The sequence below is a fragment of the Akebia trifoliata genome, chromosome 7 (assembly GCF_017979445.1).
Source record: "Akebia trifoliata isolate Shusen 1 chromosome 7, ASM1797944v1, whole genome shotgun sequence".
Lineage (NCBI taxonomy): Eukaryota > Viridiplantae > Streptophyta > Magnoliopsida > Ranunculales > Lardizabalaceae > Akebia > Akebia trifoliata.
Window position 1 is genome coordinate 33,627,746 of NC_141381.1, and position 72,089 is coordinate 33,699,834.

The 72,089-nt window shown below is 35.3% G+C and overlaps 5 protein-coding genes and 2 long non-coding RNA genes across 19 annotated transcripts; 2 read left to right on the forward strand and 5 right to left on the reverse strand.

Moving 5' to 3' along the window:
• The first annotated feature begins 5,727 nt into the window (after positions 1-5,727).
• Positions 5,728-9,650, forward strand: LOC147399294 (uncharacterized). Of its 10 annotated transcripts, none has more exons than XM_086448797.1 (7): positions 5,729-6,162; positions 6,273-6,525; positions 7,996-8,064; positions 8,531-8,589; positions 8,667-8,789; positions 9,102-9,173; positions 9,282-9,650. In XM_086448797.1, the coding sequence occupies exons 2-7, from the start codon at positions 6,503-6,505 to the stop codon at positions 9,335-9,337; spliced, it is 402 nt and encodes a 133-aa protein (XP_086304923.1). In that variant the 5' UTR covers positions 5,729-6,162; positions 6,273-6,502; the 3' UTR covers positions 9,338-9,650. The 10 variants fall into 10 exon arrangements, with proteins under 10 accessions (XP_086304917.1, XP_086304920.1, XP_086304921.1 ...); XM_086448798.1 differs by having other exon boundaries at positions 6,430-6,525; XM_086448799.1 differs by having other exon boundaries at positions 5,731-6,162; positions 6,273-6,627; positions 7,996-8,377; positions 8,408-8,589.
• A 425-nt stretch (positions 9,651-10,075) lies between these two features.
• LOC147399295 (uncharacterized) lies at positions 10,076-13,477 on the reverse strand. 4 transcript variants are annotated; one of them, XR_015180126.1, is made up of 5 exons: positions 13,042-13,477; positions 12,578-12,932; positions 11,501-11,690; positions 10,467-10,600; positions 10,076-10,368 (listed from the first exon to the last, which is right to left on the reverse strand). It is a non-coding gene; the product is annotated as an uncharacterized LOC147399295 (long non-coding RNA). The 4 variants fall into 4 exon arrangements; XR_015180127.1 differs by having other exon boundaries at positions 12,578-12,775; positions 13,042-13,476; XR_015180129.1 differs by having other exon boundaries at positions 12,578-12,667; positions 13,042-13,474.
• Positions 13,478-14,191: 714 nt separating this feature from the next.
• Positions 14,192-20,842, forward strand: TADA (tRNA arginine adenosine deaminase). The gene is given in 8 exon segments (XM_086446797.1): positions 14,192-15,095; positions 15,990-16,572; positions 16,661-16,743; positions 16,852-18,307; positions 18,310-18,858; positions 18,963-18,985; positions 19,109-19,236; positions 20,383-20,842. Coding segments are annotated over 8 exon segments (3,657 nt in total). The 5' UTR covers positions 14,192-14,531; the 3' UTR covers positions 20,654-20,842.
• A 1,408-nt stretch (positions 20,843-22,250) lies between these two features.
• Positions 22,251-28,659, reverse strand: LOC147399297 (nucleolar essential protein-like protein). Its single transcript, XM_086448804.1, has 7 exons — positions 28,288-28,659; positions 28,025-28,117; positions 27,639-27,783; positions 27,249-27,359; positions 27,085-27,167; positions 26,891-26,948; positions 22,251-22,560 (listed from the first exon to the last, which is right to left on the reverse strand). Exons 1-7 carry the CDS (start codon positions 28,534-28,536, stop codon positions 22,481-22,483), a joined length of 819 nt encoding a protein of 272 aa, XP_086304930.1. The 5' UTR covers positions 28,537-28,659; the 3' UTR covers positions 22,251-22,480.
• Positions 28,660-33,809: 5,150 nt separating this feature from the next.
• On the reverse strand, positions 33,810-39,571 carry PHO1;H1 (EXS (ERD1/XPR1/SYG1) family protein). Its single transcript, XM_086448805.1, is given in 15 exon segments — positions 33,810-34,126; positions 34,245-34,381; positions 34,884-35,162; positions 35,292-35,444; positions 35,579-35,623; positions 35,858-35,962; positions 36,128-36,377; positions 36,497-36,617; positions 37,003-37,132; positions 37,412-37,483; positions 37,572-37,620; positions 37,738-38,146; positions 38,842-38,997; positions 39,000-39,141; positions 39,245-39,571. Coding segments are annotated over 15 exon segments (2,361 nt in total). The 5' UTR covers positions 39,467-39,571; the 3' UTR covers positions 33,810-34,035.
• Positions 39,572-50,891: 11,320 nt separating this feature from the next.
• Positions 50,892-51,904, reverse strand: LOC147399299 (uncharacterized). The gene is made up of 2 exons (XR_015180198.1): positions 51,566-51,904; positions 50,892-51,094 (listed from the first exon to the last, which is right to left on the reverse strand). It is a non-coding gene; the product is annotated as an uncharacterized LOC147399299 (long non-coding RNA).
• Positions 51,905-58,016: 6,112 nt separating this feature from the next.
• On the reverse strand, positions 58,017-61,751 carry ABCG21 (ABC-2 type transporter family protein). Its single transcript, XM_086448806.1, has 5 exons — positions 61,186-61,751; positions 60,127-60,928; positions 59,213-59,398; positions 58,935-59,113; positions 58,017-58,844 (listed from the first exon to the last, which is right to left on the reverse strand). Exons 1-5 carry the CDS (start codon positions 61,393-61,395, stop codon positions 58,194-58,196), a joined length of 2,028 nt encoding a protein of 675 aa, XP_086304932.1. The 5' UTR covers positions 61,396-61,751; the 3' UTR covers positions 58,017-58,193.
• Positions 61,752-72,089: the final 10,338 nt, after the last annotated feature.

Sequence of the window (72,089 nt, forward strand, 5' to 3'; positions counted from 1 at the left end):
TACAATATCTCTTGTTCTTTCAACAAACAAACAAACCCCACCCTTGAAAGTGACACATCTGTGTGATTCATGGTTTAGGAATTTCGTCTAAGGTAGCTCTCCAGGTTACCTAACCACTACTTTTCAATGGGTTCAACTTAATTTACAGGTGTCTATTTTGGACTGCCATACCAGGTGAAAGGCACATAAACTAAACATGCACAACCAAGGAAATATGGTTCTACCCATCTTACAACGGCTAAGAACAGCAACCACATTTACACGCTTGGCGCTTCGGTCCAGTAGTTGTTTTGGCCTAGCATAGGGGACTCAATCACTCATGGGTTGATCATCAATGTCCCAATTAATTAACTTGACCAAGCTAACAAAAATGAAAATGTGGTACACCTTCCATGGAGTATATAGGATGTATGGGACGACATTGAATAATCATATATAGTTTAATTGCTAAAAGAAGTTATGTTGAACTCAAAAAAATGGCAAGTATGATACTGTTTGTGGCCATGCAATGTAGCTGTAGTTACGCTCGGTCAATAGATTATATGGGGGAAAAAAAGCGTCTGGCATCAAAACTGATGAATTGTTGAGATATGCTTATGGTTTCAAACTGATGACATACGCCCTTGATACAAGTGTTCTTTGAGAGATTAATGAAAATGGCTTAAATCCCCTCTTCTTCAATTTCTAACAAATAATCATTGATTTTTACCCCCTCAAAACTCATTGTATTACAACTCTAGAACTTTGGGTAAAGTTCTAACCTTATTAGATCTTGTTTTCAACCTTTTTCGAAGAATGTTGGGACCCCAAAACGATAGAGGTTTAATCTTGGAATGAACGACTCGGGGAAGACTATATCTAGAAGTCCAAAAACAAGGGTACAAAACTGAAAGTTGTCACAAAATGAGCACTAGAGACATTAGTGACATGGGTGAATTAGGGAAAGAACTACCTAAAGGTTCAAAAAGAAGGATACCAAAGTAAAAATTGCCACGAAGTAAGTTTTTGCAAACATTGACTACAGGACACAGTGGTATGTTATACTCTAAAGGAGGGCTTAACTTTGTGCACCACTGACACATAACTATTCTGGTGTACTAGTTGGGTTCATATAAAAGCATCCTTAATTTTTCTCCCAAAATTATTCTCTCTCTTCCCAAAAATCTTATATTGTTCTTGAGAAGTCAAGGTAAAAAATGAAAGAAAGACAGAAAGAAAAAGAAATCTGACTCTAGAGGGTGAAGACAATAGAATTTTGAAAGAAAGAAAAGTGGTTCTCAAAGGTGAAGGCATTTAGGTAATTTTCTATTAATCTCCAAGAGAAGACAGCCATACGTCACCAATTTGAAAATAATGGTTTCTCAAATATCCCATCCCTCATTGACTATAAGCATATAATATTTAAAAGAATTAAAAAAAAAAAAAGCCTCACGCAACGTTTTTCTTCCTTGGACTACAAGTTTCATAGGTGTATTTCTATATTTTTCGATGAATTGTCGTTGAACATCTATCTCAATGATGGGAGATAGATCAACACATGACATTATCATAACTCAGTATTTTTAAGAGTGTTGATTTTTGAACTCAACCTGACAGGGGGACTCATAAACTCACTGACGTGGCATGGGCAAATAACCGTAGATTCTGTCCCTCGGGATGTACAATCGATCTGCCATCTACAATTGTGTATCCCGAGCAAAAGAATTTATGATTCTTTGCCCATGCCACGGCAGTGGCATCGAATTTTTGAGTCCATTTAAAAAAAATCATTAGTCTATTTTTAAACAAGTGGCATCGAATCAAGGAGGGTACACGTCAACCACCCCACAAAGCAGGCTTGGACATTATGAAAAAGTGATCAATTAATTAAAGGTTTCAATTGGTTACCATATTGACTTTACTTAGTCCACAAAATTTTCAATGTGTGCAATTCTTACATGAGTAGGAATCCAAAGCGGTGTCACGTAGCATTTTTGGTGACCCAATGACCGTATGGATATATGGTCCATCCCTTGGTGAATCTACACACAAGATCAGTTTGATAGATGATGTGCATCCATTGATGATAGATTGCCTTAAGAATGATTTCTAGTCGTTGGATTTAAATGCTTTTTCAAGAGCTTGGATCTAATGGATACAAGTTATCAAACATTACGATTTTTGGTATGTAGGATCACCAAAGGATGGACTACATATCCATATGATCAGTGGATCCCCAAAAAGTCCAAGTGGCATAAAATGGAGTGCCACCTAACCTTGGTTAGGGACGGGACACGATTCTGAATCCCTACTCTTCTTACATTGGGTGAAACCCTCTTATGGTCCTTGAACGGAATTACCTCAAATTTATTAGAATATTAAAAGAAAGCATGCAATTAAAAAGATACACTATGACACATTGAATCCTTTTTAGAGCTATTGCACTTGATCATTCTGATCATATTGATCAACTATCTAAGAAGTCGTCAAGCTTGTTCATGTCAAAATTCAAAATAAACTAGTTACAGGATTTTGACTGTGACAGAAGAACTTCACCTATAGCCAATATTCTAAAGAGAAAAACCACCAAAATTTACATACAAACACCCATTTTGACAATGTCTCTTGCACTTTCAACAAACAACCCCACCCTTGCAAGGGAGACATTGGAAGGATTCATGGTTTAAGAATTTTGTACAAATATTAATCCATTGGAATTAGGAAGAACAACCTTACACGCATCGTCCCAGTGCAAAATATCCACAAATAAGGGTGGTAACCTTTTCTAGACACCAACATTAATCCCTTATAAGAAAGAACAATCTGACACGCTTCATCCCAGTTTTGTGGGCAACTTCTTTAATTATGTGTCCAAATAAGAAAAATCTCATAACTATTACTTTTAAGTGTGTGTTATAGTGCGTGTGTAACTATTATCTTCAATAAGCCAACTACCCTTAACTCGTATCTGCAACATTTTTCAAAAAACAATAAAAAGAATATTGATGAATGCTCGCACTAAACATACACCATTTGTAACTGATGTGACAACGGCACATAACTACAAATATTTTTCTTAAAGTATTGTAGAAAAAGATCTATGGTTATGTGCATTGCCATGTTAATCGCATACAGATCTCATGAATAATTTATTGTGTGCATTCATCACGACTGAAATAAAAAATGGTTGCATCAAACCAGACGTAACATAATTGTATTCATAGTTGTTTGGTGTGAATGAGTCATCAATCAAATAAGAAAAAAACCAGATAATTGATTAGAGGTGGATTCACACCTTCAGAGCTGTCATAGACATATCTAAACAAGATTTAGTGTGGTGGAGAATCTGGTCTCTGTCACCAATCACCATCATTTGAAATATATGATGAAGCTTCTAATGGGCCGGATGGTTCTTGGCCCGTTCCTGCCATTCAAATTCAGGCCAAGCCCAAAGGGCTCGTCCGTTGAAACCCCTAATCTAAGATTTCGTCTGTCTACTACTACTAATAAGATGACAACAAAATAATAAAATAAAACAGCAATATTTTTAGCTCTGCCACTGAGAAGGATATTTTCAATAAAATGGTTTAGTTCCTCTCTTTAATCAATCAAAAGAAAGAATATATATATATATATATATGAACAGCGTTATTACGACCCCTATTACGACACATCATTTTGTCTTATATGGGCAAAAATGTTTGGAATGGGCTGATTTTTTGTGATGATGATCTCTGTGATGAGAGGATCATCCTGGCAAAAAATCATCCCATTCCAAAACTTCTAACCCCATCAAAATTGATTTACAAAAATTGGACGGTCTAGAAGTTTCATAATGAGCTGATTTTTGGCAAGGATGATCTCCTCATCACAGAGATCATCCTCACAAAAAATCAGTCCATTCCAAACATTTTTGCCCATATAAGACAAAACACATTGTCTATATGTGTGTAGAAATGGTTGTCCTTTGAACCTGACCCATATATATATATATATATAGGGGGGCGTTCAATGGCCAACTTTTTAGCAAACTTTTTGGCAAAACATTTTTCAAAACATGAGTTAGAAGTTTTGGAATGGGCTGATTTTTGGTGAGGATGATCTCTACACCGTAGAGATCATCCTCACCAAAAATCAGCCCATTCCAAAACTTCTAACCCATGTTTACAAGCTGAAAAATCGTGGACCGTCCATTTTTTGTAAACTGTTTTTGATGGGGTTAGAAGTTTTGAAATGGGCTGATTTTTGGTGATGATGATCTCCTCACCGTAGAGATCATCCTCACCAAAAATCAGCCCATTCCAAAGCCTCTAACTCATGTTTTGAAAAATGTTTTGCCAAAAAGTTTGCTAAAAAGTTTGCCATTGAACGCTACCCATATATATATATATATATATATATGGGTCAGGTTCAAAGGACAACCATTTCTACACACATATAGACAACGTGTTTTGTCTTATATGGGCAAAAATGTTTGGAATGGACTGAATTTTTGTGAGGATGATCTCTGTGATGAGGAGATCATCCTTGCCAAAAATCAGCTCATTATGAAACTTCTAGACCGTCCAATTTTTGTTGAAAAATTATAGACCGTCCAATTTTTGTAAATCAATTTTGATGGGGTTACAAGTTTTGGAATGAGATGATTTTTTGCCAGGATGATCCCCTCATCACAGAGATCATCCTCACAAAAAATCAATCCATTCCAAACATTTTTGCCCATATAAAACAAAACACGTTGTCTATATGTGTGTAGAAATGGTTGTCCTTTGAACCTGACCCTATATATATATAGGGAAATGTTCAGCAACAAACATTTTGACAAACATTTTGGCAAAACATTTTTCAAAATATGGGTTAGAGGTTTGGAATGAGTTGATTTTTGGTGAGGATGATCTCTACGGTGAGGAGATCATCATCACCAAAAATCAGCCCATTCCAAAACCTCTAACCCATCAAAAATGGTTTACAAAAAATGGACGGTCCACGATTTTTCAACTTGTAAACATGGGGCTAGAAGTTTTGGAATGGGCTGATTTTTGGTGAGGATGATCTCCTCACCGTAGAGATCATCCTCACCAAAAATCAGCCCATTCCAAAACCTATAACCCATGTTTTGAAAAATGTTTTGCCAAAATGTTTGCCAAAATGTTTGTTGCTGAAAGGGACCCATATATATATATATATATATATATATGGGTAGCGATCAATGGCCAACAGTTTGGCAAACATTTTGGCAAACACATTTTTCAAAACATGGGTTAGAGGTCTTGGAATAGGCTGATTTTTGGTGAGGATGATCTCTATGGTGAGGAGATCATCATCACCAAAAATCAGCTCATTCCAAAACTTCTAACTTCATCAAAAATGGTTTACAAAAAATGGACGGTTCACGATTTTTCAACTTGTAAAATGGGGCTAGAAGTTTTGGAATGAGCTGATTTTTGGTGAGGATGATCTCCTCACCGTAGAGATCATCCTCACCAAAAATCAGCCCATTCCAAGACCTCTAACCCATGTTTTGAAAAAGTGTTTGCCAAAATGTTTGCCAAACTGTTGGCCACGGATAGGGACCCTATATATATAGAGGGTCGCGTTCCCACGACAACCAAATCTACTCACATCGCGACAAATCGTAGAGGCCGTTCGATCCACGCTAGATCGACGACTCAGATCATCTGTTGATTTGAAAAATAACGACTTTTCGTTATTTGCAATTACCTCCCCGTAAAAAAAAAAAAACCAAATCCCTCTCTTAACAAAAACAGTCCGAAGTCTTCTTCGTTCTTCTTCCTTCGACTCAGATCAGCGTTCGAAGTTCCTCCCCGTCTTCTTCGTTCTTCTTCCTTCTCATTTCTCTGCGTTCGAAGTTCCTCCCCGTAAAAACAGACCAAATCATTATTTGCAATCTCTTCTTCGTTCTTCTTCTTCGCTCAGATCTTCGTCTTCGATCTCTTCGTTTCACTCTTCGATCTGCCAACCATTCCATCTACTCGCGACGATTCTAAGAGATCTTCGAATCACCCAAAAATGAAGACGCAACGAGGTCAGATCGATTCAAATAGATCTGTTTTTTTCGACTTCGTCTGCTAACGACGACAACCATCTTCCTTCCTCTTCGTTTGCGACGGCGCCGACGAAGGTCGCGGCTTCGTCCTCATCTCTCTCCAAAGAAACCCTAAGGTAAACCCTTAATTATTATTATTTTTGACATGTGAAGGGTTTCAACCAACTTCATTTTGCAATTAGTAACCCCCTCTCCCTGCATTTTTTTTCCGGTTTTTGATCTTCAGATCCTTGAAATGATGGGGCACAAGATATATTTACTCTTGATTCTCCTCTTTCACTATTCTATTTCATTTTCTTTGATCTTATATTATAAAGTCTCTTTAATTTTGCTCTATCATAGGAATGCTTTAATCTATACCTGTTTACTTTTCTTTGTTTCAGGTATGATCATAGTGTGGCACATGCTGTTTTCACAGTTGTTTCAGTATTGGTTTTTCATTTCTTGGTAACTGGAATGATTTTGGCTACTTGTTGTTGGTAAGATTTCAGAGTTGAAATATATGGTGCTTCCACTATGTTTCTAAGTACTCATTGATGTCAGCACCAGAAACAAACAACCAATCTGATTCTTTTAACATTGTAATGTTCTGTCCTCTATCTTCTCTTTCTACCACTTATTAACTTTTCTAGGCATATTTATACTTGATGAAGATGGATAGTGCACTTATTATATTTCTACTTGCATGCACTTGCTATATCCTTACTTGTTTGATCGCATTTGTTTCTAAGTGGTGATTGCTGGGTGCAGTGGTAGAGGCTTTATCTAGATTTTGTTCGTCTTTTCTGGTGCATAGTTGATAATTTCAATTTCCATCATTACAATTGTAGTAACATTATGAGAGTGAAAGAGTCGTTTCTATGGGAACACGTCCTCGACTACTCAGTCACTGAGCTTTAAGAGCTCTAATTACTTCTTATTGTTTTTATGGTAGTTTGGTGTTTAGGCGTTACCCAACTAGCTTTAACTAACAAAATGTATGTTGCAGTCTATGGTATCTTCATCCTAATAAATTCTCTAACAAAATTCTGGGAATGCATCACTAGACTCAAACTGGTTACAGCATTTTTTGGGACGGTAAGCTTTAGGCTAGGCAGGACCCCAACCAGCTTTAATTAACAAATATAATGTTAGTGTATGGTATGTACGTTTTGAAGCATCGGCATACTGAATTCTTTAAAGTTCATCATAAAAAGGAGGATGCATTACTACAAAGGAATTCCTTTGCAACTTCCATAAAATTAACCATAATCCTCCAACACCTCTTAAAGAGTAAAAGAGATAGTTCTCTCCAACCTCTCTCCAACCAATCCTTTGATTTAGGATCAAGATTGCAAATTCAATACTGTCAAGAGTAAGTATTGACTGTTTAATTGTGCGCACTTCAAAGATATTGGTCTTCAATTGAATCAATTTATTTAAGTTCATTTCTGTTCTTTTGACTCTGCTCTACATGGATGCATCTTTCTAATAAGAAGCAATATGTGGTTCCATGGGATGAATGTTAGACACCAGGTTTGACACTTACAATTGTGTCCAACCCATTTTAGCTCATTCTAGTTGCAGTTACTACAATCTTAGTATCTCTGTCTATACTTCATAGCTTGGATTCTTGGAATCGTATCAGAAGTTTGGATACCAGACCACCCTCATAATCTCATTGTGCTGTTTTTTTATAGATAAAGATGATAATTGTTCTTTTTGGTTAATTCTTATCTCTAGATAGTTTATGAGGAGGCTTCTCCTCTCAGGTATCTAGGTTCTTAATGGGCTTACCCATCATGATCTGGTTCTTAGACATTTTATCCACCCAAAAAGTTCATATTTATAGTTACTCCCACTACTACACCGAATCGCTGACCTGATGTGTGAAATTAGATGTTGCAAATTATTTATCAGAATACCTTTGGTATGTTAAAATCCATTTCTTATCATCAATGCCCATGTAGGTTCTTGACAAATGCATATCTTCGTGAGGAGGCTCCAAACAGCCATGTGGTTGAACAATGTGTTGAATGGCAAGTCATGAAACTTTTACTTTGTTTCTACATCAGAAAATATAGTAGTTTCTACTTGGTTAAACCTAAGTTTCAATGCAATGCTGATTTTTCTCATTTAGATTTCAACCATACATATTCTCATATGTAGAATTGTTTTTCCTGAAAGTTCATTTATATGGTTGATATGCCTTTAGAGTTGAGTCTTCTTGTCCAATAGAAATAAATAGGTGTTTTCCAGTCAGTTCTCGTTGGATAAATTCATTGCAGAAACCACTGCTATTAGCAGTACTCTGTCATGGATTATTCCGATCAGGGCAGAAAATACTTTTCAGAATGACCCCCCCCCCCCCCCCCCCCCCCGGCACGAGCGGCACCGAGATGCCCTCAAATCCCGCTAGGCATGTATTTGGTTTTGTTCTACATCCACTGTTTGATTTAAATTGTTAACAAACCAATTCATGCTAATCATTTTCTTTTCACATAGGCTGTATGCATTTGATGTTCACTGCAACTCTTTCTTCCCAATGTTCGTTATGCTTTACGGTAATTGCCCTACCTCGGAAAACTACTCTTATATTATGCTTAAGGACTTTATTGATATCTTCCCGTTTTTGTGCCAGTGATTCATTATTTTGTATCACTGCTCTTGGTTGCCCATGGTTTCGTTTTGGTTCTGCTATCAAATTTACTTTTCATGGTGGCCATTTCTTACTACCACTACCTCAACTTTCTAGGATATGATGGTAAGTGAAAAAACCCAACTCTTATCAAACTTGTTTAGGTTAGGACAGGAAGGAGATGCCTTCCCTTACTCTACTGTACTTGGCACACGTGGTGGTTGGATCATCAAATCTCTTTTGTCTGATCCATTGAATGGTGAGTCTGGACCTACTAAAAGTGTCCTATGTATTTAGGAGTGGGAGGCACACGATCTCCATTTCTCACTGGGGCTAAAGTTTTTCTTTTCTTTTAAGATAAAAAAGGGATTTTAGTCTTATGATTAATTTTACTTTTCAATATTTTAATTATTCCCTCTGTTGGATAAATCATTGCAGTACTACCCTTTTTGGAGAAGACCACCTTGTTCTTGTATCCAATCGGTCTTGTCATCATACTTTCTCCACTCTGTAAGTATAAATGACAATGAATTTCCTTTTTTTCTTTGTTTGCGCGTGCACACATGCTTGTGTGTGACAGTGGAAGTTGAGAATAAATTTGCATATCTTGGTTTGCAGTGATTTTGAGTGGCTTCAACCCAACAAGATACATTATGAGTATTTACTTCAGTTAGTAGCTGTAATTTACTAAAGCTAACACTGCAGAGAGCATATAGGGGTGAGATCTGTGAAACATGGAAAGGCAGTGATGAGTGCTGGATTGATTCTTCCTATGTAAAGGGTGTGGCAGGCTAGGTTGCCACATCAAAATCTTTGCAATTTTTCTTTGTAGCATTGGATGTGAAGCCAATTGCAATGAGTTTAAGACTAGTTTTGATGAAGAAAAAGGAAGAGTGAGACAATTAAGAATTTATAAGTGTAATTTTATTTTATTTTGGAATGCAATTAATACTAGTTGATCTACAACTAGTTTTTCCCTTCTCACAATCATCCTTGAAAATATTTATATTTTATCTTTTAAACAGGAATTTTATTGTCATTCTAATGGTGACAATTTTTTTCTTTCTTCTTTTTGCAGTTAAAGGAAAATGATAATTTTTTATTGGTTAATCGTTGGGAAAGTTTGGTTGACAAGAAATCAACTAATCTTTAAAAATAAAAGATCTAAAAGGGGGAAAAGTAATTATTGAATCATATTCCAGCTTTAAAAGGGGGAGCTTTTCCGTGAACAATGAAAAACCTAATAACTAGAAGCTTGCATCAATAAAATTCACATTCGGATTCCATTCCATTTTTCTAATTTAAGACAAGAAACTTGAATTTGATTAGATCTATTTGTGAAAGGATTTAAGACAAGATTAAATTTGTTTATTTTGTCTCTCAACCAATGTGACAAGAAACTTGAATTTGAATAAAATAAAAAGAATCTCCATTTTAAAGCTCAACACAACACTACAACACACCCCACCCACCAAAACATAACTTGATAATTTACACATAACCAACAATCCCTAGCAGTAGTTCAAGAGAGAAAAACAAAGAAAATACAAAACAAACTTAGAAGAAAAAAAATTCCATATTTGTTGATGATAGAGAGGGAGGTGTTCTTTTCAGATCTGGCCTTAAAAGAGATGGCCCTAATGACAATTTGGTGGTACACTGCAGTAAGAGCAACTCCAATGAAGGGTCCCACCTAGAATATCCACTGAACCCAAACAAACAAACAAACATTAATTCCTATTAATAGAATTATGGAAAAATATTTATATAATATAAAGTATGATAAGAGGGGTGTAGACATACATGGTCATCCCAACCATGGGTTTTGTTGTAGATGATGGCAGCACCAAGGCTCCTAGCAGGGTTGATGCCTGTTCCTGTGATAGGGATGGTTGCCAAATGTACCAAGAACACTGCAAATCCTATTGAGATGAAACCTGCATCCCAAGAACTTAGGTGATCAATAATCTTAATCTTAAGATTTAATGAACATAACCTGAATATGCAGATTTCCATCGATCTATATTGAGATGTTTTGAAGGACAGATATTATGACCCTTTGTTGAGGAGGAGACTATTTTCTATGCCCTAATAGACTTGGGTAGGCTCAAATTAGCTAACAGAAAAGAAAATGCTGATCCATCAAGAGGATTACACTGTCATTTTCTTTTCTTTTTTTCTTTTTTCTTTTTTTTCTTTCCAATGTCTAAATATAGAATAAAAACAGGGAAAACATTACAATTAATGGCATGGTCAAGAGGAAAAACATTTATTGTAAAAAATCTGAGACTTTTCTCAAATGATCTCTCATTCATCTATACAAAAGAAGAAGAAAAATCCATAAGTCATTGAACATATAAGAAAGTAGAAGTTACTATTTTTATCATTCACCAACAGTCCCAAATTCAACAAACCTTATAAGAAATTTATGAAAATTGAGTATTATTTATTTTCAAAAATGTTGAGGGAAAACAAAATTGATCTTTTCTTTTTCTTCTTTTGTTCACTTTGTTACTTAAATGGCCAAATTAGCAAAACACAGCATTTTATTAGTATGCCCCTCTTTGGCTTGGATGATGTCAGTGAACACCCTCCGTCTGGCAAGGTTAGTGGTTTGCTCACATGGTCAAGTTGTCTGCCAAAACTCATATTACTCTTTCCAACCAACAAAGACCAATTTTTCAGCCAAATCACAACATAGGTCCTTCAGATCCACCTCAATTGTTACTTATTAAGTCTTTTAACTGTTATGTTTGATGAAAACTTTAACCATTGTACAGGCATCTAATATCAAAAGAGAAAACATGTATATTCAGTAAGGAAAAGATAAAACTTACATCAGATTTTGTTTGCAGGGGGGGCAAGTGTCGCAACAAGCTTCTTTGGATGGGGCCTTTCCCGATGTTCATATTGCAAGCATTGAGAGGCAAGGTCAACAACCACAGTTGATTCTTCTGTTGAAAAGTTTCCCTCTAAATGTGAATCCATTAAGAGAGGGATATTCTTGCCCCGTATCATATCAAGAGCCTACATAGATACATAGAAAGATCAATCAAAAGAACAGAAATGAACTTAAATAAATTGATTCAATTGAAGACCAATATCTTTGAAGTGCGCACAATTAAACAGTCAATACTTACTCTTGACAGTATTGAATTTTGCAATCTTGATCCTAAATCAAAGGATTGGTTGGAGAGAGGTTGGAGAGAACTATCTCTTTTACTCTTTAAGAGGTGTTGGAGGATTATGGTTAATTTTATGGAAGTTGCAAAGGAATTCCTTTGTAGTAATGCATCCTCCTTTTTATGATGAACTTTAAAGAATTCAGTATGCCGATGCTTCAAAACGTACATACCATACACTAACATTATATTTGTTAATTAAAGCTGGTTGGGGTCCTGCCTAGCCTAAAGCTTACCGTCCCAAAAAATGCTGTAACCAGTTTGAGTCTAGTGATGCATTCCCAGAATTTTGTTAGAGAATTTATTAGGATGAAGATACCATAGACTGCAACATACATTTTGTTAGTTAAAGCTAGTTGGGTAACGCCTAAACACCAAACTACCATAAAAACAATAAGAAGTAATTAGAGCTCTTAAAGCTCAGTGACTGAGTAGTCGAGGACGTGTTCCCATAGAAACGACTCTTTCACTCTCATAATGTTACTACAATTGTAATGATGGAAATTGAAATTATCAACTATGCACCAGAAAAGACGAACAAAATCTAGATAAAGCCTCTACCACTGCACCCAGCAATCACCACTTAGAAACAAATGCGATCAAACAAGTAAGGATATAGCAAGTGCATGCAAGTAGAAATATAATAAGTGCACTATCCATCTTCATCAAGTATAAATATGCCTAGAAAAGTTAATAAGTGGTAGAAAGAGAAGATAGAGGACAGAACATTACAATGTTAAAAGAATCAGATTGGTTGTTTGTTTCTGGTGCTGACATCAATGAGTACTTAGAAACATAGTGGAAGCACCATATATTTCAACTCTGAAATCTTACCAACAACAAGTAGCCAAAATCATTCCAGTTACCAAGAAATGAAAAACCAATACTGAAACAACTGTGAAAACAGCATGTGCCACACTATGATCATACCTGAAACAAAGAAAAGTAAACAGGTATAGATTAAAGCATTCCTATGATAGAGCAAAATTAAAGAGACTTTATAATATAAGATCAAAGAAAATGAAATAGAATAGTGAAAGAGGAGAATCAAGAGTAAATATATCTTGTGCCCCATCATTTCAAGGATCTGAAGATCAAAAACCGGAAAAAAATGCAGGGAGAGGGGGTTACTAATTGCAAAATGAAGTTGGTTGAAACCCTTCACATGTCAAAAATAATAATAATTAAGGGTTTACCTTAGGGTTTCTTTGGAGAGAGATGAGGACGAAGCCGCGACCTTCGTCGGCGCCGTCGCAAACGAAGAGGAAGGAAGATGGTTGTCGTCGTTAGCAGACGAAGTCGAAAAAAACAGATCTATTTGAATCGATCTGACCTCGTTGCGTCTTCATTTTTGGGTGATTCGAAGATCTCTTAGAATCGTCGCGAGTAGATGGAATGGTTGGCAGATCGAAGAGTGAAACGAAGAGATCGAAGACGAAGATCTGAGCGAAGAAGAAGAACGAAGAAGAGATTGCAAATAATGATTTGGTCTGTTTTTACGGGGAGGAACTTCGAACGCAGAGAAATGAGAAGGAAGAAGAACGAAGAAGACGGGGAGGAACTTCGAACGCTGATCTGAGTCGAAGGAAGAAGAACGAAGAAGACTTCGGACTGTTTTTGTTAAGAGAGGGATTTGGTTTTTTTTTTTTTACGGGGAGGTAATTGCAAATAACGAAAAGTCGTTATTTTTCAAATCAACAGACGATCTGAGTCGTCGATCTAGCGTGGATCGAACGGCCTCTACGATTTGTCGCGATGTGAGTAGATTTGGTTGTCGTGGGAACGCGACCCATATATATATATATAAAGTTGGAGATTTATTCAATTTACTTCCTCCAACCAGTACAAGATTTGGGAACACTTAATTTCAATTATTAATTTCTAATAACACTTGAAGATTCTAAACATTTTTAGGAAATTTGCTTAACAAAACCAAATAATTTCCATGCCTTATGTTGAAAAAATAAAAATAAAAAAAGTCACAAGGCACAAATTTACATGATTCTCATAAACTTATAAAATCTCTTAACTTTATCTGTTTCTTCAGTGTATATTAATGATTTTATGCATTTAAATATGTGAAGCCTCTTCTTTACTAATATAGTAAGATTTTGAGTATTACTAAGGATCGTTTTACTCAGACAAAAAAACAAAAAATAATAATTTAATTTAATTTAATTTTTTTTTATAATTAGATTCAAGATTTTGAAAATCAAACTTAAAAATCAAATTCAATAGATTTTGTCCTGTACAAATTTGAAACATCAGATCATGTTTTTGGATGGCAAGAGGTGAGAGCAAGTACCCTTAGCAGGGAATAGGGAGCTCCTTAAATATTTTATAAAACGAGATTTTGTGTAAAGTGGTATTCAATTGTCCAATCCCGATTTCATAACCAAAAAAGCACCCGTACTGAGAGGATTTGACTCGGGCGATCCGATTTCCAAATCCGGTTCTTAATTCTTAAATCATTTTTCTGCTTTTTCGGATCAAATGCCAAATCTTCACAGCAAAGTAGTTTCATTTGTAACTCTTATACTGTCTGATCGACAAAATCCCATATGGGATTGCATCACAATCTCTTCCTCAACAACACAATTCCGTCAAATTCATCTCACACACTAAGGTAAGAGCTTCTCTTTCTCTTTCTTTATCTCTCACAGACAGTTGAACCATACAGATAGATATGCAGAACTCTTACATAAGCACACCATTAGCTTTTAGCTGCAAAGGGACTTTTTGTTTTTCCTTCAATGATTATTACTTCTTGAATGAAAGAATTGACAAGTCTTGTTCTTCATCATTATCATCATCATGTGCTTGCTCTAGATTTTCCACCCATGGCCATGGAATACCCATGAACCCTAGATTTTTATTTGGGTTGAGGCAGTCCACCCTGGTTCAATTGTCAGCTTCTAGAAGGTTGATGATCTTACGGGGTGGGGGCCATTATTGCCCATTGCCCATTTACGGGTCCAATAGGGTTTGTTACGGTGATGCCTACCGTCCTCCTCCTCCTCCTCTTATTACTACTACTACTACTACTACTAGTAGTTGGAGGACAAGGAGGAGAAGAGGAAAGAGAGACGGAAGATTTGATTGTAGGGTTTGGGAGGAGAAGAGTGAGAGTTGGGATTCGGATATTGAAAGTGATGCTGAAGCAATGCTCAGCTTATTAACTGAAGAAATCGGTGAGAAGTTTGTTGGTGTTGGAGAGAGGAAAATAGCTTGGCAGCAAGGAGAGTCCAAGTAGAGAAAAGAGGAAGAGGTGTTCACGAGTGTTCTAGGGTAGAAGATAAGCTGTGGAGTCTGACTTTTGGAGAGGAATTCGAAGGGTAAAACTTTGAATCTGCCACAATAAAGTCGGGGAAGAAGTGTATAGAAGTTCAGTAGGAAAAGAAGGTTCTTTGAGGGTTGAGAATCTGGTTGAGGAAAGAAGGTCTAGTTGTTCATCTTACTACTCTGTGGTTGTCTTCGGATGGTATTGATGAGAAAGATGTTGTGTTCAAGTTGAGAATGAAGATTTGTTGGCGAATTCTCAACTAGCCATGAGAGCAGGAGTTGAGAAAGGAAGGAGAGGGTGTTCTTGCTGGGAATTTAGAAAACAACTTAAGAAGTATGAAGATGATGAGGGGGAATACGGTGAAGTCTCGACACGGAGAAATAGTGAAGTGGGATCGTGTGCATCACGACTGGTGTTGATTGGGATTCGAGAAACAAGGTTGAAAAGAAGGTTACTGAAGTGTCGGTTGGACAAACAGAATCAAGGAAAGAGACCTTGCAAAATCTTTACAAATGTTCTGGATGCCAATGAGAGTGGTGCCAGAAGGGCTTCCAGTTGAACCATACAGATAGATATGCAGAACTCTTACATAAGCACACCATTAGCTTTAGCTGCAAAGGGACTTTTGTTTTTCCTTCAATGATTATACGTCTTGAATGAAAGAATTGACAAGTCTTGTTCTTCATCATTATCATCATCATGTGCTTGCTCTAGATTTTCCACCCATGGCATGGAATACCCATGAACCCTAGATTTTATTTGGTTGAGCAGTCCACCTGGTTCAATTGTCAGCTTCTAGAAGGTTGATGATCTTACGGGGTGGGGGCCATTATTGCCCATTACCCATTTACGGGTCCCTAGGGTTGTTACGGTGATGCCTACCGTCCTCCCCTCCTCCTCTTATACTACTACTATACTACTACTACTAGTTGGAGGACAAGGAGGAGGAGAGGAAAGAGAGAAGGAAGATTTGATTGTAGGGTTTGGGAGGAGAAGAGTGAGAGTTGGGATTCGGATATTGAAAGTGATGCTGAAGCAATGCTCAGCTTATTAACTGAAGAAATCGGTGAGAAGTTTGTTGGTGTTGGAGAGAGGAAGAATAGATTGGCAGCAAGGAGAGTCCAACTAGAGAAAAGAGGAAGAGGTGTTCACGAGTGTTCTAGGGTAGAAGATAAGCATGTGGAGTCTGATTTTTTGGAGAGGAATTCGAAGGGTAACTTTGAATCTGCCACAATAAAGTCGAGGGAAGAAGTGTATAGAAGTTCAGTAGGAAAAGAAGGTTCTTTGAGGGGTGAGAATCATGGGTTGAGGAAAGAAGGGTCTAGTTGTTCATCTTACTACTCTGTGTTGTCTTCGGATGGTATTGATGAGAAAGATGTTGATGTTCAAGTTGAGAATGGAAGATTTGTGTTGGCGAATTCTCAACTAGCCATGAGAGCAAGGAGTTGAGAAAGGAAGGAGAGGGGTTCTTGCTGGGAAATTTAGAAAACAACTTAAGAAGTATGAAGATGATGATGGGGAATACGGTGAAGTCTCGACACGGAGAAATAGTGAAGTGGGATCGTGTGCAATCACGAGGAGGAGAAGAGTGAGAGTTGGGATTCGGATATTGAAAGTGATGCTGAAGCAATGCTCAGCTTATTAACTGAAGAAATCGGTGAGGAGAAGTTTGTTGGTGTTGGAGAGAGGAAGAATAGATTGGCAGCAAGGAGAGTCCAACTAGAGAAAAAGAGGAAGAGGTGTTCACGAGTGTTCTAGGGTAGAAGATAAGCATGTGGAGTCTGATTTTTTGGAGAGGAATTCGAAGGGTAACTTTGAATCTGCCACAATAAAGTCGAGGGAAGAAGTGTATAGAAGTTCAGTAGGAAAAGAAGGTTCTTTGAGGGGTGAGAATCATGGGTTGAGGAAAGAAGGGTCTAGTTGTTCATCTTACTACTCTGTGTTGTCTTCGGATGGTATTGATGAGAAAGATGTTGATGTTCAAGTTGAGAATGGAAGATTTGTTGGCGAATTCTCAACTAGCCATGAGAGCAAGGAGTTGAGAAAGGAAGGAGAGGGTGTTCTTGCTGGGAAATTTAGAAAACAACTTAAGAAGTATGAAGATGATGATGGGGAATACGGTGAAGTCTCGACACGGAGAAATAGTGAAGTGGGATCGTGTGCAATCACGACTGGTGTTGATTGGGATTCGAGAAACAAGGTTGAAAAGAAGGTTACTGAAGTGTCGGTTGGACAAACAGAATCAAGGAAAGAGACCTTGCAAAATCTTTACAATGTTCTGGATGCCAATGAGAGTGGTGCCAGAAGGGCTTCCAGTTCCCAGAAGCTATTCGGTGGAAGGGAAAATAATTCTACCTTGTCAATGAATTTGGTTGAAGAAACAAAAGAGCAATGTAGCCAAACAGATCATCAAGTTATCCAACAGTCCGGATCGAGAAAAAAGGCCCAACAGACTACACAGAGGTCAGAGATCCACAAAAGTGAGATTGAAAGGGCATCCATCTCCCAAACACAATCAAGTGGAAGAGAAAAGAACTTAACTGCTTCGGTGAATTTGGTTCAAGAAGCAAGAGAGAGACATAGCCAGTACGATTCAAGAATAAAGTCCCAAAAATTTACCAAAATGTCAGAGATCAATGACTTAGATATTGAAAGGGCCTCGGCTTCACGGAGGGTTTTTGAGACTAGAATGAAGAACGGGGAAGAGAAATCAACTTCTCTTCAGAGTTCAGTTCAGGAGCCAAAAAATAGACGCATGCAAACTAATCAAGAAGTTTTTGGGCGAAGTGAATCAAGGAAAGAATCAGAGGACCTCACCAATGTATCAGTGATCTGTACCAGTGATACTGAAGCAATCACCGATTCCCAACAACTCTTTGAAACAAGAATGAATGCTCGAGTGGGAAATTCAACTTTAAGTGCGAATCTGGTTCAGGAAGCAAAAGAAGGTAACCAAACTCATGAAGGAGTCATCAGACAAGTTGGATCAAGGAAAGAGCCCCAAAGGCCTACCAAACAATCAAGTTTCTCGGTGAGATCTCCTAAAAGGGCCTCTAGTTCCCAATCACCATTAAATTTAGTTCCACAATCTAAAGAAAAACAAATGGGTGCATGGAAGGAGGGGATAAATTTGCAGGTGATGGTGACACCTCCTTCATCTCAATTTGTAGCAAGAGGTTCCTAGAAACTGTTCATTACCGAAAACCTACTAGTGGATATGCTACGCAGGAGGTTTCTCGTGAAACCTTGGGAAGTGGGTCTAGCACCTTATATATAGAAGAGGAAGCTCCTGATTCGCCCCACAAACTAGATGGCAGAACCAGAATTGGGGTGCATTCAATGCTCATGTTCCATGAGGATGCATTGGGTTCAGCAAATCGTTTTGATGCATCTTCCACACAGTTTGTTGGAGAGTTCACAGAGAAGCTACGGCATGAAGTATCGACTTCTGAAGGCCTGAAGGAAATGACATCTTCCCCAACGACTTCAGTGTACAAAGATGAAACTTATACACAACAGGGTTCAAGTCAACTATTATCCGAGGAATTCCAGTCGCAGGTGCATGGTTCGAGGCGAACATCTTCCAGGTCTGAAGTAATGGGACCATCAGATGAAATGTGGGATGTCCCTGGTCCATCTTCTCAGGAACCTTCTAGGACTGACGCACCAGCACCTGTGGAAATCCGTCCCTCTACTACGAGTGCCATTGTCAGGAGAAGTAGCGGTCCTTGTGACTAGTTGGTACATGCATTGTTGAGTTGAACATCATTTATCATGGAGTGCAGAAATATTACAGTTAATAAATACTATGCATCGCACATCATTCATATCTAGTACTTGGCCAGAGATACAAAAATGTTAGAATAGATATATGAAGCTTGCTTTCTTCTTCTTCTTCTTCTATTTTGGATAAGTTATTAATATTTCTCTGTTTCAACTAATTTTCCTTCATATTTACCTTCCCCAATGTCTCTGTGTAGGAGACAACACTTTATGTAACACTTGAACCATGTCCCATGTGTGCTGGTGCAATTCTCCAGGCTCGAATTGATACTGTGGTATGGGGAGCTCCCAATAAACTTCTAGGTGCTGATGGCAGCTGGGTTAGGTATGTAACTTTTTTAATAACATAAATTATACCTTCAACAATTTTGGTGAGAAAGCCCAACATACAAATGAACAAGATGGCACATTTGTCCATTGATATGTAATTTGATGATGATGGTGATGTGTGGGAAAAAGATTACTTAGAAGGATGTGCCACTGAATTCTTTTAGGATAACCACCCACCCATGACAGTCTTCGTGATTTTTTCCATCACCAATTCCAGAGTTTTTCTTGTCTCTGATGGCAATCTTTTACAAAACACTACTTACTTTCTGTTATCTTTATTTTCCTTTCTTCTTTTTCATTTTCATAAACTTAAAAGCAGTATTAAGTTTATGGCCATCGTAATATTGGGACAATTGATTTGGTTTCCATGTGTGAGACATGGACATCCTGTATATACTTTGGAAAATCCCAGTATTTTTCATGTCCAACACTTGATTCATGCCAGAATGTTAGTATAACAGAAAATGTCAACGCCTACCCCAATTTTTGGGTTAATGTTCCTATTCTCTGCTATACTTATGAATGGCAATATATGCAGAAATGTTAGTATAGCATAAAATGCCAAAATTGCCTATTCCAATTCTTTGGTCAAGGGGTGGATGAGGATGTTTTCTGTTATACTAATCTTTATGTATATTTCATCATGCCTATTATAAGGAATTTAGCATCCCTGTTAGGCAGTAGATACCATCAACTAATAGTATAGTTGTCAAGGACGAACATGTTAAAAATGAAGTCGGACCCCGATCCCCCTCCCTCTTTTCAGGTGGGAGATGTTGAAAGCCAAAGTACCCCAATTAAAAGAAAAAAAAAAAAACTGATTGGATAGTATCCATCTGATTTAATGTACTGTTTTCTGGGTTATCTCAAATTTGGTCTCGAAATTGCAATCGATCAAATGGTTATGATTATCTAATCAAATTCTGGCATATGAGGTCACTTGAGAAGGCCTACAAATGCTGTGTCATTACCCTTTGCATTTCTGCCATTTGTGCAGCCTTTCCATTGGTAGGTTGTGTTTACTGTCAGCCTGATGGAAGCGTAGATTTCTCCATAAATTGGAAATTTTTTTAACTGGTAAAAGAAGAGTGCTTGAGGTTCAAAGATAACCATGTTTCAACTTGTGAACTTCACCTTGCAGACTTTTTCCTGGTGGTGGTGGAGGAAGTGGTTCAGATCTGACAAATCAGGCTGCTGGTCCAGTTCACCCATTCCACCCAAAAATGACAATCAGACGTGGGATCCTGGCGGCCGAGTGTGCTGATACTATGCAACAGTTCTTCCAGCTGAGGAGGAAGGTGAAGGAAAAGAAGCAAGAGTCACCACCACCTTCATGCTTGCCTATTTCAACTCATCAATCAAAATTCCTCTCTAAGATGCATGACATCTTCAACGTTATGTTCTGCTTGTAGCATAGGCACTTGGAAATGTTGCGTCTTATATTTCCATGGAGAAGTCAAGTGAGCTATTTTCCTTTCTATCTATACAATAAGGTATAAGCTTCATTTATTTTGAAGGTGGTTTAAAGGTCACCATTACTTAGCATTGTGTGAACTGCATTTGTTTGTTCTGATCATAATCCAATTATTTAGTAGCTCTAATCACGTGAACTAAGTTCTGAACAGCTTCTGCCTTTCGGGACTAATGTCACAGATGGTGTTCAAAGTTCCCACCATCAGAGGAGATCATAATGAAAACATTGGTCCCAAAATATAGATTTTTCGCGATTGTCTTAATCAAGACTCTGGTTTCCTTTTCCCCCCTAATTGAGACAATGCCTTGGAGATGAGATTTAAGAACCTTGGTCCCTTAAAAGATGAACTACAAACAGTTTGGATTCCAATCCAACTGATGAGATACGTTGTGTAGGTTGTAGCCCAAAAATTATGTTACAGGGGCCATAATTACACGATTAATATATTTTTGTTGTGGAATTATGTCATGGAACTGTCCAAATGTGAATGCATACTTAGAATCATGGGGTACTCAAAACAGCACTGGCTGCCTAGTCTCTACAGAGCTTACTTCAATTAGCTTGATTTTTGGTGAAATTTTCTTGTGGTCTTTGAAAATAGTCTACTTTTGGGCCTAATATGGGAACAAGCACAGGGTCGAAAAGCTGTAAATGTTGTTTGTTGTTTTGAATAATGTGTAATGTTGCAATCAATGGAATTTACAACAAAAATAGAAGAGAAGCTTACTGGTATTAATAATGTGGTTTCACTTTTCACACATGTTGAATATAATAAAGCAGTTCCAGCAAAATCCGTAAATTTTCCCCTCCATTTCATTGTATTGTTATGAAATTTACAAACATCATCTCCCTACATTCGTTATGGTCCCATTGAAAGATTTTGTAACATGTGCAATATGATCCTCCACATAACTAAATGTGCATTGGAAGCGCCTTGTTATTGCTAAGAACTTACAATCTCTACTTCTCAATTTAGATTCCAAGGTGACACATGACATTATTCCCCCCCCAACACACACACACAAACAATAAAAAAATTCTCCAATCCAGCATCTATGATACAAAATAACTGGCCTAAATCTATGAAAAATGTTTAATCAATTTGTTTCTGTATATAAATCCTTGTTTTTTTTTTTTTTGTTAACTTTTTTAGCCGGTCAAAGGGGGATAGTTGGAGAAAGACATGATCCAAAGTGCCACACCAACTGTGCGCAATGCCTTGTGATTTGCATAGGAATTGCTGTGACATTAACAAAAGTTGGTGTGGCAATAGTAGCTCTCTTTTGGTTCTGCGATCAAAACAGGTGGACCAAGAGGTGCAAATTCAGTTCCTACATTGTACCCTAGGGATTGTCTCCTTCCAACCAAAACAGATGTTTGTTTAATCACAAAAAATTGTCTTCCTAAAATTTGCCTGAGATTGGAATGAGATGAGTAGAATGAGGACTGCATAGTGCTTTGGTTTTGCCATTGGGCCAATCTGCTTCTAAGTATATGAAATATGCTTTAATTGTTAGCCAAAACACTAAAAAAGATTAGTGAAAAAAAAAATCCATCTTAATAGTGAACAAAATTTTGACATTCTCAGACTATCTACTACTGCAGCAGAAAGCTACCACTGAATTGAGCTATCCTCTTAATAGATAGACACTCTTGCTTATAGTCAGCAGATGGACATTTAACAGCCTGGAGAACATATAATTCCCTTAATATATTGTGTTTTGAATTTCCAACTACCAATCAAAGAGAAGAAAAATAAAGTGGGTCACAGGATCTTCCATTTTTGCTCCAATGCGTTGCAGATCCTCCCTATACAACAAGCAGCACTCAGTGGATAACCTGATACTGCAAAACAAGAAAGAAAAGAGAACCCAGAATCATGACTTAAGTTCTAGTACCACCCAATAGGTAACTTGTAATTGGGTTCAGAACATATGCCAGCCGTTTTGGACACAGGAAATAAAAATACACAGAAACAAGAGAAAGTAACCCATGAATGTTGAACTAACTTAAAACAGGGAAAAAATCTTTCTTTAAGTGTGTCTAAAATGAGATCAAAGATGGTTGGATATCTTATCATATCATATACTTGCAGGTGTCTAGGCAAGATTAGAGTTGATCAAAATAGTCCATAGGTTTTCACATGAGAGAATTCATAATGAATGATAAATGATATCTTTATCCCTGGGTTCTAATCCTCGGTTTGTAGTGGGGGGGCACCCAAGGTCTGGGTTCAAGCTCCAACTGGATCCTTGGGACCAGTAAGTTCCATCAATAACCTAGCATTCAATCTCCAACTGGATCCTTGGGACCAGTAAGTTCCATCAGTAACCTAGCATTCAATCTCCCAGGCATAAATTGCACCTCTTTGGCAAATTTCTCATTTGCAGCAAAAGTGCAATTCAGGTTTCTAAGTTATATGATTTAGCAATGCAGAATGTCTAAACCTATAAACTCCCCACTTCTATTTTCTGGTAAAATCTCCTTAACACCTCTTCTTTGAGGATAAGGGGCAGATGGGAGTGACATTTTGACATCCATCCTATAACTGTTACTACAGTCTTGTTTGCAAGGTGATCTGGTGCGCCTTTTTTCAATGGAAGACTTCATCGCACTAAAAAAGATTACAAAAAGAGAACCCCTCGAACAGAGGATGAGAAGGCCATCCAAAGAACTGCACCAGAAAACAAATTAGCAACAAACTTCAATCATCTTGGGGCGGATAGGATAGAAGATCTTAGACCCATCAGTTTGGTTAGCTCGGTTTACAAGATTATATCCAAAGTGTTAGCGAGCCGGTTGAAGAAAATTCTTCCTAGTTTGATTGGTGAGGAGCAAGGGGCTTTCGTTAAGGGTAGGCAAATTTTAGATGGAGTTTTGATAGCTAATGAGTGTCTGGATTCTAGGATTAAGAATAAGGAAGGGGGAATGATAGGGAAAATTGATCTTCAAAAGGCTTATGATCATGTGAACTGGGATTTCTTAGAGTACATGATGGGTAGGATGGGTTTCGGAGAGAGGTGGATCAGTTGGATAATGAAATGTGTCACAACAGTGTCTTTTTCGATTCTTGTCAATGGGAGTCCGGCAGGTTTTTTTAGGGGTTCAAAAGGATTGAGGCAAGGGGACCCTTTATCTCCGTTCTTGTTTCTCATTATAGCTGAAGCCTTGGGTAGACTTTTTACAAGAGCGGTTGATATAGGCAAGCTTTCGGGGTTCAGAGTGAAAGATGGTCCTTTGATTTCTCACCTTCAATTTGCGGACGACACACTAGTTTTTTTGGAGTACTCGAGGGATCAGGTGAGGGCGCTTCGTGTTTTACTGTGCTGCTTTGAGGCAATGTCAGGTTTACACATAAACCTGCACAAGAGTAAGCTCTACGGGGTAGGTGAGGAAACAAATATTCACTTGTTGGCCACGATGTTGGGTTGTGGGTATGATACCTTGCCCACGACATATTTGGGATTACCTTTGGGAGCACCTTATAATAGTATCAAAATTTGGGATGGGGTGTTTGAGAGACTGGAGAAAAGGTTGAGCACTTGGAAGTCCAATTATTTGTCGAAAGGAGGGAAGGTTACTTTGATCAAAAGCACTTTAATGAGTATTCCAGTTTACTTCCTATCGCTTTTTACACTCCCAAGATCCGTCGAAATTAGGATGGAAAGGCTCATGAGAAATTTCTTGTGGAACGACAGGAATGGCATGAGAAAGTATCATTTGGTCAAATGGAAAATTGTTTGCATGCCCAAAAAGAGCGGGGGGTTGGGAATTAGGGGCCTTAGATTAGCTAATAGAGCGCTGTTAGGAAAATGGCTTTGGAGATTCGGTGAGGAAAGGAGCAGTTTGTGGAGAAAGGTTATTAAGGCCAAGTATGGGGAGAAAAGGTTAGGTTGGTATAGTGGTGTGTCTAGAGATTCATATGGGTGCAGTGTTTGGAAAGGGGTTCTTAAAGGGAGTGAAGATTTCGAAGGAGGGATTAGATTTAAAGCGGGTTCGGGAGATAGAATTAGATTTTGGGAGGATAGTTGGTGCGGTACATCGCCTCTGGCAACTCAATTTCCGTCTCTGTACACTTGTTCTATTAAGAAGAACCGCTCTATTCAGCAGTGTTTGGTTCGCAACGAGTCTGGCCTTACTTGAGACTTGGGATTCAGGAGAAACTTTAATGACTGGGAGTTAACTCAGGTGACATCTCTCCTTGATCTTCTACATACGTCTAACCTCAACGACAACGAACAGGATAAGTGGGAATGGACAAGGGCTAAGGATTTGAGATTTTCTGTCAGGTCTTTCTTTAAATGGCTTTCTTTCGAAGCTGAGCGACCCTTATTGGGCTCAATCACTTGGTCCAGGTTAGTTCCGTCTAAAATATCTTTTTTTGTTTGGTTGGCCGCCCTTGGTAAGATTCTTACGTTGGATAATTTGATTGTGCGGGGTTGGATCATTCCCAATGGCTGTCCATTATGCTTGAGTGATGGAGAATCTGTTGATCATACTTTAGTCCATTGTTCTTTTTCTTATAATATTTGGTCAATCTTCCTTGGTATGTTCGGTATGAACTGGGTCCTCCCTCGTAAGTTTTCTTCGGTGTTAGTTGAATGGACCAATAACGCTTTCCACATCAGAAAAAGGATCCTATGGGCTATGCTTCCCTCGGCTATTGCTTGGGGAGTCTGGAACGAGAGAAACAACAGAGTGTTCAACAACAAGAGCAGTACCACTCGTGCAAGATTCTTGGAAATTTGGGTCTGTTATACATTTGGTCGAAGCAGAATATAGAGTTCGCGGGGACTACCTTCGACGATTTTGTTTTTAGATGGGACTCTTTATGTAATCAATGATGTTGTTTTTGTTTTTTTGTTTTTTCTTTGATTTGCTGCTTTTTGCTTGTTGTTTGTTCTTGAGGCTCTCTCGGCCTCTCTCTTTGTAGTTCTCCTTCTTTTGCTCAATACATTATACTTTTCAAAAAAAAACAAACTTCAATCATCTTAACAACAAAATGAAGATCAGACAGGATATACAACTTCCATCAAGACAATATGAAATCTCATCAAACACAAACTCCTCAAAAAAGACCCTTTTGAACTTGTCACAAACCTTTGACCTTTGAAATAGGGGAGGTTTGATATTTAAAATCACAGCAGGGAAAGCCAAGCTCTAGCAATTCTCTTTCCAAATTCGTCAAGAAGTTGCAAGGCAAGATAATCCATAAGATACAACCTCTAGTTTAAAAGCATAACCATACCATGTATAGGAAAGATCGAGCACACCAATAAACATGAGAAAGGGAAAAGAAGTGCACCAAATATGACTTAAAAGGGGGTAATAGAGTAAAAGGTGACTCCATTTCTCAGTATTGACTTCTGTGCTCTTCTTGAAAAAGCATAAAGTTACAAGCAAACTGCTCTTGTCCACGAAATGTATCCAAACAAAACGAGCAAAGAAGAGTATATGAGAAATCCCAATTTAGTGATTGCCACCTAGTCACTAAGAGGAGGTGAAACATATCATTTTAGAATGAAACTATTGCAGACGTAGCAAGAAAAAGTCAGACCTTGTCCATGCCTTGATAGAGAGCTTAAATAATATTTTGGAAAAAATTCATAAAAGATCGTAGAAGCAAACATAGATTTGTTATTATTATTATTTTTTTTTATGAATAAAATAATTTTTATTAATGGGGGCGGTCGAGATGTCCTGGAACCCCAAAGGATAACCAAGTGGACAAAAGAAAAAGGAAACTAACAAAACAACACCTCCATATAGTTACAAACTACCAATACGGTTGCAAGTGAACTATTTAATTTACTTTGTGAACCCCAAAATTAGCATTAACTGTTTAATTAGCTTAGCACCTACCTTATGGGCATAGACCGAAAGAATTTCAATCAGGGAAACTCACTGTGAAAGTCGCAATACAAATATAGTAATGAAAAATATATTAACCTTTTATAGTAACCATCTTTAATCCGCAATGCGTTCTTTAAAAAAAAAAAAAACTCACATGTAACACGATGAGGAATAAAGCAGATAAATCTTTTCTATATTACCAAATGAAGATAAGTATGGATTCTAGAATCTACGACAATCAATTAATTTATATTAAGAAAATTTTACAAATATTTCTATGATAAAAATCAGATAAAACCTGTTTAAATGAAAGGGAACTCACCTGAAATAAAATCATCTGCATATTCCTTATCAATTTTCCCATGGGACATTGCACCAACCTGAAAATACACCATATGAGATTAGATACATGTTTCAATCAGTTATGCAGTCGTAATAAACAAGCACTAATGGAATAATAAACCCAAGAAAAGATGAGACAATGGAAATGTTAAAAAAAAAAAATTCGAAACTTACAATAAAAACAAGGTTCACGTCATCGCTAGCAGCAGCAACATAGTCCCGTAACTGAACCAACTTGTCCGAACTATAAGAGAGGCCTGAAATGCCAGCAAGATAGTTTCTCATCTCTAATGTTACTAAATAAAACAGAAAGAGTTGCAGAATTATCAAATGTTCACCTATTTTACGTGAGTTGACAGGTAAATGTCGAGTTACTGGGTTCTTAATCACACGCAAAAGTTTTTCACGCTTGCTAGTGGCACTTATACTCAGCTTTTGGAGCAGCTGCACTGTGATGATAGTTAAGAAAGAGACATTATTGGCATTATACAGACATTTTACACTTATAAAAAAAATGAAAGAAAATATTGAATAGCCAAGTCCCAAAATTTTCTCCACAATTGCTGTGAAATGACAAAATCATCCCTGTTATATATCACCTCGATTTATTTTCAGGGGCACAAAAAGGGGTTACCCTATTCACTAATTGTATGATTAAGTGTAACACAACCTCATTTCCAAGTATCAAAACATTCCAAAGAGAAATGGATGTAAATTAATAAACTTACACATAATGCCACAAAACCTCTTAAACGTTCTTGGCATTCGAACATGTGGTTTAACTTCAAAGAGAACCCCTTTCTCGGTTCTAACGTAAAGGGCTTGTAATCTCCCTGCCTTATTAAGTGGGCTATCTAATATCGCGAGGAGAGCCTGAAAACATAAACACTTACAATCATGATTCATGCAAAACCAATTCTATACTATAAAAGCTTAAACTTTGAGCAAAGGGCTTAGCTTCTAGGATTCGAAATTAAATATTTCGAGTAATTAAGGGTCTGTTTGGATAGACAGATTTGAATATTAAGTTTTCACAATAGAATAAAAAGCCAAAAAACATTTTCCCAAAATCAGGAAAAGTGAAAACACCACCAAAACTAAGAAATTTACCAACCTGGTGAACAATGTCGGGCCTATAATCATTAGGGTTTCGATTATGTTTCCGGAGGAAATTGGCGTGATCATCCGAGTTCAAAATCTGGTAGGTCTGAACACAAAAACAATAAAAGAAAGAACAATTTAAGTTGCAGAGTCTTAAAGAAGAAACCCAATTAAAATCTCACGTAGTAGCCCAACAGAGAGAAGCAAAAGACAAAAAAAGAAACCCTAAAGTTGATGAGAGTTGCAGAAGCAAGAGAAAACCCTAGAGTGTTTTACCTTCCCGACTTTGGCAACTTCCAAAGAAGCCCTTTCGAGAACGAAGATGACACCAGACTTTGACTTTTGGTCAGAGGGTACAATTGGAATTCCGGGTAATTCATCTACGGCGTCCTCTGCTTTCTTCTTGTCGTCGTCTTCTTCTTCTCCAAGTGTTGTCGTTTCTTCTTCTTCTTCTTCTTCTCCTACATCGTCTGCTTCGTCTCTCTTCTTTCGCTTTAGACCCTTTACTGCATATGGCCGTACCATCGCTGTGTGTGTGTGTGTGTGTGTGGAGCAGAACAAGCAGCTTAGAGTATATTTTTTTCTTCTCTACAATGGCTGACAACTAAAATTAGGGTTGAACGCAGAAGAGACAGCGATATGCCAAGGATTCCCAACAAAAGTCGTATCCCCAGCAAAACTTATACAAATCCCTAGATTTCGCTGATCTCTAGGAAATCTTGTTTTTCCCTCTTATGTCAACCGTCCGTTCGATGGAGAGTCCAAATGTTGACTTGTCGATGGGTCGTCCACTTATATGTTAGAATCTTTTACCAGGCAGACCTCAGATTCAAGTATTATTTATAGAAACTCTCCTCGAACCTTATTTTTGTTAAAGAAATTAACGAACGAATTCTCCCTTTTAAAGTTATTTACTTTTTAATTAGGACATAAAATGGATCGGACCCAGGTTAAATCCAAGCATATCCATATTTACATCCTGATAAAATATTCATATCTAAACCCGTTTGGATCTATCACGGATCATACTAATTAAAAGGGGTCAGGCCAAGATTTTCTTGTAGTAGGGGCAAATCATATTTAATGATACACCTGAAGAGCTTGAAGATGAATGATTCGGGAGAGAAATTCAAAGGTTTTTTTTTTTTTTTCCCCTATCAGAAGCTGAAAAAAAGGATATATAAGTCATTTCCAATTAGTCTATGAGAAAAGACTCATGTCAAGAGGCAATATCATCTCCCAAAAATTGTTGGGGTGTGTGTGTGTGTCCAAATGGGAATCCAACTTTGAAGCGGCCAGTCCGCTTCAAATTTGGAAGGAATCCTCTTCCTTACAAGACACGAGGACAATCTGAATTTATTTTACGCTCTTGCATTTCTGTGAAAATTGGATACACCTCCTTCAACGTGCCATGTGTAATAAATTTTGAGGCGGGCTGGCCGCTTCAAAGTTTTTTAAGGCAAATGGGCCATGTAATTAGTTCAAAATATAAGGGCATCCCAAATTAAAAGCATGAAGCAAGGTGTCTAAAATGTTCAAAAAGGTTTTGTGGGGGTGCAATTGCCCTTACTAACTCCTTACTAGTTCTGCCCCTGCTAACTAAGACCATATCTGAACCGGTCAAGTAGATCAATTGGATTAGTTTGAATTGCATTTTACAATAGAAACATCCCTAAATTCTGGGTCAGGTTGGGTAATATCAGGTTAAGAGACCCCTAAATCATATTTAACCCCTTTATTTTTATTTTTATTTTTATTTTTCTACTCCAACGATTCAAATCCACTAAATTTGATTTTTGTACCACTCAAATTTTGAGGTCAATCTAACTATTTTGTGCACTATTTTTTAATGACAAAATTACTCCTCTCCGCATCAATAATTACAATCATAAAGCTGGTGTCTACAAACTTAGTTGGTAAAGTCTTTGGGTGATAATATTGATAATATCGGAGACCTGGGTTCAATTCCCGTCAGCACTGAGTTACTAAGCTTATTAAAATTAGGTTTACTAAAAAATAAAATCAATCAAAAATAATAACTACAGTCGTAATGGAATCATTGTTTCAAAATTTGTCGAAGATCAAAACAACTCAGGTACTCTGTCACGATTTTGGTAGCTTTTGGTCAAGATAGTCAGTGTAAATCTTCCATCACATTGACTCAACGAAGACCTAAGATGACGCAATATTAAGAAAAATTATAATTATAAAAAAATGTACAAATTAATCTATTTTTAAATGAGTTTATCAATAATTTAGAGATTATTTTTATGAATAAATTAAAGCAAACATAATAGGTGTGAACAACGATTTCACATAGTATGATGATTAGCATGGCAAAGTTTGCCACCCTCAAAAGATGAATCAGACTATGCTGCGTGCGGGGTTACTTGATTACTTCAAAGTGATTTTGAAGATAGTCGTATTGACGAAATTCAATACTCGTATCAGGGAAATCCTGTAGGCATGTATGAGTTTCTAAACACTTGGGTTCTCTAAATTTTAATTCATGAATACAAGCTTATATAAGTTTATTACATAATTCATCCCATCAAGAATACATGTCCTTTTGTAAATAAGGTAGGGGAGAGAAAATCCTAAGTTGTTGATTTATCAAACTTGGATTGATTGTGATTGGAAACGCTGTTAATCAACTATCAAGGTGATGTTTGAAATTAATGAGGAATGCATTCTGACATTCAAGTGCCATCCATATATTTGCAAAGAAAAACCATGTAAGAGGTGGTATTAAGCCACTAGAGAAGCTGTTTTTTTTGTTGAAAAGTATAATATATTGCAACGAAGAGAACAAAATACAAGGAGGCCGAGGAAGTCTCACAAAGCAAAAGAAAGAAAAGAACTAAACAACATCACTGGTTACATAACAAAGGCCATCTAAAAACAAAATTAGCAAAAGAATTTCTTGCGAACTCAATGTTTTGCTTAGACCAAAGGTATAATAATCCCAAGATTTCCAAGAACCCTGCCTGTGAGCTTCTAATCTTGTCATTGAACACCATGTTATTTCTCTCGTTCCAAATCCCCCAAGCAATAGTCGAAGGAAACATAGCCCACAAGTAACGTTTTTTGGTGTGAAAGACATTACTGGTCCACTCATCCAACAACGAGGAAAACTTACGAGGAGGGACCCGATCAATACCAAATAAACCAAGGAACTTTGACCATATATTATAGGAAAATGAACAATGAATTAAAATATGATCAACAGATTCCCCTTCCGACAAACAAAGTGGACAACAGTTGCGGGTGATCCAACCCCGAGCAATTAAGTTATCTATTGTAAGAATCCTTCCAAAGGAAGCCAACCAAACAAAGAAGGAGATTTTTGAGGGCACTGACCTGGACCAAATGATGGAGCTTGAGATGGCTCGCTCTGCAAGAGGAGTGAGCCATTTATTGAACGACCTAACAGAGAATCTCGAATCCTTCGCTCTCGTCCATTCCCACCTATCCTGAACACTTTCGCTAAGGTGAAACGTATGCAGGAGATCAAGGAAAGATGTAACCTCAGTTAGCTCTCAATCATTAAAATTTCTCCTGAATCCTAAATCCCAAGTAGGACTAGACTCGTTGCGAATCACACACTGCTGGATTGAATAATTCTTCTTAACAGAACAGGCATATAAAGACGGGAATTGAGACGCTAGAGACGATGTGCCGCACCAAGTATCTTCCCAAAATCGAATTTTGTCCCCCACCCCTACTTTAAATCTAATCCCTTGCTCAAAATCCGTACTAACTTTCAGAATCCCTTTCCAAACACTACACCCATACGAAGCTTTAGTCTCGCTGCTATACCATCCTAGACCCCTCTCCCCATATTTAGCCTTAATAACCTTCCTCCACAAACTACCCCTCTCCTCTCCAAACCTCCAAAGCCATTTACCTAAAAGCGCTCTATTGGCTAGTCTAAGACCCCTTATGCCTAGACCCCCGTTCTTCTTGGGCATACAAATCGTCTTCCATCTAATTAAATAATACTTCTTCCTACCACCCTTGTCATTCCACAGAAAATTCCTCATGAGTCTTTCCAACTTAATTTCGACGGACCTTGGGAGCGTGAATAGGGATAGAAAGTAAATTGGGATACTCGTTAACGTACTTTTAATCAAAGTTACTTTCCTCCTTTCGACAAATAATTAGCCTTCCACGTACTCAACCTTTTTTCCAACCTCTTAATCATGCCATCCCAGATTTTGGTACTATTGTACGGTGCTCCCAACGGTAAGCCCAAATACAAAGTGGGCAAGGTATCATACCCACAACCAAGTGTTGTGGCTATCAAATGAATATCCTCTACCCCACCCACCCCAAAAAATTTACTTTTCTGAAGGTTCGTATGTAATCCTGACATAGCCTCAAAGCAACACAATAACACACGGAGCACCCTCACTTGATCCCTCAAATACTCCAAAAAAACTAGGGTGTCATCTGCAAATTGAAGGTGAAAAATCAAAGGACCATCATTCACCATAAATCCCGAAAGCTTACCTATAACGACCGCTCTTCTAAACAATCTCCCTAGAGCTTCACCCACAATGAGAAACAAAAATGGAGATAAAGGGTCCCCTTGCCTCAACCCTCTAAAAAAACCAACCGGACTCCCGTTGACTAGAATCGAGTAAGACACTGTAGTAACACATTTCATTATCTAACTTATCCACCTCGAGCCAAAACCCATCCTCTTCATCATATACTCTAAGAACTCCCAACTCACATTGTCATAAGCCTTTTGCAAATCGATTTTTCCTATCAACCCCTTTTCCTTGTTTTTTATCCTTGAATCTAGACATTCATTAGCCATCAATACCCTATCTAAAATTTGTTTATCCTTGATAAAAGCCCCTTGCTCATCCCCAATAAGGGTAGGGATAACTGTTTTCAATTGCGACGCTAGCACTTTGGGTATGATCTTATACACCGAACCCACCAAACTAATAGGTCTGAAATCTCCTTGCTTGTCCGCCCCGACTCTCTTAGGGATCAAAGCCACAAAAGTACTATTAAAACTATAATCCAGTCGGTTCCTTTCTTGCAGTTCCTTGATGACCTCCATAAAATCTCTCGCAACGATATCCAAACAATGTTTGAAAAACTCCATATTAAATCCATCCGGTCTCGACGACTTATCCCCACTCATAGTAGACAGAACTGATCTAACCTCCTCCTTACCTATTGGTCTTTCCAACTACTCCCTATTTTCCTGATTCAAAGAATTAAAGTCTAAATTGTCTGGCTTCGGTCTCAAGGGTTCCTTTTCCTTATACAGGTCACTGTAGAAACTCACCACCCCTTCCCTAATTTTCTCTTCTCCTTCCACCATGATACCATTGATGTAGAGTTTGTCAATCTGATTACTTATTCTTTGGAAGTTGGCAACTTTGTGAATTTTTTTTGTATTCTTATCCCCTTCTTTCAATCATTTGACTCTCGATTTTTGTTTTCAACTTATCTCCTCCATAAACGCCACTAGAGAAGTTGTTATTTCTCCTCTATGTAAATAATTGATTTTTTGGAAAGGCATTTGCTCGACTTTGTGCCCTGATACCGTACACGATTTTTGTTATGTGTGGATAATCTTTTAATGTCATGACCCGAAGAGGCGTCCTAATCACTTTTTTTTGTACATAATAATGATTAATTACGTCAAATTCCACCATGTGCTAGGAAGATTAATCAAGAAACATTTTTCAGTTTCAACCAGGACTTGGATTGGTCAATTCTTGTGATGGATAAGAGAAAAATACAATTTAATAAAGAAGGCGCAGAGAAAAAAATATTGTAAACGAAGGCATTAACTAGGCATTTATGCCTTGATGATGTTTAATGAATCCCTCCCATAAACTTGTTGAAGGAATTTTGTATACATGTATGAATTCTGATAACCAACAATGAAAACGTTGGCATACTTGTTGTTACATCAACTTCCACAAGAAAGTCTAAGTGCAATGAATGTCGTCAGCGTATAGACCTTCTATAAGCAACCAGCAATGAAGGGTGTCGTCAATCTTCATCGTCAACTTCATGGAAAGGTAGAGGAACAGTTTGGACTGCCCTAAACTTGCCAGCATTATTTAGATGTTCATTTTCCAACCTGGATCATAAAAACCTTCTGTTGTAAAGCAATGGGGAGGCCTAATGATGAAACTAAGAACAAAATTAAGAAAGTTGACCAGTAAAATTAATGCTAGACAAACCCCATTTTTCTTTACCTGTAGAAATTCCATTGCCCACGTCGGATTACTTCAAGGGAAGCTAAGAAAAACCCAGTTACTCTGTAATCAAGGCTCCCAAAGTTGTAGTGAAGAACAGTTTGTAGCCAAGCAAGCCTAAGAATAAGGTTCAAACCCTGAAAGACATACCAAATTTTAATGAAGATGATAACTTTTAATCGTGCACTTTATGTTTGGCATATAAGCCAATGGACATTACTATGACTTTGATAGGCCTCGCGATTGCAGTTAGTGGCTAGATTGTCGTATTAATTTTCCATCTAAAAATGGAATCATTTGATCAATTTATTTTTCGCCTTTTTTTTCTAAATCATTACGTTATCGGAACAGCCAATTGATCGCCGGGTTAGGGGAATCTACTGAGTTTGACATTTGTGCTGTGATTGATTCAAGATATGGCTCATTGATTCAAAAGATAGGATTGATTGGCATTTGTTACCAACTGATTGGCATTTGTTACCAACTGCACCAAAACTCTGGTTCAAGAACTTTTCAGCGAAAAGTGAAATGAAGATGGCCTCTGAGTCCTCCAAACTCGAAACTTAATTAAGAGGATGAGGACGATCTTATGGGTTAACATAACAAGCATGACAGAGGGATGAATATAGAGAAATATACCATGGAGAAGTAGTAAATGATCTTTCGTCGAAGCATTAATTCATTCCTAAGCCATGGGTTTTTTGAGTTAAACTGAAGCAACCCCCAATCCTTTACGAAGTCCCAGTACAATTGATAAACAGTTGCACCACTCGACATCACAATGACTAGACATAGCCAGCCAATGCTCCGTTCCTTTTCGTAAGCCACTTTGGCGCCGGCTGCCAACATCGCAGACACATACTTCCCCAAGTTGACTAGATGGCTTGTCTGTCCTTCATCGAACCACCTCCTTGCACACTACATTCCCAATTAAGAAAAATTTCCCCCATTAGAAGAGGCAGGTTTATCATTCCTTTTATATAAATTCCTTTTATATAAGAGAAGGAATCCGAATAATTTAAGTAGAGATCTATGTAATAAACAGACCTGCATTGCCCTCCAGTAATAAGGCAGGAACGAAACAGCATAAGCGAGATCCCTGTAATGGGTGGTCTTCATGCAGAATCCATAGTCTTGAGTTTTGTAGCTCCCAGTTATGTAGTAACATGCCACATACTCCAGACTACGAAGCATCGGCACCTATATTATGAGTGATACACACTAATCAATATCAATAAATAGTATATTATTTAATGAAACTAACTGAAAATTTTGATAAATCTTTTGAAAAAGAAGCAAATATGTAACTTGGGAACAAAGATGCTTTAGCCTACCTGACTACAGAGCTGATCAGCCATGAAGAAGTCCAGCATGACCACCTGCACGTGCGATAAAATTAATAATTGATATTCAGACTTGGTATTTCTACTTTAGTTTATCTTAGTAACATGACTTTTGTTTATTGGACAATGGTGCAGTATTAATTTGACCTCTGTATGTTTGTTGTTTGAGCCTCTCAAGCCCTCTGATCATGATTTGAGGGTGAGGTGTGGGTCACCATTTGGTTAGAATCACTTCTTATAGACTTATAATAGTTTCAGAGATGATCATACCTTGTATAGAGGTGCTAATATGATATTCCTTATCACCCTGAGAAAACGATAGCGGCTTGATTGATAGAAAATGTTGAAAGGGCACACGAGCAACATTAAGAAGAGCTGTATACAGAACAAATATGAAATTTTAGCTGTTTTTATCATCTTTTTTTTTTTATTATTCCTATTTCTTCCTATGATTGATGCACAAGAACATTGATATGAGCTGTCCACTAATGGGCCAACTCTTCGATTGGAAATATATAAACCCTAAGATGGCAGACTTACCAATAGCAAAAGGCCAGGAATTGCTTGAATTTGAGTTGAAGAATGCCCTTTTGCAATGAGGGACAAGTGAACAAACATGATCCCCACCACCAGAGTCATCGATGCGGTACAGATCAAGAAGACATCTCTGTATTTAAGCTCTTTGGTGGGTGCCAGTTCAAAGATGAAGCTGTAGTTTATTCGAGCTTTTCGCCACATAAAAATGTTACACCCATACAGAAAGAAATGCAGAAACATCAAGCTGAACATGCTGGAAACAGGATTGCAAAAGTGTCACAAAGATACAGCATTAGTAATTTGTTAAAATTGTTAGATTACATAAGGCAGTGACCCATATTTAGTTAGTAAGAAAGTGAGTGAGATTCTTGCCTAAGTACAGGGTATACAGTTTCCATGTATACAGTATCGGACTGACGTGTGTACATCCCTGCAATGTGTGCCATGATGACATACCCGGCGAAGAGCGCAATGAAGCATCCAGTGAAGAGGCCTGATCAGGAAAAACAACAATTCTTAAGTCATCTCAGCCCATGTGGTTCAACCTAGCAAACCCAGTTCTACACAGGGAGAGCTAACTAGTGCTATAGCTTTTTCATGGTGACAATGCAAGTGGGCTTTTAAATATCAAACAATGTGTGGTCAGGTTTGGGCCACACATGATAAGGTCTAGCATGGACTCCTCTAGCTTTATAATCCATCATGAATCTGAACCAGGTTTCAGCTTTTTTAGGCAAAGCTCTCATCTAAAAGGAATAATTCAGATAGGAGTCCTTAGAAACATATAAATGAGTTCTTTCTCACTAAACACAAATATTTAATTTAGATATCATAATTCTTACTATGCTGATTATAAATATTTGGATGAAGATAATTACCGATGAAGAAGGTCTTGGAATGGGATTCTTTACACTGATTTGGTTTAAGGTATTTCATGGCCTTTCTTCGGTCATCTTGGGCGAAGTGTTTAACAAACAGCTCCTCAACTTCATCTGCTAATTTGATCACCTGTAATTAGTGAAACTAATTAGGAGGTTTATATGGTTCTTATAATTTAAGATAAAATGTTTTGCTAAGTGCAGTACAAGACATGCATATCTGAGTTAGATCCGCGCCAATCTAATACCACCGAGACTCATGGCTTGACAATATTGGGATGTGGGGTGCAACATGTCCCATCACATGTCATCAGGGGATACCCCACATCCCAAGGCCCTCAAGTCAGGAACCACACACACACACATGCGCACACAAATACATAAAGGGAAGGGAATAAAAGGTATTCACCTTATCAGAGCTGTTGAAATATGAACTCTCTACCACTTTGAGATAAATGGGCAGAACTTGTTTCTCTGTGACCTGAGTGATCCACCAAAGAAATTTCAGTTTATCCATTAAAGCAAACCAAAAGTTTCCAAGAGCATAAGAAATTATCCCTTTCACTTACTTTGTCAAATTTTTTCAATATCTTTACAAAAGCAAGCATGTTCAAGTTCCTGAAATATCATAGCACCACAATGTAACATACAAGAAAATATTAGAAGCCTATCTTTCTTACATTTTTTAGTTTAAAAAAATAAAGTTTAAGAAAGCCTCAAGTCTAAATGTGATACCTATAAGTTTTGAGGTAACCCAACCCTTTATAGAGCTCAATGAGAGCTCCTTTAATCATCTTCTTGGCATGGTGCAGCTTTGTTTTGTTGATGCTTAGCTTACTTCCTTCAGGGCCGCATTTCTTTGACTGATTAACATAATCCTCCCAAACAAAGGAAGTGAGCGCCGAGAGAGTCCGGGAGGGTGTGGTTAGGGGGACATTTATCTTCACATTTTTTCCCTGGTAATTAATTACCCGACCTGATAGGGTCCTCATTTTTCCTTCCTCTCTTTTTATCTTCATTGATTTTTCTATCTCATTAGATCTTGGGGAGTCTGAGAATTGCAAATCAGTATTTCTCTCACAATCACATGTGGAGTTGTCTTGAAGTTGTTCTTGGTCTATTATGTCCGTAATGGATTCTTCCTCTTTAGCAAAAAAAAGGAGACTAAGTCAGAATTCATCGATATCCAACCATTGGAGAAAGAAAGAGAAAACCATTCATGACTTTAACATAAATGACCCACATTTTGTATGATATATATATATATCTCATAATGCCATGAGAATAAGAATTATATATGCTCAAAAATCATCAGCCACACACCGGTGTTTGGATGGTGTTCAATGAGGCATCCATGGGACCCAAAACTATGTTAAACTTATTATTGTCCTATAATCTTCAAATATTTATTACTAACTTGCATATAGGGTCTCTTTGTTTGTAGATAAATATTTTCTCAGCAAATAATTTTCTTGCAAACCATTTTCATGAGCGGATATAAGAAAACATTTACTATGATTGAAGGGAAAATTAATTTGGTTCTGCACGATATGGAGAATCAATTTCCCGACAGATGTCAAACTTGTTTTCCTTTTTTTTTTCTTTTTCCATCCCAACAAGCAAATAGATCCATATGTTGAATGTAATGTGGTTGAGAAATATGTGCCTCTTTTTGGTCTAATAAGAGGGAAATTGTTGGTTATATATGAAAGAAAGAAAAAGAGTGGATTGGTGGAGAATTATGAGAAAACCTTTAATACGACTCCTGAGGAGATACTAAAATAAGAGATTTTATCTTAGCTAATAAGAATATTGAAATTACATGAGTAAGAACCATACCACAAGAAATGGTGCATGAAATGGATGCATCCTCCTTCGAGCCGTGGGATGAAGCATTTTGCTCAGGCTGTTGCTTTAGTGTATTTTTAAGCTCAATAAGAATCCCCATCTGTTTCTTTAATGTCTCTCCTCTCTCAATAAACTCTTTCTCTTTGCCTTGTAAAACTGATTCACTTTGTTAAGCTGAAGATCCAGTCGTGTGAAAAAATCTTTAGCGGCATCGGTATCTGCGAATTGTTCGAGCAATTCAGTCTCATACAAGTCCCCCTTACTAGCTGATGAAGCAAGCTTCTTATGAACCTAAGCAATACAACATAAAACCAAATTAAAGATACTACATTAATTAAAAAAAATCTCTATAAACATGAAGAAATATGTTGAGAGAGAGAAATAGTGTGTGTACTTGAATGACTCCATGATCTCTATGTTGATGGCCAAACAAAGAAAACTTTCTTAAAGGAGAGAAGAGTGAATTGGGTATGGATCCTTGATGATGCTTGTTGGGTATGTTGTTGTTTAGAAGATGGATTTTATTGAGGTCTTTCTTGAGTTGCCAGTAATCAACAAAGGCTTCTTTCCATTCAGGAATAAGCTGACCTTCAAACTGCTTAGAGAACTTCACCATTTTTTTCTCTCTTTTATTTATTTATTTTATGTTTTTTTCAAGAGAATTTAACACAAGTGAGTGTGTTTAGGCCTTGTGTGATATTTGGTGGGTTTCAATTGAAGCTGATGATCAAATTATTTATGGGAGGTGAAGAGGAAAGCGATTGATGTCGCACGTATCGATGCTCGACAGCACATACTGTAATATCCTTTACACTTAAATTATCCTTTGCCACTTACACTTGTAAGGAATAGTGGCTAGGTTCCCCGGAAACTGACCCACATACCAACGCCGGAGGTGATTACTCCCTGCCCAACATGTTTTCATGAACATTTGAAAAGGTGGGAATTTAAAGTTAGTGGGAGTGGGACCAAATCCATTTCAAAATATATCAAAATACCCTTTGTTGGGGGCATTTTTGAAAAACTGGCAAAGTATCTTTGTTTCTTCTGTGGTGCTTGAGATTTACTATGATACCCCTTTTTTTTTTTTTTTTACTTTTCTCAATTTATACTGGTTTAGAGCTGGTGATATTTTAGTCATTTGTTAATTTAATATGTTAAATCATATTTATTGTCCAAAAAAAGCACACAAACCTCACATCTTATTAGACCAGCTTGATTCCACTAGAATGAGGATAACAAAGTTATCAATTATTGTATCCCACCCAAAGAGCCATTTAACTTAGGACTACAACAAATTATTATCATTATTATTATTATTATGGAAAACCATTTTATTAGCTATATATAGTCAGAGACCACATGTCATATAGTTGGCCAAAAACATACATAATATTTATTATCATTGAAATGTTTTACATATATATTACCAACCAACTCATCGATCAAGACCAATTTATCTTATTGTTGAGGATCCCAAAGTTTGAAATTGTTTTTTCTTTTTTTCTTTTTCTTATTTATCGTGGGTATCCTCATTTTTCAGGTGACACTAATCCCATAGTCACACACACTACTTCCTCGAAAAGTCTTACATGCAACTGGTTGAGTCGAGGTCAACCGGATCCTGAAAGGTGACCCTAAGGAATTCATTGCTTTGTGGGGTTTCAAACACTTGACCTACCCTTTTCAAGGAGCTTATGAAGACTTGGATGTAAGAGGTAGATCCATGGCTTAGTTGATTGATATTTTGCAATGCGGCTTTCGGTTCGTCTGAAGTCCAAGATAGTTAAGACTTTTGAAAACCTACGAACAAGACCTTAATTAAATTATGGTAAATGATATAGTATTAAATACATGATGCAATGTAATAGTGTATATATATATATATATATATATATATATATATATATATATATATATATATATATATATTTCATTTTTTTGATGGAGATTATTAGTAAAGATTTTCCTTTTGATAACACTTTTGGACTGTAGCACATCCATTAGGTGGCCCCACCATTTTTTATGGAGGACATGTGGTATGTGAGGTATCAATTTTATTTGTGTAATATCCCCCATTAATTAATTTATTGAAAGTTCAATTCAACCTTGAAATAATGATCGAATATTTTACCTGTCTCTTTCTTTTTTCTTTTTAATTTAGTTATGTATTTTCTTGTATTTTGGCCAGTAAGCTTAAAATATAAATAGTAAATAATTGGCATATCTGTAGATGATTAATCGAATTCTATTATCTTGAGGTTTTTCAAAATCAACTAAGGATAATCGAGAATTGAACGTCACATTTCAGAATAAATACCTTATTATTCTTAATAATGTAACCCACTACAGTAGTAGGAGGATTCGAAGATTGATTCTTTTATTCCTTCCCTCCAACTTGTCAAATTGAAATGAAATTTCCACAACTTCAACACCTCAAAGTTTGAAATCAAAATCCATTTGTTCTGCCTATAGGGCCGTCAATGGAAGAAGTTGGATGTGATTGGATCAATTTGGAACCAATGTGGTAAGGGACCCGACCCATAACTGACTTGATAGAATCTGATCGGGTTTTTATTGGATATCAATATTAGGATCCAAATTTGATCCCATAATAACAATCCGAATGGGTTCAATCCAATTTCTCTTGATATATTTAAATAAAATATGTAGTATAATTTTTCATATTTTATCCAATTTTTCTCTCGACATGGTTGATTCAAAATCGATTTGATAGATTATCAACTTATAAAATCGGATCCAAACCCAAACTCTTTATCAAAATCAAAAGTTATCGGATTCAACGGGATTCCTAGTCTGATACGATCCATTAAGTTTTTACATGTTAACCTAATGAGTAGAAATCAATATATAATGAGAAAAAAAGAATTTTAAATTGTAGGTCTAGCAAAGCAAAGGGTAGGCCAAAACATAAACTTTGATTGGTGAGTGGAACACAAAGACTGTAACATGTGGCATTTAAGGGAGACACGGAGTTGTAAGTTAGTGATATAAATCCCTTTTCAGAGTCTCTCCATGTTTTAGCTTTTTTTTTTGTTCCTCATGGATGGATAGCAACATGAAACATTATGATAGAGGAAAATTGACATCGTCAATAAGGTGAAGGTGGAGGTGGCTGACTCAAAGATACGCTTTTCTTTTCATACAGTCCATCCAACTTCTCAATTCCTTAGATTCGATATCTTAAATTCTTTTATGCATTATTTCTCCTTTCATGTATTCTCTTCTCCTTATAAATAATATAGCACTTTAATTACATTAAATTAGATTTATTATAATTGGGCATCTTTTTGATAATATTATCTGTCCAATCAACCATTTCAAGTCATGGATAATGAAATATAAGGTCATCCTTGATCTGTGACACGATCGAACTTCTGACATTTTAATTTATATATCGGATAAAGTAGTTTTTCAAAAAATGAAAAATGAAAAATTAGCATCTTGTCTAAGCTGTTTTATATGGAATTACTACTATATAAATCATTATTTGAAATTATTTCTCTTTGAATCACTTCTATAAGAACTAGGGGTGCAACTCGGATCGGTTTGTGGCTAAATCGGAATCGAATCAATATAGGTCGATTCCACTAAATAAGAATCAAAACTGAAAATCGAAATGCCAATAAAATCGAACCAAACCAAACCAAACTAAGGTTGTTTTGGTTCAGTTTGGTTTCATGGGTTACCAATATCCTATACCCTTAGTTGAAAAAGACATTTTTAATAAAAACAAATAAATAATAAACAATATATATATATAATCATTAATCTATTCATTAACAAAATTATTAATTTATCCATAAAAAAATCATTAATCTATATCCTAAGTCCTCAAATAATTCATATAATTGAATAAATTTATTCATTTATTTTATAAGGTTCGATTCTATAGAAACCTTGAATTGGACCTGAATTAAATTGATCGGTTCTCCATTTTCTAAACTTGGAACTAAATCACAACTTGTTCCAAACTAACCCAAAACTATTGGTTTGGTTCTGTTCTCAGCTTGAACCATACCAAGTTGCACCCTTAATAAGAACGTTGATTGTGAGACTAATCGTTTCATGACAATGTTCAACAAAGAGCTTTTATTTAGGGTTTAGAAGTCCTTTTGAAAGATTTCTATGAATATAGAATTTCAATCATCCACTCAAAGATTTTTTTAAATGTTTTAAAATCATTCAAGATTAATTATTTTGGTCATTAGTTGAAAACTATGGATATATTTTTGTTTTAAGAATCCATTCATCTATTTGGATTTCTTCAAAAGTTGGTGTAAAATAATTTCGGTTTTTGACATGCTTTTGGACCCTGGATTTTACAAGAATCTTGAAAATGATTTATGTTAAAGTATAATTTGTCTTTGATAATCACTAAGTGAGTATTTAAGTCTCATAAACCACTAAAAATAATATATTATAAATGAATCCCGATTGTATGCACTTAGGGTTGAGGATTGAAACCCTCTTCCCACACTCCAATACATGCCACGTAAGTCATAGTCAAAGGAATTAGCGCCTAAAACATTTTCTTTTAAATTTTTTTTTGGATTACGACTTACGTTGCATGTCGGAGAAGGGCTTCAATTCTCCACCATGGGTGCGTAGGATCCGTACTCATTATAAATTATAAGTATGAAATAGAGTAGGTTAGACATGAGATTCATTCCTAAAATTGCTTAATTTTTTAAATGTTTGAAGTGAAATCCATTGTATATGATATGGTTGGTTTTGTTGACTTAGGATCTATGACTCAAGAAATAACATACGATTTTGACTGCGCAAAGCACACATCCAATGATTGAGATTTTTGAATTATTTTTTTTCTGAAAGAATATCTTTTTGGGAACATGTTTTTCCACGTGGACTTTTAGGTACGAATCATGAGCTTCGTTTTATAGTACATCACCCAATGGCAAGCCCGAAAATGGTAGTCTGAGTCGGATGGCATTGTTGGGTGCGCACTTCCGGCTAGCCTACGCGCCTCCCTCCCTCTCTCTACTACTTTTTTTTTTTTTTTTCTTAATTTCCCAGCTTCTTTAAGGTTCAATGTGGTTGGACGCTTTTCCATCCAACGACCAATGATATGGCCAAATATGGTTACATAGAAAAAGAAACAAGTTGTCAATTTTCTTAAATACATGTGGCATAATTTTACAGATCATCGGATGCTTTTGTGTCTAATATCATCATTGATTACTACAATTGTCTTTTTTAGATTTTTGTTCTAGGTAACTTTCTTGGAAAAATATGATTTGATGGTATTTGATTGTGATATTCAACAGAGTAGTCAAAATCATTTTCTTAAAGGGAGAACAATTTTCCTACTTTAGCAGGAAAATATTCTCTTGGAAAATGTTTTTTGTTAGGGTAATAAGATCCCAATCCCAGCCATAAAAACCAACTCTCTTTGATAAGAAAGAAAACAAATAAAGATGCGATATTTCACAAAATGCTAAGTATTTTAGATCTGATTAAACGAATCTTATTCCTCCATTCTACCAACCACAAAAAATATATATGAAAGAAAGGAAAAAAAGAATAAAGAATTTTGGGATCATTCCATTGATCCGATACTATTCAAATAAATGGCCATATTTATATATATATATATATATATATAAATCATTAAAGTTTAATTGCTTCTAAAGAAATCAAATTCCATTCTTCAAATACACCCCCCAAGATGATATACTAATATAAGGTAATGTTCTTAGTATGCAAAGATTGATTCGAAGAATACGATTCTAGATTTGGATTCCAAGAAATTTCATTCTCTAAATTGTAATTAAGTGCACCCATCAAAATAGAATATCCATACCCACTTTAGTTAAAGAAAATACATGTTGCCTACCACTTTCAAATTAATGCATCAAAATCCTTTGGCCCTTTTATCTTCCCTAAACTTATCCAAATATAGCCCTTGAAATTACTTCATTGAATTAGCATATTCTCCTTAATTTGGATTTGTAGTTAGCTTGTCTTTAGTAGTACATTAGACCTTAACCGTCAGTCCTGGATTTTCTCAAGTATATGCTCTACTTTGCATCTTTCAACCGTGACCATTCCATGGTTTTTGGGGGATATTCTGATGCTTTGGTACACATATGTGTCTGAGAAATAACATGCCACAATCCAAAATTAAAAAAGAAGATCGTATAGAGAGGATCTCTATAATCTTTGATAGAACAAACTAGTACAATTAATATGCTGCGTTTCTTCTTTAATTATATCCAATTAATTTATCACAATTCGGTACAACAGGCTAGGAACAAATTGACAAACTTCACACCATCACAATTTGTCTTAAAGGGCAATTTGATTAAATCCTTAATTTATCCCACCAAAGTTTTGAGTTACTAATGCATGTTGTTTGAAAAATGTTTAAATAAGTTATCCCCATTAGCTAAATTATTTTATTTTATATAATATTTGAAGGGGTGGATATGCTTTAAATTACTTGTTGTAGGCATTTAAGTGTGCAAGTGGGTGCAATCTAGGTAGATATTTGACAATTCATACCAAGAGCTGCTAAGATAAACCATCCACAATATTTACGTGTGTTGGAGGGAAGTCGGGAAAGATTGAGTTTCTTTAAAGTGCTTACAAGAGCATAATTCCTTCCACAAATGACATATAGCTCGAGCACAAGTAGCCTCCAATATTACTTTTGGAGGTTTAATGTCCGTACTTTGCCTATCAAGGTTGATCGAATGAAATCAACTAGGTAAAAAAGACCAATTGGAGTTCATGAATTTACAATCAGAAAAAAAAAAAAAAAAATACAGTTATTGCTAGTTCTTTGATGATATCATATGAATTGGTGTGCTGTTAGTAAAAGTTGGTGGGGGCAATTAATATTATCTCTCATTTTAAAAGTATATAAGATTTTGGAGGATTTAATATATAATTGAGTCATTCTCTACCTCATGATCATTATCATACAAAGTTTATTTCTAACATATCTAACTATATAATAATGTTAGTAAATTAGAGAATTTCTACTGCCATATCAATTTTATTTTATTTTTTTACTTATAACACACCTATCTTTCATTTCAAATGATTTACCCGAGATGGTCATTCTCTAATTTTGAAGATCACACCTAATTCTATTTTATTTTTCTTCTTCTTTTCTCAAAGTGGATAAGGACCAAACTCCATTTTATTCTTCTTTTTGCAGAAGTTTCTTGTTCCCCAAACATCTTATCAAAAGAGAGTTTGTTGGTGTGTTATTAAAAAAAAAGTTAGGGTAGGTGAGAAAAAATTCCCTTGTTAATAAGGGTAATTAAGTTGAATGTTGCACACTAAGGAATATAGTAAAGTAATGATCATTATTATCTACCATATCCCATTAAGACTTTCCTCTGAAAGATGTCATGGTGATGATTCCATTTGAATTGATCATGATTAGCTCTTTGAGGCATTGTAATCTTCCCTTCATTTCCTATGTTATTCAATCTGTCACATGGGCTGCTTATTAATATGGGCAAATCTGATTTATTGCTTAGGCCCTTAAAAGATAAGCCAAGAAGATTAGAAAAAACCATACCTGAAGTCTCCCCCACATTAAACATATCTCTTTGCTTATTGAACATAGAAACACTCCATCCTCCCATTTAGTGCTGCAAGTGGAGATTACATTAGTATAACACTTATCCAATTGTTAAAGTGTCCACTAAATAACTATACTGTCTTATTTATTTAACTAACTTTATAAGCCATCATGCCAAAAAAAGCAAAAAAAAAAATTAGTATTTTTCATTTTCATTGAATCTCTTTTGCCTATAACTTGCTAATTACATATATAGTAGATATGTATCAACCGTACTAAGCTTTTTATTTTATTTTATCCTAATCATCTTCAATCCATTCAGAACTTAAGATCATGAAGATGATGATGGGAATTAAGATAATAGTGGTGATCATAATCATAATTATGCTGATTATGATGAAAATGATAATGAATGATGTTGATGATGTGATGATGGGTATAATGATGATTGATGGTGGTGGCAGTGATCATGATGATGATCATAATCATAATTATGATGACAATGACATTGAATGATGATAATGATTGCATCATCATCACTACCATGATCAATATCATACAAGAGATTGATTTTTGAGGAGTTGGTCATCTAGGACATTCTTCATTAATCTACAGGAGAAGATTATGGTCAAGGTGACTGTTATCAGTTTTAAATCATTGGAGTTTCTAAATATTTCAATTTGGAGGGGCATTTAATACAAATTGTAAAAGTTAATTTAAAAGAGACACGTTTTATAAGATGGTTTTTTAAAATGGAAATATAATTTAAGAGGTATTTCAGGTATTTTATTAAGCAATATTTCAAAATGCATTTGGGAGGTTGAGTTTTGATAAAGTGTGACTTTTACGGTCTGAACTCCTTGTGAGGGAACTTTTAGAAAGTAGATCGAATAGAGAATTTATACATTGGTATGCAAATCAGACCATTAATGGTATCTGATCATAGTGCAACAACACTTTTAGAAAGTAGATTGAATAGAGAATTTTTTTTTTTAATTATAAGTAAAATAAAGTAAAACTTATCGATTTGTCCCTTTTGAATTTACCTTTGGTCTTGTATAGAGAGATAAAGAAGAAATACAACAAACATAGAAAATAAACAACACAGAAAAAATTCTTGCAAACTAACATTAAAAGTAATCCCCACATTTTAAATGAAAATTAAATTTGAATTTGAGGGTGAGATTGGAAGTGTGTTGTATGGGCCAAAGTGCCTTTTTGGTCTTGAAATTTTGCTTAGTGTAAGTTGATCGGAAATACTAGTTGTTCAATGAACTTATGTTGAATTAATGATCAAACTATATATGGTACACCGAGACAATTGACTATACAATTTTTTTTCTATTTGTAGTCGAGTTCTTTAATTGTGTTCCTTTCACTGATTAGCATTCTTAGGTATTCATGAGTGCTCGTGGAAATCCATCTAAATTCTATTTGGATGTCGTCTCACTTCATATCTCACATAAGTGCTTTTATCACGGATGTCCCGTACGTCTACATCCACTACAACGACAACCTATAGACAATATATGTGATATAGATTCATGGAATTGAACTCCTATATAGTATTTGTTGTGATTTGTTAAGCTTAATAGTACTGATCAACAAGGAAGTATTGTAAATCAAGCCACACATTCACGCAGGTCGAGCTTTTCCCTAATATCATGTAGAATCCTAATTAGGTTTCTTAGGGTACTTATATTTTCTCATTTTTTTGGTGAAAGAGTAATCTATAACTGCGAGTTTTCGTTAAGTAGTAGAATCGGTGTGATTCATGGACGTATCTAATTCTTAAGGGAACTACGTAAAAATCTGTGTTTCTATGTGATATACGTTTTGTTTTGATTCGGTTCTTGGTTCGATTACCCCTATTTTCTTAACAATATCCTCAACAATCACTTTGTCAATTTGTTTTTTTCATTGAACTTACATCTTATGATATACATAAGTGTTGATTGGGTTATATATGTCATCAATAACTCATTTGTTTATAGGCTTTGACACCTCATCCCTCGATATCCTATAGACTAACTCTCTACAAAGTACCTTGGTTAAATTTTCTTGGGATTACTAAATTTATAAACTCTTGATACCATAGTTTTCAGCCTGTGCAGGCTCAAATGATTTCCGAGAAATGTTACTCTTCACAGAGTGAATACATGTCGAGACTTGTAGATGTTTTTAATTTGGTTGACATATATATCCACCAAGATAAGAGTGGAATTTTGTTAAATACTAAATGTGTGGAGTTATTTTGGGGCTTGGCCTCATGGCTCTATTGTGAAAATAAAACAACAAAGAGAACAAAAAATCACATAAAACACAAAACACAAAGATTTATGTGATTCGGCCGCGTTTCTATGGCTATGGACCAGATCAAGAAAAATTACTATTTTCTTTCAAGTTTTACAATCTCTATAGATCTCTATTTATAAAATCGAGAGTTACTAAAACATGTCTATGTCTTCAAATTTGAAAATCCCCCCTCTTAAATAGAAAATATTACATAATTTTCTTTTTTATAACCCTGCACCCCCGCAATTGCGCATACCGCCAACAACAGAATACAATACATTTACACAACATCAATCTTTGTCTAATGATTTATGATCAAATGTGGGTTTGGATTAGGATTTGGGCACAAAGTCAGGTATATGATATCCTATGTAATTTTAGCCCATGCGCAGAAGAGGATGATCATCATAAGACAAAATATATATAGATGTGTAAGAGCAACATATAATGATTGGTCACGGGCCTTGATCACACCATCATATGATCCATCTCAAAAAAAATGGTGTTGCATGATTTAATGACATGGGATTCTACACCCCATTAATAATTAATGCCACATTAACGTGTACTCCTTTGGGCTCAAAATATGTTGTTGTGTTTGGATGGATATAGTTGTTTTGAAACAGGAGTTGATCCTCTATTGTGCTTTTTCCCTACAATACCCTGTAGTGATATTAGACGATTGAAGGACAGTCACGTCATATGCCACAAAATCTGCTTCGTTAAAAAATTGGAGCTTTTCAAAGTCTTCATTGGACTCAAAGAATTCAATTTTTTTCAAATCTGATCTACACCATGATTCATACAAGGCTGAGTTGTCTGATTTTGTTTTCAAGATATCAATCTCTACTAATTAAAAGGAACTACAGGGAATACACACTACAGAGGATGCGGTCCCTTTTGAAACATATGTAGTTGAGGAAAAAGAACATCATGGGTCTATTGATAGATCACAACCAACAAAAATATGTTTATTAGATAGTTCGGGCTCCAGAGAGTTGGTCTTGGCCTCCTTGGTTGAGGAATGAAGAACCTAGGCCTCACTCGTGGTTTGAGACCTCAGCAGCTAAGCGCATTTTAGTGCAAAATTAATAACAGCAAATAAGAGTGATATACTTCAGATCTGATTGACGTATGGATGGCATTAATTGAGTTATATGCATTTGAGTTTCAAAGTTGTGTCCTCGCAAAATAGCAAGATATGGCATTAATCGAAAACTTTTACTGCCACATATTAAAGATGTTGGGGAATTTTTTTTTTTTGGTTCAATTAGCATCATGACACTTCTCTCTATCTCTATTCAACTAAAATCAAGGAGATATTGATGGCATGTGGTCGATCCACGTTTCAACAGTGTCTTCCTCTTCTGATTTGTTCAAAGATCAAAGATCCACCACAAACTATTGGTGGTCTTTGATTTTAAGTTTGTAGATAATTGGATTTGGATTTGAAGAAGAAAGGGTCCTCTATTCATTTTCACTTTATTAATTATTTTCTTCTCATTGATTTATTTGGTAATTCATAATATTAATTAAAATCAAAATATTGCAAAGATATTGAAGGAGTAGGCTTATCTTCAATCACTTAGTTAAACAGGTCGAAGATTGACATTTTGAGGGGAAAAAAAGATGAAAGAAACAAAGAGTTCGTAATATTGCAGATGTAGCAAGTGCGATAAAATAGTTTTCCACTGCACCCTTAAGAAAATGATTTCCCATCTCTTGATGATGTACTCTCACAATTACTTTATGAGAAAATTTTTCTGATATTGCATGTATTAATAGCATTCGTGGTATATAAACATATTTACGTTAGGAAAATTTTTAGAACGCGTAACATCTTGTAATTGGTCAATTCGAGATTCTATGAAATCTCAAATTGTCATTTCTGTCGGCAAAAAATTTCTCGTACCCCAATCCCAAAACTAAAACAATCTCTCTTTTTGACAGTTTCCCAGAATATTTTAGTTTGCCAAAAAAATTTAATTTTTCAATCATACATGTATTGGAAGCATTTTAGTAGGGTGAGGAGGTATTCTAATAATATTTTGTTGGGTGTTATCAGCTTGAAATCCCAGGGGTAATCAAATATATACAAAAGTTCAAAGGGGTATGTTAAAATTATCAAAAATTAAATCATATTCAAATCCAACTACATCCAACCACATAATTAATAACTTTTTATTTCATTAAGTAGGCTTAATTAGCAAACATACATGGAAAGATAAGATCCAACGGTCAAACAAAAAGTACTAAAATAACAAGGTAGAGCAACTATAATCTAAGGCTTCATAGACTCCCACTTGTCACGCTAACATGAGCCGTCCACCCTTCTTACTACTTCTTACTTGCTGGTTTGCCACCTTTTGCCTGAAAAACAATTAAAACATTGATGAGATCTCAACTACTTATATATCTACATAACTTTGAGGGATAGGAAACACATTTGATTAGGGGAATTATATATAAAATGAACTTCTCCACAACTGATTTTAATGAAGATTCTACTAGACAACTACTTGATCTTGATGGAGTGACCTTGCCACAGCCACGACCAAGGTTTAAAATCTTGTCTGTAGGTTGTGCACAACATGAAAAAAGCCCATAATTGACGGACCAAAGCATTCAATTTCCGTCGAATTTTTTATTGTTAAAATTTTATTTTTCAATGGGTCAAAACCGTCAAATTAATGAAGGATTGGGGAAATTTTGTGAAACATAAACAATTTTGACGACCTTGGGCCGTTAAAATTCTATTTCTAAAATTCGTGGGCATTGTCGGGTCGAATTTTCTAATTTTCACGTAGTGTTGCTAATAGAGGAACCTAATAACATATATACCTTCTTCTTAGGCTGAGGTTTCTGCTCCACCTTTTTCGGTGGGCCTGACTTGGAGGCTGGGGCTTTGGGAGCAGCCTCACCAACCTTGACAGGCTCCTTCTTGACCTGCCCAAATAGTTTAGAACCAGCAGGTTTCTCAGCCTTCAATGAAGCCATTCTTCCCAAACTTTTTTAACACAAAAAGATATAAAGAAGCTTGGTTGGTTAATTTCCTTGTTGGCCTTGGTGGTGTTCTCCATTTCACTTGTATTTATAGTGATTTATTTAGAGTTACAATCACAAGTAGACCAATAAATGTGTGGTCATCTGAAGGTATGGAATAGAATATGAATTAATGAAATGGAGAGCACTTGGAATGGATACATGGTATTAGATTCTTGCTTATAAGCATTAATTATTAGAAAAATACCTCCCTGGATTTCAACAAATTTGAATTGCCTCCTCTTTGTCCCTTGCAGTAACCCAATGAAATAAGCCAATCTTATACATCTGACAGTTCGATGACTAGTTTACAACCATGGAGTTATACAAGCCACATGGCACATTTTTCTAGCCACTGGCCCATAAGCATTTATAATGTGTTAGTCAATGAGTCGTGCTGGGGTGACACAGGATTTACTGTGATTCTCACAATTCTGACGTGGACATGCATAGATAACCATAGATGGTTTTTACTCGTATTGCGAGAAAATCCATCTATGTTATGTGCACATTTTAGGTCAGACTTGTGAGAATCGTAGTAAATACTTTTTGTCATTTCAACATTTTCCTTAGTCAATATATCGCGGGAAGACGAACATTCATGAGTTAGTAGTACTCTGGAAAAAAAAAGCAAAGATAACACAATTGCACACCTATGCCTATGGAGCAGAACAAAAACAATCATTATTTTCTCATAAATTTTACAGTCTGAGAGATATTTATATAATCGAGAATTATCAAAATATGTAAAATTCCCTCAAAAAATAGAAAATCCTTAAAGAAAATATTGTATGATTATCTTATTCGTACCCCTTAAAAATTTGGACCACCTACTACACCCTCATAGCTCTGCATAACGCAACAGAATACAGGACATTTACGCAACAAGTAAAGTAGACATGGAAATGGAAAAGTGAGAGTGAGTGAAGTAGCCACATAAATAACTCCCAGGTGCATATAGTTTTCGATGGTGGTTGTAAACCCAAAGGTTTATGGCGGCAACTCAACTACCTTTTCGTTTGAGGGGGTTATTTCAAACATGCTTCGTTAACCAAGGAGGTAACCAAAAGACTTATTTCTTTTATGTATTATTATTGTGAATAAAGAATAAATCTTTTTGAAAGCTGTTAACTGCCAAACTCCTTTGGCATATTTGATATATATATATATATATATATATTCAGAAGTTCCACTTATTTCTTCCCTTATATCGTGCTTTTATGAACCGGACTTTGGGATCGAATCGAATCTCTCCTTATCCGTTTTGACTCGGATCTAACTCAGACGAGTCAAAACTCCCAAATGGGTTCAAATTGATTTTTGATTGAAAATATATTTCAAAAGTAATTTTCTTGTGTTATAATTTGGATTTATAGATGCTAAAATTGCTAACATCTCATTTCATATTAATCAACATTTAAAATATTAAATATTATTTATATATAAATAATCAACATTTTACAATTTCAACAGTGTCATACAAGTAAGGCCTGCAGTGGGTAAGTCCATCCATCCCTTTATTATTTTGGATCCGAGATACAAAAAAATCAAACTGGTGAATCTGGGTTTTTCAATATTTCAATTATCAGTCAGATTTTTGGATTGGATTGGAATATGTCATTGTTGATTCCTAACCAAACCAAGAAGAGTTATGTGAGCGATAGTCCCACATCACCTCTTGAGTATCATGACCTTGGGCTATATATAAACCTAGGGCAATCCTCATTTTACAAGCCGGTTTTGTGAAGATGAATTAGGCCCATAGGCTTCTACAAGTTCGACATGACTTGTATCTAATTCGACACTTAACAGATCGAATCTGGATCTTGTCTAATAAATTATTACTAGATCCATATCCTTATCTCTCAAGTCTCAACATTTGTAATTGAAATATTTTTGTGAATTATTCATTCAATCATTTTGGTTCATGATTTATATCCCTATCTCATTCATTACGGTTCATTAGTTCGAGAAATTGTTGTGAATTGTTAGATTGACTGACTGAATCAACTAATTGATTATATATGATGCTACCAAGCCCCATAAATTGTGTGATAATGTTCTTGCCTACAAGATTAACGTCTAATTCAACCGCCAATCAGTGCTTATAAGCATAATCTACAATTTAAAAACCTAATTAGCCATCATAGAACTAGTGAAAGCAGCAGCTTGGGCCAAAGCCCATCTTCTAAGGAAGTCTCCTCCTGCCTTTCGCGATTCACATAGCTGGAATGCTACCATTTTTAATGGTATATCTCACTATGAATAAAAAAAATTAATTGAGCCATGTTTTTGTTTTTGTCCTAGCTACATTACTCTAGGGCTGTCCACAGATGCTTATCAGTTCGGATACAGCAATATTTGAATCCGAAATTTTTATCTAGTATCCGAATTCAAATTCGAATCCAACAGAAGTTCTAAAACTCTATCCGAATTCGAATCCGATTAGAATTTGAATAATTTGAATATTAAAAAAAAAGAAAACATAAATTTTCCTTATCCAACTGATTTTTCATTATTAAAAAAAAAAAACTTATTATATATTATATTATATTATTTATATAAAAAATTAATCAAATAAAATAATATATATCATATATTATTTCGATTCGATATTATCGGATTTGAAATGTTAATATCTGAATCTGTATCCTATAATGATTCAAATATATAAAACTATCCAAATTTGAATCTGATATCCGAAATTTTCGGATAATATCCGATTTTTCAAATTCGAATTTTTGACTATCCATTGATACCCCAACATTACTCTATTTGGGGATTAATTAAGGTGTAAATAGAATCACAACTAGAGATACTTGAGAATTAGGTTATGGAACCCAAAGGTGTTAGACATCTTTCCTCCCAATTGAAGTTGATCAATATTACTATTCGTTAAGTTCATTATAAATTAATTAATCTAATAATGATATTATAGAGACTATGTGATGTAACATGGATTCGGAGAGAGAGCACACGATTAACAATCACATAGATCAATCTCCACCTTGAAGTTCAAATCATCACACCAAAAAACAACATCCCAAAAGATAAATTAAACCTAAGGAAAATTCGAAGGTAACAACCTTACCTTATAGGGGCAAACTAGGACTGATCCAAGACTTTCAAAAAATGAGGAGCTCAAGCTCAACTACACGATAAAATTAACTTTAATCTAGTTTTTTTTTAAAAATATATATATGTAATAGGATCTCTATTTATAGGAAAAATTAGGTGTTAATGTTTTTACTAGCACAGTCAATGTTAAGGTAGGTAGTTGGAGAATTTAATCTAAAACTTCTAGGAAATTACAAGAACTAAAATATTAACTGATAAGCTGATTTCTTTGAAGAAAAGTTTGTTAAAATCAAAGACTCTTGAGTGTCATATTCATGATCCAATTGGATTACTTCAAGTAAAGTTATCGACTTGGATCCGATTCATATCCGTTTCAATTAATCAATCCGAGTCGGATGGAAGATCCGAAACTGTACCTGATTCACTTGATTGAACCACATTGACCTGCCCCATGCAGTCCCAATCGCGGGCTACATCATACTTTGTACATCTAGTAGTAAAAGGGAAAATAGTATATAAAGTAAACTACTTAAGAGTGCAACCACAACAAATGAATATCTTTCTGAATTGGAATTATATGATAGATTCTATTGCCATGCCAACTTTTTCTAATGCCACCCCAATTCATATGCAAATCTCCAAAGACTAACAGACATCTTGGGCTGGCAGTAGCAAAAGTAGGTGTGGCAATAGCAGCTCTCAATTATATTAATCCAATTATTTTGATGATTAACTAAAGGTATAATTCTTATGTCCTAATGTAGAGAAACGCTACTTGCTAGAAATGGGTTTCAGTCGGACCTACTAACCCCATAATTAGCTTTATTAAATAAATTATTGGAAGTATTTTATGAGGAGTCAGTATAATTGAAATTATACAAAAAGATTTAGTAGGTTCTGTAGTTTTACATCGAATATACACAGATCATGTCACACACACAAAAAAAAAAAAAAAAAAGGAAAAGGCAACAGATCCCATTGTTGGATTCTCCAAAACAGTTATTTAATCAAAGCAAATACTCATTTTTTTTTAAGGCATATGGTTCCCTCTTTCAAGCCAATGCTTTTTTTGTTTCCATCATAAACAACAGTGACAAGGAGAATCTCAATCATCTTTAGCTGTCAAGTAAACTTCATCTTCATTTTCTTGTTATTATATATATATATATATAATGGTACATTATCTAGATTGTACACACATCCTAGCCGAATAAATAGTATTTGGAGCGAGCCAATATAACCAACCCTATCCAACAATAGGGTAGACCAAGGTAGTAGTGTCTGGTCTAATTAGTAGGGTAGGACAACATAAGAAGAGATTTGATTTGCTAAGTAGGGCATGTCTAATCCGAATATCTGCATGATTCTAGATTACACATATCAAGTCCTTAGATCTCGAAAGAGATCTCCCAAGAATCTTAGATTCAATCTCGAAAATCTTAATTCCGTTTAGGATCCTTGCAATCAAGGGATTAACCGTCATCAAATCCTGATTAAAGGAAAAAACTCTTATTTGAAGAAAGAACCTATAAATAGAGGAATTAATGGAGGAGAAATGATCATTTTTGGAAGCTAGAAGTACAAAGGCTAAAACTATTTTTCTTTAATATTGTTATCTCTACAACTCTAACTTAGACGTCAAAGGATTATTGGCAAGTACCACATTGGTGCTTACAAGAAAAACTCATGAACTACTTCGGATCAGTAGAGCAGAGTTGATCAAGATAAAACTCGATTCCGCATTTACAATTAAAGTTAACATTTCTTTCTTTACTGACTATTTAGAAAGAATTGCATAAAGAGTAATGATAAAATGACTCCCCCACTTTGTATACTCAACGACGCCCTTGATGTGACATGTGCTAGAATCGTAGATATGTACTCCTCGGGATTCACAATTGTACATCCCTATAAAAATGTAATTGTGTTTTCGAGGAGTGCAGATCTATGATTCTAGCACATGTCACGTCAGGGGGTGTCAATTGAGTATGCCACATGGAGGAGTCATTTTATCATGATTCTTCCATAAAAAACACATGGATATAAAATCCATTCTATTTCCATTGACAGGAGCAGATCCATTGTAGTGCTTGTTTCTTATATTACTATGTGGAGTGATTTTTTGTACACAGCCCAACACCCGTTTGACATATGGCGTGGATGACGTAAACAATAAGAAAGAAAATTTCTCTCTCCTACCTATAGTGAAAAAACGAAATTTCCTAATTAGATCACCTTATGGCATTCAAAAACATGATACAATACCACAGTGTCATAGATGAAGAAATTCTACCAACTTTTTTTAAAAAAAAAAGTTATTTTTCACTATTGAATTTTAGTTTTAAATTTGAGAAAATTTCTCTCTCCTACCTATAGTGAAAAAACGAAATTTCCTAATTAGATCACCTTATGGCATTCAAAAACATGATACAATACCACAGTGTCATAGATGAAGAAATTCTACCAACTTTAAAAAAAAAAAAAGTTATTTTTCACTATTGAATTTTAGTTTTAAATTTGGGTGCTCGGTAACCGTCGATTTTCAACACTTTTGAAAAAAAAAAATTCTTGGCTAATGTTTTTGAATGCCACAAGGTGACGGGATTAAGATTTTTTTTTTTTTTTTTTTTTTTTTTCCCATTGTGGGCAGGAGAGAGAAATTTTCTCTCTTATTTATTGTCTTTTTGGTGCCACATGTCAAACGGCTGGCACGCTTTGAGCAAAAAATCACTCCTTTTTAATTGCGGAAATATAGTATTCTTGGGAGAATCAATTTTCTAGAGAAACATTCTCAAGAAATGACTTCTTCATAAAATATTTGCTAATGTTCAATTTCACCAAGAAATATCTAAAAACAGAGAGTCAGATTTTAGTTTTGGGAATAATCATGAGAGAACGAACATTGGAAATTCGCCTCTCATACAAGGGAAATTATTTTCCTTGGGCTCAGATTGGAGAACATTTATCAACCAAGATAGAAAAATATTTTCTTGGAGAAAATAGTTTTTTTTCTACAAAATGCTCAATCATACATGTACCAATCGTATTTTCTCCCACAATCATTTAAGTCTTTTAAGATATGGATCTCACATGTATGACGTGCAGCAATGTTCAAGAATTATGGAAAATTCAGTTGTACGTACTAGTAACAACAGCAACAATAACAATAGAAAGAAAAAATAAACCAAATAAAACATGTTTTCTTATCGAAACCCAATTTACATTTGTAGGCTTGGCCGAGATCCCTAATAACTCACCTACATAGGGTGATCTTTGAAATTTTAAACAACACTTGTAATTTCTACTAGAAATGACAAAGCACAATGTTATCTGGATCAAGTTATTATGATCAATGAGGCTGCCCATTCCTCAGGGCTACATAAGCTATGAGCCTATATCCTACCAACATTAGGATCAAAGCAAACACATCCCATCCCTTGTTATCAAGACCCAGATACTTAATAGCTGGGAATTCTAAAACCTTGCAATGGATCCCTAACCCACAATCATACAAGTCGTTGTCTGTGTATTGCACTCCAATCAGAAGCTTGTAACAGTAATGACTAAAGGAAATGTACTTCAACCAAGCTATGAAAGGTGGAATGTGTTGAATGTAGTATCCGCCCGCTAATAGGAATACGAGCATGGTCACGGATGCTAAGGTTGTAGCTTGTTTAACTTCCATTAGAATTGCGCCCAGGGCGAGACCTAGTCCTTGAGAGACTAGAACATTGAAGAAAATTATCAAGAGGGTCAGTACAAAATTGATGGGTGAAGGCTTGAGACCACCCATCCAGTACGTCACGGCTACAAAGATGGTTGGGAGCACCAGCTCCATTGGCAAGTCCCCTGCCATTCGTGCAAAATAGTAGGAAGAGAGACGGTACATGCCTGAGGAACGTTCCTTGATTAACATCGGTTGCTCTTGAGGAAATGTGAATATGGCATTAAAGAGAGGAAAGAAGCCCCAAAATATGGAGAAGAAGAACAGGAGTCCCACCTATTGTAAATAATTTAAATCGTGTTAGCAGGTTAAAGACATGTGTTAATTTTGAAGTAATTGCTTAACAAAGGGGGGATAATCAAATACCTGATCTTGTATGTGTGAAGGATCACAATGCCACCATAGGAGGCCAGCAAGAATCGAAACTGACATAACCTGGAATATCCTTAATCCGGAATAGGATTCATGCTTCCTTTCTTTTATACCTCTTTTCAGCAAAACCTTGAATTGCTCCCACCAGCTTGAGGTCCATTGCTTCTCAGAACCTGCTAATTAAAATGATTATAAATTAATCACCATATAATTAAAAATAAAAATAAAAAATGCTTGAGCTATCTTGGACTCAACGCGAACAGCCAACTTACTCCTGCAATTAGAGGCTGATCCTGACAATGAAGAATTAGAGTCTTTATAATTTTGTCCAATCTCAACCTTCAACACATCATGTAGGTTCCTTTTGTATGAAGATATTAGTGACTGTTTCATGGAATTTTGAGCATCATGGTCCGATCGATTCTGTTGATTAACTTGTTTTGTATCAGGGGCCACACCTGCATCACCAACAGTACACTTGAGAATTATAAATTAAGATTAAAAAAACAAAACAATGGCACTAAAGATGTATGATTCTTAATTTCTACAAATGAAACTCAGAAATCAGAATACATATATATGATACAATGCATGAGTATGATATACATTGAGTCATCTTTAAGTAGTATATTCCATCACTAATTATTGTATCAAATAAATACAAGTCCAGAGTAACAGGATGAATCAAATAAATTCATATTCAATCAAGTTTCCATTACTGGACAAGGTGAGAAGTTAGGATGTTGGACTGTTCAAGGATTACAGACACTTTCTTTCCGTAATTTTTGAAAAATAACTCTTTTTAAGTAATAAATAAATAATAAAACGAACCTTATTTTGATAACTTTTCTCCATATTTTATTTTAAACAATAAAGAATGAATGATTTGTACACCGACAATATCCACGGGACATGTCATGCTTCATTAATCATTCACGAGGAGAGAGATTTTCCCACATATTTTAGTAATAAATAGTTTTTTAACTTAAAAGATAGAGGAAAAGAAGTACTTTACAACGGTCCAACGACATTGTACGAGTGGTCTAAATTCTATTCAAACTATTACCAAATGCTCCCTTAATAATATAAACTCAGTGATGCAAATGAACAAATGTTAAGGGTGTTTTCGTCTTTTTATTAAGATCAGTAATAGAAGTAATCAATTATTGATTTAATTATTTCTTACCGTTTGCAAGATCTAGAAGAAAATCAGCTGGATTAATGAGATTGTCCCCTGGTTTGTAACCCATACTTTCAAAGTACTCCAACACCCGACACGCACTACCACTATATATGGGGCACCCCTCGGATAGCAATACAACCTTATCGAACATTCGATATAACCGACTCGATGGCTGATGTATCGTTGTCACCACTGATCTGCCACCTTTAGCTAGGCCTCGCAATGTTGCCACAATGCGTTGTGCTGTAGTCGAATCAAGCCCTGATGTTGGTTCATCTAGCAACAAAAGACTTGGATTCACTAGCATCTCTTGCCCGATACTTACTCGCTTTCGCTCACCACCCGACACACCACGCAACAATGGCCCACCCACTACACTATTACGACATCTTGTTAATCCAAGCTCCATTATGACTAATTCGGCTTGCTCAACTTTCTCTTCTCTGGTTAGTTTGTTGGGTAACCTTAACAACGCGGCATATGTTAGCGTCTCAAGTACTGTAAGGTGGGGATAGAGCACATCGTCTTGTGTTACAAACCCAGTCTTGCGCTTTATGTAGCTAGTGAAGGGTTGCCCATTGTAAGTTATGCTACCTGATACCTTGCCCGGTAGCCGACCTGCCAGGGCAGTAAGGAGAGTTGTTTTTCCACTACCAGATGGACCGAGCATGGCTAGAAGCTCACCAGGCCGAACAATACCTGTAACACCACTGAGTATGATACGGTCGGGCTTGGGATCTGAATATCCAAAGAAATTGCCTTCGGTGGTGGAACGTAGCTTTATACTATAGGCCACGTCTTCAAACTGCACAACACGCATGGATATAAGCAATATATAATTCATAATCAAACCTCCATTTTAAGTTTTAAATCTTGTTTAATTTCTAAGCAAAGAAAAATTGGATATGTCTTGACTACGATATCTAAGACTCAAAAACATTTGAAACGGTACAAAACTTTAGACCATGGAGATAAATACAAAATCTATTTCATGTGGACATGGGTTTTCAAGATGCTTAATATACCAACTGATTTAATAAAATCTATGTCATATCAAATTACCTTGAGTGTCACAGGGCGTAATGATGCACGTAGCACCGAACATTGACCCGTGGTTGCCTGAAGTTGCTCAGGCATCGGATCATCTAAACACGAGTCCATGTTACTTGCCGAAGTCGGCTCAGCATGCACCAACATGTTCTCTGATCTGTTAACAACTGGAGAAGTAGTCGACCTTCCGGTAATTCCAGTCTCATGCTCAGGGGGCATCATCTCAAAAGCTAAAATAGAGAGAAAGAGAAGAGGAAACAAATGGCTGGGTTTGTATTAAAAGATGAACTAATCTCAACCTTATAAATATATAGAGAGAGATCTGTAAGAGACACTGGTAGAGATGAATAAAGATGTAGATAAATGATAGAGAGAAGGAAAGAATAACAAAGGAAACTGAGCTTAAATACCCTGAATTGTGAAGGTTAGTTCACATGCAGAAACAACACATGTGACCTTAAAAGTGAAGAAAGCACGAGAAACAAACTTAGTGTGACTCATAATGCCCAGCATTAAGAACTTGATGAGACCCTAGAAGGGATAGAGAGATGTATAACCACAATTGCCCTTTTCCCGTCTTCATGCTAACACATGTATTTATAACACAATATATAACAACTACACATTATTTATAGAGATATCTACGAAAAAGTGATCAACTTTTGAAGAATTTACAATTTCCAATCACTGTTCATTTTAATTATCAAAACGTGTACGACAATGAATTTGGAGGTTTTTAAACCTGAGAAATAATCACTTTGTTCTAAATTTTTATTAACGAAAACGTGACTGTTCATGTTTTGGTAATTAAAATGAACAGTGAGCCAGAATCATAATTAACTCATTTTCAGCTCATGAAATAGTAATTCACTCTTATTTATAAATTCATTATTAAACACTTTACTCTTGATCCGAAAATGGTATTATCACCCCTAGTCATCTAGATTGAGGCCATTGGATAATCTTTGATTCTTGGTTTGTGTGAATCCCAAGGATGGATTGAGGATTGGGATCAACTCGTATTGAAATTAAACTCCAAACCCCATTCGCTTTTAACTTTATTTTATCATATTTTTTTTCATTTCTTTGGGGGTGGTGGTATCTCCTTTTTGGGTTGTCTAAAAGCTTTTAAGTGCTGGTTCTTCATGCCCTTTCTACGTGTCGTTTGCCGATTCCAGAAAGAGATAGTGGTTCAGATTGTGTTTGTGTTTCCTGAAAAAGATATGGCTGAAGGTGGTGTCAGCATCATGGAAAGCTCAGGGCCTCCATATATATTATATTCGGTTAATGGAATCTTAAGTCACTTTGTTGCTGGCATGTAAGGAAGCCAAACTTATCCCAATTAACCTCAAATACCACTATTCAAGTAACAAGGTTCATTGGGATTGTAGGTATTTTACATTGTACAAGATAGATCAAATTATCAGATGTTGCATGGATCATCATGTACCCTTAATAGATTCTTATTCTTCTGAGTTTATGATTTTTTCATTAATTTTAATTCTATCAATTATGTTTATCTTAAGGTAATAAGTGTATGATTAACTAATTATGAATTTAAAAAAATTATTAAATATCATGTGATGATGTAACTTTTGTTGATCTTATTATTTTTGTCCAAGTGAAAATTCAAAACCCTAATGATAGTGGAGAATTAATTGAACCACATAGTTATGTATATAATCATAACCTTGCAATTAATGTTTAAAAGAAAATTTTACAAGTGTCATTGCATGGCTTAATCAAAAAATAATAATAATAGTGTCAAAATTTATGAAGTTGTGATGCAATTGCAAGCTTTAGAGGTGCCCGTGCACACATGGGTTATATGTTGATTAATTTGGAATAAAATCTAATTGGTTCAACGGGATTTGTCGACAATTAACATTAATTTTCTCACTACTTAAAGAATTGATCCTCTTGCATAAAGACCGTAAATTTTAATATACTTAGATGCCAGCACAACACTGTTACCACTAAAGATTGTCGTAATCATACTAATTTGGATATTTAAAATCAATGTGGAGCAATTATAACTAATTTAATTAATATTTGTAAAAGTTATATTCAAAACTTTGTAGCAACATTAGACCAATATTCTAAAGTAAGACACTTATTTATATCACCACCGTTAACATAATCCTTTTGTTTAAAAAGCAATAACTTTCCTGTCATTACCAAAACCGTTCATTTGATCACTTTCCTGTTAATAAATCCTTTATCCTAAAACCGTCTTGATCAGATTATCCCAAGCATCTACTTCATCCTCTTCTACTTCTAATCTATTGTTTTCTTGAGCTTCCAAAAGAAATTAATCAATAATTTAACCAACAAATTGGGTTCAGATTGGATAGGGATCGATCTAGAACCGTTCCAATATGAGCTAGATCGAGTCTGGAACTAAATTGATATTTATTGGATTCGATCTAACAAGATTTGAATCCAATTTGATATATAAGATTTTAGTCTGGAACAAGAAATATTTAATTGTTTAGCTTGTTTTGTTCATTAGATAAGGTATACAGTCTCTTAAGTTTGGAGACGATCAAAAGACAAAATTTTCAGCCAAGCCTACTTGTGGTTCTTTCTCCATTAAACCCTTAACACCCCCACCAGGTTTTCTTCAAATCCTTTTTCTTAGTGCATCACAAATGCCCAAAATTTCAATCTTTTGTTGAATTAAATTTAATCATTCACTTTGCAATATTTTTCATCACCATCATTAAAGTCTTATTCAAAAGATTTGGGGTTGGATAAATTAATCACGCTTCTCAAATCCAACACGTCTAGAACTAGGTCTTATTAGGATAGGAGAGCACTCATCTTGAGGTGGGCTTACTACTTTGATGCTTTCAATAGTTATTCGTTTCGTACTTGGCCACCCAACATTTACTGTGAGAGGTGCATCCTTTTTGGTCCTCTCATACTAGGGAAAATTCCTCTTAATGCTCTAACGCTCACATTGGATATGGACTGAACCATCTCACAACGTTCTGAATCCAGCTCATGTACCACTTTAACGGGCTAACACCCATGTTATTGAAATTATGTTTGTATATGCTTTAACTATCTCCATCCTTATTATTTTGGCTCATTAATACTCTCATTTAATTTATAGAACCATTAATGTCAATATTTTATTTTAACATGGATGTAAACTATATTCGTCCTTTGCCTTCCTTTCATCCAAAAACATGATTGGTTGTTTTATTCATTTTATTTTTAATTTGATTGGTGTGTATTTGTTACACATCACTTCAAAAATGTACGTCTACTTTAACAATCCCACTATGATTCTATGGACAAAATCTTTCTCAATCTCTACATTCTTGAGCATTCAACTTGCAATAATCAAAATAAAAATACCTTTTCACACGTTCAAGATATGTGGCAAGTGATTCTTGCTCTTAGGGAAAGAAAGAAACATATTGGGTTCACATAGAATATGATCGATTAGTCTTTAAGGTTGGATGCCAATAGTACCTGGTACAGAACATCTTGGTTCTACATCTTAATTTCATGGGTGACTTAATCAATTGTCACTTCTTGATTGACTGTCTATGGATGATTAAGCGATCACCCACCATGTGCGATGTACGAGTGTCCTCTTGTCATGAACACTACCATATAATTAACTAAATAGTACTACATATCATTAAATTAATATTTGACGTAATGTTAGTGCCATTTTTTTAATTTAATTAATGATGTTGATACATACATATAAGCTAATGCAGTCCCACTTATTTCAAGGTCTAAATTTGTTGATTAGTCAAAATGAAGCACTATATATATATGCAGGAAATATTAGGCCTTGAATGACATTGGTGGGTCGGCTGAAATAGATGGCTGCTTTGTTTTTGTTTTAGAACTCGAAAATTCGACTCTAACCTTAATCGGATAATTAACAAGGCTTTTATTGTAACACCCTACTTATTTATTAGTAGTGTAATGATTTGGTAACTCAACCTGATAGGGTAACTTAAAAATTCAATTGACGTGTTTCTTACAAGAATCGTAGATTTTTTCTTTTGAGATATATAATTGCAGAAAAAATCTATGATTCTTGCATCTACCACATTAGTGAGTTTTTGAATTATCTTATTAATAGGTACCCCATCAGAGTCATTCTATTTCATATCATCTCAGATATATATAATTGTGACAAAAAATAGTAACCCATTTGAAAGATAAAATACAATGGAGTCAAATCAACCCAATGACTTGTGAGTCAACACAGGCAAATCAATGCAATATACTTATAAAAAGTAATTTTCAACATTTTATAATCTATCTTCAGATCCCATATTTTTCAGGGATTATCATATTTTAAAGATAGGATCAGGTGAGTCAAACTAACAATTTTAAAGTTGAGAACTATATATGTTCATTTTTCTTATTTTTCAGGAAAAAAAAATACAATTTAGTAACTCAGTGAAGTTTCTAATCAGGCTGATTCGATATATTGCCTTGCGAACTCTGTTGAGTTTTCATGATTGACTTGATGGATTGTCCCAATTAGATTTACAGACGGCTGATTTTCAAATCCAACTAAGTTGAGTTAAGAACGCAAACGATATTTCACTAATAAATTCTTTTACACCTATCAAATAATGGATGGACCTCAAAAACATATTATTTGTGATCTCCTCTTATTAGCTTAGATAGAAAAGTGCCCCCAAAAAAGAGAATTCTTGTTAACTATTTATTAGTTAATTTTTAAAACATTCAACCTAAAATGATTATATGACACGTGCACTGAAAATGTGGAAATTGGGTTGGAGATAGAAAAACAAAACAACTAATGACACGTGTGAGATATAATTTCAAAATTTAAAAATCTTTGTTAAACTAACTTGTTAACCTTTTCTACTTTATTTTTAGGCTTGTAGACTTTAAGGTTTTTTAATATTATAGGTTCCACTAGAGTCCAAAAGAAGAGAAGTACACGTGGTGGAAGAAGAGTGGTGGTTGTTGTTATCTGTAAAGATGTAGATGCTTATGCGAAAGCTGTAACTTGAAACTTTCGGTCCCCCAGCTTTTTTAGGGAGGGATTAGGTGGTCATGCCACGCACCACACGTGATCACTACTCACTCACTCACTAACTCACTACTCATTAGCTTAGCTTAGCTTAGCTTTTTCGTGGATAAGTTAGTAGAATAGCCTTTTCCTATTCAAATTATAAGACCCACACGTGGCACTCTTTCTCTAACTGTTGACTTACCAATCGAATATAAATAGGAAAACTCCATCCAATTCAACGATATTAATTTCATCTTCAAGTCCAAAAGTAAAGGAGTCCAATTTTGAAGTGGTCAAGTCACTTCAAAATTTTGAAGAAACTCTTTTTATTACAAGACACGTGGTGTTTTAAATTTATTTCACACTTATATTTTTGTCAAAATTATTGAATACGTATTTGAAAATGTCTCGTGTAATTCAATGGATAAACCTTTTCAACTATGTTCAACCGTTCAAAGTATTATTCTTAATTATATGGTCCAAATGATTGCGTGGAATTTTTTTTTTTTTTTTTCAAGGGAATATGAATTGTTTAAGTAAACTAATGATTATGAAGAAAAAAAGAATTTTTATATCATAAAGGAATTATATAGAAAACTAAAGATTGAATTTATTCTCTTGATTTTTTATAGATTACAATCGGCTTTAATAGAATTTATATAGAAAAATAAACCTAATAAATATAATCCTAATTTAATCAAATCTCTAATAGTATGCTCCTAAATCTTCATAGAAATGTTTTGATGCATCTCAATATTCCTTATTATAGTGCATTGTATCTAATGCTACAATAGGAAATTGCATTTTAATTTTCAAGTGAATAATTATGAGAAAACAACATAAGGAGGCAAACAATTCACTATACTAAATGATTAAATGGGTGAGACAAATGGATTAAAAATGACACTAATTAATGATTCAATAAGTAGGTTAAATACAAGCAGGATGTGTCACTTAACTAAGTGGTAAAAGCTTGAAGAGAGTTAATCTCATGACTTATGTTTAAATCTTGTTGAACCCATCTTCATCTCTATTAACTACTAATCCCTTGCCTGCTTAGGAAAAGAAAAATATTAGACTAGTTAAATGCAAATAAACATATATGTAATTTGAATCATTATTTAATTATTTATTTTTATTAAGAAAAGAAGGGATTAATAGTTAATGGAGGTAAAGATGAGTTCAATGGGATTTGAATCTAGGTAAAGAGATCAACTCTTCTTAAGTCTTTACCATTTAACTAAGTGGCACCTTCATATACTTTGGATCATTATGGTATATCTCATTTTTAGAGTTAAAATGAGGACAACAAAAATAATAATAATAAGAAAATAAATATGATCACCTACCTGCATTGAAAAATTGAATCTAAAAATTTATATTAGATACCATTACAAAAGATTTCATGATCATCTTTCTAGTTAAATTCGTAAGCATATTATAAATAATCATTTCCAAGGTACAATAAACTCTAAAAATCCAATACTACTATAGAATCAAGCACATGATCATAAATGTACATATATATTCTATGAAAACACTTAAAAGTAAGTCTGTGATTTAAGACATGTTTCAATTTCTTTTCTCGTAATCAAGTGTTCTAGAAACTTTCTTACATCGATTGAAAATGCACTTTATAATTCTTATGGAGATTTTTCACCAATATATCGCCTATTTAGACTTGTATGATCTTTCTCATATTTATTAAAAAAAATATTAGTCATTAGTTATTTACTATAGTCCCTTTAAGAATTATAACTAGTTTTTTTTCAATCTTTTGTGAGTAAAGGGATTTAATTGTAAGAGTCGTGATAAATTAACTTACTTTTTGCACACGCACTTGGTGCAATTTGACATGAATACAAAAGGTAAAGATCCATAATAGTGTGTCTTACTTAACAAAGGCCAGATGGCACCCCATTTCATCCCATGCGGTATTTGTGGGACCCACTGACCGTATGGGTATGTAGTCCATCCCTTGTTAAACCTACCCATAAAATATCAATTTGATTGGTGATGTACATCCATTGATTTTAGCATTGTCTTAAGAATAATTTTTAATTGTTGGATTCAAACTCTTTTTCAAGAATTTAGATTCAGTGGATACAAGTTATCAAATACTATGATTCTGGCATGTAAGTTCACCAAGGGATGAACCACATATCCATATGGTTAGTGGGTCTCAAAAATACCATATGATATGAAATGAGTGCCACAAGACCTTTGTTAGGTACGACACATTGTTCTGAATCCTTACCCTCTGTATCCATGCCAAATTGCGTCAAATTATGTGTATATGTGCATGCATGGGTAGGAGAGCAAAATTCATATTAGTTTCTTTTTCAAATTTTTGTTAATGAATAAAATTATATTATTCTTCTTTTTGAAAAAAAAAGAAAATTAAACAAAAGGTGACACTTCCAAAAAAGATGGATACAACTTTTCTTATTTAGGATACTAGTTCCATTAAAATTGATCATTTTGTTAAAAATACAACTATGCGACATTTTAGCAAGTCGTTGTGCTTGTAAAAGAAAAAAGAACGAGAAAAAGAAAGGGAACCCATTCTTAAAGATAAAAAGAGAAAGAAGGAAAGAAGGATGATTTTAGCTTTGACTAGACATCACTCACAAAACATCTACTTAGCCACCTTTTTGGAACAGCTGGTGGTAAATTATTTCTCTTATATGGACTCAAATAGGAGATCAACAAACAGTATTAAATTCTTGACTACTATCAATGATTGAAAACCAAAAACTTACCAAGCTGGTTGGTTGAAATGTGGTCCAACCCTGTTTCAATTGGGTTGGACCAATTTATATTCATGAAGATTTAAAAAAAATTAGTTTGATTTTTTTCTTCTTAAATTACATTTTCTCTTATGTTCCTAAAAAAGATAATGTTAAATATTCTTTATAAGAATATTTACTAGAGTTGTGATGAATACACGTGGTTTTTGGAATGCGGTTGGTGTACGTGGCAAGGGTACATAATCATAATAAATCTTTGGGTGAGTTACTATTTCATGAGCTGAAAATGAGTTATTTATGATTCCGGCTCACTGTTCATTTTAATTATCAAAACGTGAACAATCACATTTCGTTAAAAAAAAAATTCAGAACAAAGTAACTGTTTCGCAGGTTTAAAGTGAAATTTTCACTTTAAACCTGCAAAATAGTCATTCTAAAAATCTCCGAATTTGTTAGCGTTCACGTTTTAGTAATTAAAATGAATAGTGAGTTGAAATCGTAAATTTGTCAAAAGTTGATATTTTTTCATAAATATCTCTAGATCTTTTTCTCTGAGATACACAGGAAAAAGATTTGCCATTCTGCGCCTTTGCCACGTTAGCCGCTTACCAACGGCATGCATTCATCATTATTCTATTTCATAATAGCAATTATATCCCCCTCCTAAAAAATTAAAAGAAAATAAAATAGAAAATCATGAACTGAAATCAACTCAAAATTTTGTAATTAAAAATGATTAAAAAAAAAAAAAGGAATTTGGTTATTCAAGTGGGTCCAATTAGATTAGATTGGGAAGACCATTGATTCGGTCTGGTTTTTAAAACTTTACTTCATATACTAAGATACAATCTAATCCTAATTAGACCTTAGAATGGATGAAATTAGAAAATTAGAATCCAAGCTTTCCCCACTATGCTTTTGAACCTAACATGTTGTTTACAGACAAGATTATTGGTGATGTAAAGCACGGCAAGGTTTGATTGAAGGAAAAGTGGAATAATCCAAATAAATGAAGTGACTTCCCACCCAAACTTGGTCTCTACTACATCGACCACCCTAAGATTCAAATTAGTTGGAGAGCATTAACGTACAAAGTAAAAAATAAAAAATAAAAATAAAAAACACTCCCTCTACCCTTCTTTCTCAATTGTAGGTAGGCAAGGCATCTCCTTTAAACTTCAGATTCCATTAATGGTGAGTGGAGGCCCCTACGGAGAAGTATGTTCAAATGACATGTCCAGCAATAAGAAGGAAACTGATTGAGTAGAGGAACTCCTAAGCATTTGATGATTTAAGATGTGTCCCTATCAATCCAACGATTGATTCACTATTTCAATAAATTATTTTTTTTTTCTGATAGAAGAAGATTACGTGAACATTTACTCATTATCAGTAACTCTCAACTAATATTCTTTTGACATGATTATGTCCATTGGTTAATTTAATTTCAAAGTTGAGAGGTAGAGAACTAATCTCTTCTCATATGACTAGTTCCTATCAATGCAAACGTGCATTTGTTCTTCAGGCATCAACACTTTTTCTTATTGAGGCATCGACACTTTTTCGTATTGAGGTTGATCAATTTGCAAATGACAACGAAATATCAAGATGGCAATTTCATGTGTTTGAAACCGTGTGATTTCTAATTTACTATGTTGCACTTTGAAAAAATTTCTGTAGAGTTTGAGCATGCAATCGTAAGGACTAGTTCCATCCCAAATGGTGTAGGGATACCTTGTGACATAAAATAATATATATATTCACTTAAAACAAATGTTTACATCTTAGTATTAGACTACAAATAACTCTGATACCATTTAAAAAAAATGAATTTATTGAAAATTGGCTGATTTACATAAGAGTTGCCCCCATTCGACTCACGCCCCCATCATAGAATTGTAGATTAGTTGCCTCGGGGTACACAATAAAATATTTATGATTATGTGTATCCCAAAGCAAATGATCTACGGTTCTGTGATAGGGGCGTAAAAAAGCATTACACTTCACATAACCCAATCAAGATTTTGTGGGACCTCCAAATACAAAAAGCCAACTAAATTAACCATTTCAATTTAAGAATGTGGCTTATGTGGCATGTGCGGAGGAGTGTTTCAATCCTCCACCCTGGGTGCATAGGATGCAGACTCATATTTAGTCGATGATAGATACCAGTCTACCCCCACTAAAAAAGATGCTGGACAAATGATAGTGTATGAAATAGTCACATTACATCATATGCATCATTACATGCACGCATAAGAATGATACTACATAGAAAATGAGACATATGTAAGTGATTGAAACGTACACGTATATGTATATGTTTCCATTGTGTGTATCTTATTCTATCTTCTTTAATTTTGAAGGTTGACCATCGAAGCTTAGTCCAGACCCTTGTTAGCAATTTGGAATATGGTAAAAATTTGAGTTCTATTTGATTTTGAATTGCAAAAATCCGATTTAAAATTTGGCTAAAAATTTGATAAATGGAAATATGCGGCATATGCTTCATACATGCATTATCCATTTCATTTCAAAAATTCCACCATACAATAGTGATGGTGATGTTAATGATAATGGTAATAATGATGGTGGTGATAATGAGGACATTAAGGTTATTGTTCCATTGATTTTAAAAGAAGACTATAGTCAAGGGAAAAATAATCAATTTGAAAATTTAAAGTGTAATCTCAAATAAAGGTAGAGGGTCATGTCATTATTTTTTTTTAAGATAAAAGGGATATTTGTCACATAAAAAGGTGGAATCCTCTAAATTTTTGAAGCATGACTACAGTCGACTTGTGTTACACGTCACAACTTACAAGTTTACACTTTGCAACATTTAATAAGTTATAATAGCATTTTTTTCCACTGTGTTTTATAAAAATTTGTAAAAAAAAAAACGTGTTCTATTCTTTTCAAATTGAAAATCCGTGAATCATTTAGAATAGTTCAATAATCTGGAGAATAATACTTTCATTGAAAAAAAACAAAAAATTCATGAATTTTTCTAGAATTAAAGATTGCTAACAAGGGGCCAGACTCTCCAATATCCAGAAAGGCACTGAACAAATTAAGAAGGCATTAGAAACCACTATGGACCTACAAGGCACCTTGTCTTCCGACACAGCTAGTGGAAAGCT

What these genes read in the sequence shown, in the direction of transcription:
- LOC147399294 (XM_086448791.1), top strand. Translation starts at nt 7,925, where the DNA reads ATGTTGCAAATTATTTATCAGAATACCTTTGGTATGTTAAAATCCATT. An exon ending in CAACTTTCTAGGATATGATG is followed by an intron (nt 8,790 to 9,101) that starts GTAAGTGAAAAA and finishes AAATCATTGCAG; the next exon opens with TACTACCCTTTTTGGAGAAG. An exon ending in CATCATACTTTCTCCACTCT is followed by an intron (nt 9,174 to 9,281) that starts GTAAGTATAAAT and finishes CTTGGTTTGCAG; the next exon opens with TGATTTTGAGTGGCTTCAAC.
- ABCG21 (XM_086448806.1), bottom strand. Translation starts at nt 61,395, where the DNA reads ATGATGCCCCCTGAGCATGAGACTGGAATTACCGGAAGGTCGACTACT. An exon ending in TACGCCCTGTGACACTCAAG is followed by an intron (nt 60,929 to 61,185) that starts GTAATTTGATAT and finishes CGTGTTGTGCAG; the next exon opens with TTTGAAGACGTGGCCTATAG. An exon ending in CTTCACACATACAAGATCAG is followed by an intron (nt 58,845 to 58,934) that starts GTATTTGATTAT and finishes TATTTACAATAG; the next exon opens with GTGGGACTCCTGTTCTTCTT.
- LOC147399297 (XM_086448804.1), bottom strand. Translation starts at nt 28,536, where the DNA reads ATGGTACGGCCATATGCAGTAAAGGGTCTAAAGCGAAAGAAGAGAGAC. An exon ending in ACGTGAACCTTGTTTTTATT is followed by an intron (nt 26,949 to 27,084) that starts GTAAGTTTCGAA and finishes GTGTATTTTCAG; the next exon opens with GTTGGTGCAATGTCCCATGG. An exon ending in TGCAGATGATTTTATTTCAG is followed by an intron (nt 22,561 to 26,890) that starts GTGAGTTCCCTT and finishes CTTGTTTTGCAG; the next exon opens with TATCAGGTTATCCACTGAGT.